At 38.7% G+C, this 72,089-nt stretch overlaps 3 protein-coding genes and 1 long non-coding RNA gene across 4 annotated transcripts; 3 read left to right on the top strand and 1 right to left on the bottom strand.

The window, feature by feature from the left end:
• The first annotated feature begins 2,374 nt into the window (after window positions 1-2,374).
• On the top strand, window positions 2,375-3,454 carry LOC110739822. The gene has a single exon (XM_021920306.1). The coding sequence runs from the start codon at window positions 2,375-2,377 to the stop codon at window positions 3,452-3,454; it is 1,080 nt and encodes a 359-aa protein (XP_021775998.1).
• Window positions 3,455-11,986: 8,532 nt separating this feature from the next.
• On the top strand, window positions 11,987-36,457 carry LOC110739763 (beta-glucosidase 13-like). Its single transcript, XM_021920238.1, has 11 exons — window positions 11,987-12,393; window positions 13,668-13,772; window positions 17,569-17,644; window positions 18,671-18,748; window positions 19,178-19,265; window positions 19,400-19,619; window positions 19,718-19,836; window positions 20,460-20,671; window positions 20,972-21,109; window positions 22,194-22,338; window positions 36,015-36,457. The coding sequence occupies exons 1-11, from the start codon at window positions 12,181-12,183 to the stop codon at window positions 36,190-36,192; spliced, it is 1,572 nt and encodes a 523-aa protein (XP_021775930.1). The 5' UTR covers window positions 11,987-12,180; the 3' UTR covers window positions 36,193-36,457.
• A 4,395-nt stretch (window positions 36,458-40,852) lies between these two features.
• On the top strand, window positions 40,853-42,542 carry LOC110739764. Its single transcript, XR_002514896.1, has 3 exons — window positions 40,853-41,313; window positions 41,588-41,651; window positions 41,847-42,542. It is a non-coding gene; the product is annotated as an uncharacterized LOC110739764 (long non-coding RNA).
• A 14,714-nt stretch (window positions 42,543-57,256) lies between these two features.
• LOC110739821 lies at window positions 57,257-59,916 on the bottom strand. Its single transcript, XM_021920303.1, has 6 exons — window positions 59,886-59,916; window positions 59,571-59,686; window positions 58,736-58,908; window positions 58,411-58,590; window positions 58,210-58,273; window positions 57,257-58,095 (listed from the first exon to the last, which is right to left on the bottom strand). The coding sequence occupies exons 1-6, from the start codon at window positions 59,914-59,916 to the stop codon at window positions 57,925-57,927; spliced, it is 735 nt and encodes a 244-aa protein (XP_021775995.1). The 3' UTR covers window positions 57,257-57,924.
• Window positions 59,917-72,089: the final 12,173 nt, after the last annotated feature.

Below are 72,089 nucleotides of genomic sequence, written 5' to 3'. Positions count from 1 at the left end.
TGATATCGTTGAGTCAAACCAAAACTAACGTGTATGTGATGCCTTGCTTTGGCAAGCGCACCACCATAACTTCCTTCCCTATGAAAGTAGTAATGCCTTGCTTTGGCATAGCCCATTACTATTCTCATTAGTTTCGTAAGTTTAATTTTTAGAATGGCAGATTTAACTCAATTTTCTTTGGGACTTAGGGTTTCTATGTTGGTTGATTTAAGTGAACTAAACTAATCATTCAACATTCGAAATCCTAAACATGCATCTAACATTGCAATTATGTAAGAAAAATATATAAAGCATAATAAAGATGCATTTGGCAAGTAGCATGACCCCTTGAACTTGAGTCTTCAAATCTTCAAGGGCCTTCGTTGCATCCTTTCGGCTCGTCTTCTTAGAAACACCTATAGAAAATCTAGGAGTAATCTAAATCATTTAAGTACAAAAATACTTAACGGCACACAGTCCGTATTTAGATTTACAAAAATACAAAATGAAACGCAGTCCGTATTTACTATCCTAGTTGGGCCCCACTAGTTGTCATTATGTAAAACCTGCATTAGAATATCTATTCCATTCATTCATCAACTAATGTGAATGGCCTATACATTTTACAAAGTAAAACAAGCAATAAAGCAAAACACGCGCAAACTAGTAACTAACTTAAGTGGTTAATTGATAAGTCGTGTTTTGTGTATATTATTTAGCTTGTTTTTAGTTGGTTTTATTAGCTTAGTCGAATGTTTTAGTCCATTTTGGTGTAATTTGGTTTAGTTTCGATGATTCGATACTTTTATGGGTAGTTTCGTTGTTTTTGATGTATTTCAGGATTAACGGAGTAATTGAGTGGAAATGAAGCAAAACGTTGATGAAATACTTGACAAATATGACACCTGTTCACTATTATGCTCATAACGTTTGATATACAAATGATAATAGAGTGATTCAAATTGCATTGGAAAGTAGACTTGAACACCTTTCCAACGATATATTACACGCCTCAAACGTAGCTTTGGATATGAAGTTATGACTGATTTAATATGAGTGATACGCGCAGCAGAGCAGGCACGTCCGTGCCCAGCAGTCAGGCACGTCCGTGCCTGGAAGACAGACTCTGCAGCGTTTTTATTTCTAGAGAGGCACGTCCGTGCCTCTTGGGATTCTTGTGCGCCAAGGCTTGGCCGATTTTCTTATCTTTTTGGGCTTGTATATATATTCTTTAGCTTTGTTTTTCTTGGGGGATTCATTAAGTTTATATTTTTTTTCAATTCCTATTATTAAGAACTAGTTCTCTCTATTTTATTTATTTATTTTTTCCTTACTTTTGTAATTCAAGATTCAAGATTTACACTTTCCGCCTTCAATTCAATTCAAGATTTGGTATTTTCTTTTAATCTCTTGTTTCTTAATTATGTTTTCTTCAATTATTATTGTTATTGTTTATTTAATCATGTGTGAGTAGATTCTTTAATTCAAGATCTAGTGTAGCCCTATTATTATTGATGCATGAATTAAATCTTTAAATTCTTTAACAACTTTAACAATTCAATTACTAAATTGATTGTGATTATGCCAATGCTAGGTTAGACGTAACTATAGTATTGCGATTATTCCATTGTTTATATCACAGCGAGAGTTGGGTATAAACGGATTTGAGTAAATTAATTTAGGGTTTGATTCATAACACGAGAGTAGTTATGTTTGATAATTGGGAAGTGAGAGTAACGTGTTTAATGTCTTTAACATGCATGATACCATGAGAATAGGATTGATTGTATGTTAGGGAAGCCATTGATACTCGAGAGAGATCCTTGGTAATTATTAGGGTTTACTTTTCCCCGTTCGATTGAAATCGTATGTTAAGGGTAGAATTACAATTGCATCGATAATAATTGTGGTGAAACTAGATCTTGGATGTTTTAAGTACTTCATTTAATCATCTTATTTAGCTTATTTTCGAATTCTTCTCATACTTAGTTCTGTAGATAATTGATTATAATTGATTCTTTCTTAGTAGAAATTCGAGTCTATTTAATTATTTTTGAACCTTAGTCTCTTGGGATCCGACCCTTACTTGCCAGTCTACATTAGTATTGGTCTGTTAGGTTATTTTTGATAGGTACGCGACACGCCTACCAAAATTTGGCGCCGTTGCCGGAGATTAACGGTTTCATTAGATTATTTGTGATTCATTTTTGCTAGGCTTATTTCGTTGCTTCGGCTATTTTCTCTTGTGTTTTTGATACTCTTTCTCTAGTTTTCTTGTTGCATGCCCACACGAAGCTCAAGTTCGGAAGATCTCGTACCTTTTGATTCTGAAATCGAAGCAACCGCAAGAAGACGGGCAGGTAGAAGAAGAAGGATAAATCAAACCAATAGAAACATGACGGACGCCACGAAATCCCTTTTGGAGTACGGTATTCCTGATACGACTACCGGACTTATTTCTAGCATTGTCAGGCCACCTGTAACGGCTCAGCACTTTGAGCTTAAGCCACAATTCATTGAATTTATCTCCAATGATTCATTCGCAGGCTTACCGCATGATTGTCCGGTAAGTCATATTGATAGTTTTCTGGAGAAATGTGATACAATGAAAATGAATGGTGTAACAGATAATGCTATTAGACTACGCCTTTTCCCCTTCTCATTACGGGATAGGGAAAAGGAGTGGTTGAGAGATGAAGGCACTGGCTCGTTCGATACGTGGGACAAGCTAGTGAAGGCCTTCTTAGTGAAGTTTTTGGGACACGAGAAGACTGCTAGGTTGAGGAATGAGTTATCCACTTTTAAACAGTCAGATGATGAGTCTCTCTATGAGGCTTGGAGAAGGTTTAAGAGGCTACAGAGACAATGCCCTCATCATGGCATTCCAGAGTGGATATTAATTCAAACCTTCTATAATGGCATGACTCATGAGTTCAGAATCTATATTGATGCTGCGTTAGGAGGCTCTCTCTTGACAAAGAACCCCACTAAAGCAAAGGAACTTATAGAGAAGATGGCAGCCAATGGTAACTATCATCCAGGAGGCCGAAATAATGTGAAAAAAGGAGGTAAGCTTGATGTAGATGCTTTGACTATGTTAGCCAGTTCTGTGCAGGCACTAACAAGCAGGTTTGATAAGTTCCAAGCTGGAACTTCTACTAGCCCCCGGGAAGTTTGTCAAATGTGTAATGTGCAGGGCCATATCGCACCAAATTGCCCGCATAACCCGAGTGTGATGTTCATTGAACAAGACAATGCTTTCTACTCCTCAAATCCCAAAAATCCTTATGATCCCTACTCAAATTCCTATAATGAAGGTTGGAAACACCATCCAAACTTATCATACAAGAACACCCAAGCACAGCAGAATCCATCACCACCACCCCAACCCAACAACTACAACCAACCACTACCCGATTTCCAACAAAGACCATCCATGAACCAACAACTAATGCAACCACAACCCCAAAAATAATCTAGCCTTGAAGTGATGATAGAGAGCTTCATTACCACAACCAATAGTGCTATCCAACAACAAGGTAACTCCATCCAACAGTTGGAAGCCCATAGTAAGCTCATGGAAAGCCAAATAAGCCAACTTTCACAACAAGTGAGTCGCCTATCAACTCTTCAAGATCAAGCAAAGGTTCAAAAAGAACAATGCAATGCTGTTTTCTTGAGAAGAAATGAAGCCTTTCCAAGGCAAATTGTTGAGAAGATGTGCAGTGAGGAGTCTAGAAAAGACGAAAAGGGAAAAGATGTTTAAAGCTCCAAATATGTGGCTCCACCGGCTTATGAGGAACCGATGCCTTTCCCGCAACGGTTGTCAAAAGCCGTGCTCGATAGAAATTTTGGCCAATATTGTGAAGCCCTTAAGAAGGTACACGCTTCTACTCCCTTTTATGATCTTTTAGTTCAAATGCCTCAATTTGCAAATTTTGTAAAGAATATCAAAGATCAACAAGAGGATAAGGAAGTAGCACATAAGAAGGGCCCTACTCTCTTATATGATAACCTACCACCTAAGCTGCATGATCCCGGTAGTTTCACTATTCCCTACACGATAAACGAGAAATTTTTCGATAGGGTTTTGTGCGATTTAGGTGCTAGTGTTAACTTAATGCCCTATTCATTATATGAGAGTTTAGGCTTGCAAGGACTTAGGCCTTCCCCTATTTCTCTTTAATTGGCTGATAGGACCTCTAGACTCCGTGAGGGTGTGGTTGAAGATGTATTAGTTAAGGTTGGTGAACTTGTTTTTCCTGTTGATTTTGTTGTTATGGACATGAAATAAGACCATAAGATCCCGATTATATTTGGTCGTCCATTCCTTGCCACAAGTCAAGTTTTAATAGATGTTCCTAAAGGACAAGTAACCATTAGGGCCCAGGATAAACAAGTCATGTTCAAGCTCTTTGATGAACATAATTCTATATTTGATGGTGGTACTTGCTTAAGAATCGATGCTACTAACCCTTTGTCTTATAAGTATGTATTTGATAGAAATTTCGTGAGAAGCAAGGACAAAATTCCACCCGATGATGTGCTAGGCCACATGAAGGTGAGTTCGGATATAAGGCAGGTAAACAATAAAATGAAGGAGTCACTTGGAGGCAATCATCCCCATGGGCAACATTGCGGAGTTCCCCCTTTGTGTGGTGATCCTGGTTGAGCCAATGAGTATCACTACGGTCAAGCTAAAGACCTTATAAACAAGCACTAAATGGGAGGCAACCCATTCTCGATCCTTTTCTTTTCTTTTATTCTTTTTTTTTTTTATTTTTATTTTTGATTCTCGATGTGGTTATTAGTGTTCTAATTTTTATTATTTTCCCTATCTAAATAGGTGAAAAGAGAAAATTCTACGAAGATGGAGTCCACGAAATAAGGCACGTCCGTGCTTCCAACCTAGAACCGACCCGAGGTATGGCTTTCCCCCTACCCCTCCTAATCAGTAGTTTTCTTTTCCCTTCCCCTTGTTCATTTACCACTGTTATATGCATACATTGAGGACAATGTATGATTTAGCTTGGGGGAGGATATGCTTTTCACCTTGTATATATTAGTTTTATTTCATTTTTTGGGTAGTTTATTTCTTTCTAGTGTCGAATAATATGCCATTGCATGACTATGATTCTATGATTATAACCACATATGTGTGCTTTTTGAAAGAAAAAAAAAAGAGTTTTTGAAACCCATTCATTGAAGTGCTTGGATTTGAGCTAGGTTGTGGCCAGGATGGTCTCCCCGCTTTACTTATGTGAATAGTTTGTGTACCCGGTGAGAGTCTTGAGCCTTATTTGACTGATTTCACTCTACCTCAGTCATGTTTCTTCTTGTGTGATTAGATTGTCCTTCATATAATCGAATTCTTGGTCTTGCTTTTTGACTATTTGAGACTTTTTGATGCATGTCGCGAAAAGATGATTGAAATTCCCTTGTAGAATTTAGAGCCTCCACATTCTAGGCCTTCATGTTTTTTTCTTTTTGTTTTTATTTATTTTTATTTTACATTCACCCGTAGGTTGAAAAAATTTGAGCAATATTAACCCCTTCTTGATACCCTACATTTAAAGCTTTAGAGCTATTTTTCTAGGTTTTTTTTTAAGGTGTTTTACATTTGTTAAGCCCTATGAGTATGAATGATGTTGAAAAAAAAAGCGAAAAAAAAAGAGAGTTTTCGAAAACAAGAGAAAGAGGGGATATTAGAAAAGGGAAGAAAGGAAAGAAAAGAAAAGTGGCCTTAAAGGTTTTTGAAAAATTGAGAGTTCTTCCATTTTTTTTTTATTAATTCCCTCCTCTTTGGAAAAAAAAAGAAAAAAAAGGGAAAGAAAGAATAAAAGGGCTATGTTTATATTGTATGAAGTTGGAGGAAATAAGGTTCGCTTGAACCCGACATTTGAATGTGTAGTGGGATTAGGATTTGTTTTATTTTGAGCACCACATTCCCAAATTACGTCGTCCAACCCTTATCTACCGAGCTTACTTAATATGGATTTCATAATTTTCGTGTTTGCATCAATCACTAAAAGTGGAGAAAGTCAAATTGCAAGCCTAAAGAGGCCGATTCACGTGAAGTTGATGTACATTCTATGCTTAGGTTGAGTGGTATCATATTTCACCCCGTAAACACAAGAGCGTTTATTGTTTTTATTTTCACAACTAAAGTGAGAGCTATTCATGTTTGTGTGAGTTGGTATGGGGAGATGTGTGGTAAGATGTTTGTCAATTCCAAGTATATGAGGTTTATGGTGGTTTTTATGCATATTGACTCTTATTTTTGTTTTCCTCGTGATTTCAAATTGATGGCACATTGTGATGGTTTGAGAAGTTGTCATTCTCCTCCCTTGTGAGTTATGGTCAAATGCTTGAGGACAAGCATTAGTTTGGCTTGGGGGAGTTTGATAAGTCGTGTTTTGTGTATATTATTTAGCACATATTTAGGTTTGCTCATTTTCAATTTATTTGCTCATTTTAAATTTGATTGCAAATTTTCAATCTCTATCAAATTAATCTAACCTAAATTATTGATTCAATTCAAAAAAACATCAAAGAAGTAAATTCAATTAAATCAATAATTGATGCAATTAAACATGCAATTCAATGAGAACAGAACAAATCTCAAAAATCAAAAATTATCATGTAATTAACAAGCAATTCAATAACCTGGTGATTGCAATTAAACATGCAATTCAATGAGAATAGAACAAACCTCAAAAATCGAAAATTATCATGCAATCAACATGCAATTTAATAACCTGGCGATTAATGCAATTCAACATGCAATTCAATGAGAACAGAACAAACCTCAAAAATCGAAAATTATCATGCAATTAACATGCAATTCAATAACCTGGCGAATTCGATTTTGTAGCAGCGATTGCAATTGCAATTACTAAAATCGAGCAAGGCGAGCGAGGTTGGTGTGAACTTGATTATGATTACTTGGAGGATCCAATTCGAAGAAATGAGAAACAGCGTTACTAAGCGTTTAAATGATTGCAATAAACGGCAGTAAAACAGCGCAGAGAGAATAATTGAGATAGTTGAATGAAGATGAAGTTATTCATTAGACGCCATTGATGAAGCTTCGTGGTGGAGAGAGAAGTCAGTTAACTGGGTGGAGAGAGAAGACAGTTAGGCATGGGTTTTAGAAGGTTTATGTGATTAATCACAGCCATTGGATTTAATACAATTTAATGGCTGAGATTTATTCTCACATATAGGATGAGTTCTCACATAGAAGGTGGTTCTCACCGGATCCCGACCCTATATATATATATTGAATTTAAAGCTAGAGGTGTCAGAAAAGTTACCACAGGGATAACTGGCTTGTGGCAGCCAAGCGTTCATAGCGACGTTGCTTTTTAATCCTTCGATGTCGGCTCTTTCTATCATTATGAAGCAAAATTCACCAAGTGTAGGATTGTTCACCCACCAATAGGGAACGTGAGCTGGGTTTAAAATGTCATAAGACAGATTAGTTTTACCCTAATGACGACAGTGTTGCAATGGTAATTCAACCTAGTACGAGGAACCGTTGATCACTACTAGAAATAGGTTGATTTCCGACGGAATCGTTTCGACAGAACTACAATTCCGTCGGAAAATTGTAATTTTCCGATGAAATTTGATCCGTCAGAAAATTCCGTCGGAAAAGTTAGTTTTCGATGGAGTGTATAGTTCCGACGGATTTTTCTCTCGGAAATTAATGCTTCCGACAGAATATTCCTTCGGAAGCAATATTTTCCGAGGGAAAAGATTTCCGTCGGAAGTATTTTAATAAAAAAACACTACTAGAATTTACAATTTCCGACGAAAATATTTTCCAGTTGGAAAATTCTGACGAAATATTCCGTCGGAATTGAATTTAATTTTTTTTTAAAAACCCGAAACTCTCCACTTTCCCTCTTCTCCTTCCTTTTTCCCCCTTTCCCCTTTCTTCTAGATCTCCACTTTTCCCCCTCTTTCTCTTTCTCTCTCCTCACCGCCCTCTCTCTCCACTTTCCCCTTTCTCCTTCCTTTTTCCCCCTTTCCCCTCTTTCTCTCTCCGCTTTCCCCTTTCTCCTTCCATTTTCCCCCTTTCCCCTTTCTCCTTCCTCTCTGGTCCGTCGCCCTTTTCCCCTTTCTTTTTCTCTCTCCTTTTTTCCGCTTTCTCTTTCCCCTTTCAACAACCACAACCGCAACAAGGTTGGTGTATGCCGCCCTTTCAACAACCACAACCGCAACAAGATCCCTCACCGCTTTCAACAACCACAACCGCAACAAGATCCTTCACTGCCCCTTTGTCCTTTGTAATTTTGTAATTTTTTCGATTTTTGTAAGTATGTAATTTTTTCGATTTTTTGTAATTTTGTAAGTTTGTAATTTTTTCGATTTTTTGTAAGTTTGTAAGTTTGTAATTTTTTAAGTTTGTAATTTTTCCGATTTTTTGTAAGTTATGTAATATTTTCGATTTTTGTAAGTTTTTGTGGTTTTGATTTCGATTTTGTGGTTTTTTTTTTCCGATTTTGTGGTTTCAATTTCGAAACTTGGTTGTTGTTTCAATTTTTTGGTGCTTGTTTCGATTTCGGTTGGTAGATCTGGGTTATGGGGGTGGCGAGATGGAGATACGGGTTAGTTGCGGTTAGGTTTTGGTGGGTGTGTTTCGGTGGTAAGGTGGGTAGGTTTCGGTGGGTGTGTTTCGGTGGTAAGGTGGGTGGGTTTCGGTGGGTTGGTTAGTTCAGGCTAGGTTTCGATGGGGTGGTGGGTGGGCCTTTTTTTAATAAAATTTTCGACGGAAATTTCCGCCGGAAAAAGCAGATCTCGACGGAATATTCCGTCGGAAGGGTTATATTTCGACGGAAAATTCCGCCGGAAAAAAGTATATTCCGACGGAAAATTCCGTCGGAAGAGGTATATCCCGAGGGAATCTTTTCCGTCGGAATATTGCGACGGACTTTCGATAAAAATCAACAACAGCCCGACAGAAACGAATCCGTCGGAAATTTCGTCAAAAACTAGCCTTCCGACGGAAATTCCGCCGGAAAAGGTCGAATTTCCTACAAAGGGTTTTCCGACAGACTTATTCCAACGGAATTCTGTCGGAAGACCCTTTTCCGACGGAATTTCCGATGGTCCCGACGGATTTTTTCCGTCAGAATTAAGCTGTTTTCTTGTAGTGGATTCACACAATTGGTCATCGCACTTAGTTGAAAAGTCAGTGGTGCGAAGCTACCATTGCTGGAATATGACTGAACGTCAACGCCTCTTAGTCAGAATCCGGGCCAGAAGCGACGCATGCGCCCACCGCCCGATTACCGTCCTACAGTAGGGGCTTCAATCCCAAGGGCATGTGTCGTAGGCTAAGCTCACGCAGCAAATGCGCCGTGAGAGCCGCCTTGAAGTACAATTCCTACCGAGCGGCGGGTTGAATCCTTTACAGAAGACTTAAATACGCGACGGGGTATTGTAAGTGGCAGAGTGGACTTACTGCCACGATCCACTGAGATTCATCCCTATGTCGCTTCGATTCGTCCCTCCCCCCCATCCTATTCCCTAAAAACACCTATATTTTGGAAAACGAGGTTAGCGGTGCATCTTATATGCTAAAAAATGCTAAGTACGGGATTAAGACAAGTCACAAAGCCTAAGTGTTGGGATGTTGGATGGTGCAAGGGGGCGTGTGGCATGTGCACAAGACATGTGCACCCCAGGACAAGGCATGAAAACCGATATTTTTGTCATTTGAGAGTACGTCGACTTTGCCTTAAGACATGATGATTAAGGATGAATGAGATGTTTCCAGGCACTATTCATGAATCCTAAGGCCCTTTGGGAACCCATGGAAGTACCTAGATGCATAATCTTTCCGGGTGAAAAAATGATATATGGAAGCCAAATTTGAAGGCTTATAATACACCAAATCGAAGCAATTTAGGATGTGTCGGGATCCGGTGTCAAAAATTAACGGAATACTACGGGATGCATCACAGGGTCATATAATATTATTTTGACCCATATATGACCATTATTCGTCTACATAAAGGTCTCGTGAAAGCTTATAGACAATACAACATGCGTGTACGAAAACGGATAAATTGGATGCATAAAGGCAAATTGGATGGTTCTACCCACCCAATTGGACTCCCGGAAGGTATTAGGATCCATGGTAATCATTTCGACAATTTTTATTTCCCGGCCAAAAAAAGTCAAAAATTTCCATATGTATATATATATATATATATATATATAATATTAGAGTTGCCTAGAAAAATAATTGGATTAATCCCAAGCTACCAAAAATGTATATATATATATATATATATATATATATATAATTAGAGTTGCCTAGAAAAATCATTGGATTAATCCCAAGCTACCAAAAATGTATATATATATATATATATATATATATATATATATATATATATATATATATATATATATATATATATATATATATATATAAATATATATATATATATATAATTAGAGTTGCCTAGAAAAATCATTGGATTAATCCCAAGCTACCAAGAAACAAAAACCTAAATCTCTCTCTCTTCTTTCCTTCTGTGCATATGTGTGACGTGTGCATGTGGTTGCTCGTGATGGTTGATTTCTCCCTCCACTCCGTAGAAGGTGGTTCGAAGGAGGTTCGTGCCCGACTATCTAGCTATAGTGGAGGTTCAATCTTAGCCCGTGGACTGAATAGAGAAGCAATACTTGGGAATCTTATTCTCCTTCAATTTGTAGTTAATCATTTGTCGAAATCACGTGTCAAATGTATTAATTATGTGATTCTTTATTTGTTATGCTTGTAGATCCTGATTAGGTGCAAACAAATATGATTCGTGAAATTCCGAAATTACCTAAGCTCCTACAGTTTCATAGTGCAAGATCTACTTGACGATCGTAGTTTTTATGAAAGAAAATTTTATTTGATTCAACATCTTATGTATTTGTCAAATATTGAAACCATAAACTTAAGTAAAAAAAAAAAACAAAAATCCAATTCTTAACATAATTTGTGACATACATAGCATTATGTACTACTCTACCATTATTACAACAATGATTTTTTTTTTAAGGATTTCTATTTTGCTAATAATAGACTCTTTCATAATAAATTAATTTTACAAAGTAATAACTTAGGTAGATTTATTTTTCTATAAATAAATATAGTGATAATTAAATAATAGTTGTTGAAAATTATTGTACATGGCACAAACCTAGTTGTTTGAATAAATTAAAGACATATTTCGTATTTGATTAAAGATTATTGATGATGTGCGTGATTGCTTTTTGCAATTAAATATAATAATTATTTTTTTGCCTAATTTTGTAACAGTAGTACTGGCCAAGTGGGGTACTAAAGTCTTTTCAAGAGGACATCACAACTTTCCTTCTTGACTTATCTCTACCTTTTAAAAGTTTGAGATAGCTTTTATCAATAGTATTCGAAAAATTATATCTAATAATATTTATTTACTTATTTTCCCTTACTAATGAGAATTGCTTCTTTTTTGAAACTTTTAAGAATGGTGTACAGATATTTATACCCCTAAACATTTGTTTACACATTATCTCTCATTAATGATGCTAACTAAATTTGTGGTATATAAGGCCAAATCAAAAGATCTCGCTGGACATAACTAGCTATGGTGCGTGGATCGCGACATTCGCCGGTCTAGTGTAATTAAAAATATTAACTTTATGAGCTGATTGTTTTTGTTAAATCAAGAAGCAACTAACCGTCATGTAATTTCTTAATGCAACTTTTTCTTACAAAAATGTCTACTAATTTTATTAAGGAATTATCAATACAATTTTGTTGAGGTCTGATTATCAATTTTATTAAAAAAAATTTAGCCGGCCATGAGTCATGTGATCGAACAAAATAATATATATATATATTTTGTATATTATTTGACCTTAGCTTAGTGCCTGCAAAGGAGATGACAATCACGTACAATGATTAAGAAATTACGAATGAAGATTTGTTAGGATTTTAAGATGGGCTAAAGAAGCAAGATCTGTTGACTTCATTTTATTTGTAGTAATAAATCTACCTAAATATCTTAAATAAGGAAGGTTAATGACTAAATTTGGTATAACCTCATTGAAATTGTATTACTAAAAGAGGCACAAATAGGAGATCACACGATCGAATTCCATACAATACAATAGTTCGTTTGATTTTTCTTCCAACGAACCAAATCGATGGATATTCCTTCCTTCTCTGTTGATGTGAATTCCTTCTCCATTGATGTGAATTGCATGAGTGATAAAGAAATTAGGTCTACTGAAGATCATCGAAGGTACAGTTTAGTTGTGGATGACATTCCACCTCCGGCGCCACTACCTTTTTTAAAAGTGGATAGAGCTGACTTTCCTGATGGTTTCCTCTTTGGTGCCTCCACTTCTGCCCTTCAGGTTTTTTTTCCCTCTCTCTCTTTAAGCTCAAGTTTTCTTACTATCTTTCATAAATCTAGAGGAAGTCCCACTTTATCTCCTTGATAAACAGGCAAAATTATAAATAAATCAACAATTTTGTCAAGTTTTCATGGCATGTCTAGAAATAAATCAACAACTGTAGGTCCCGTATTTTACAAAAATGTTGTTAAATTATTTACATTTTTGCAATTTTAAGGAGATAAACTTGTAATTTATCATAAATTCGACGGAAATTAGTAGTTACACTAGTTTTAAATCCCGTGCAATGCACAATTTTACCAAATTTTATAATGATGTACAATAATTTGTATGTAGTTCAATAATTTTTTACAAATCTTTTTTCTTTATAAAAAGTATACTAAAGTCCATTTTCATTAAAAATTATGAATTTTTATAATCTACTAAATTTTCTATATGTAGTTATAAAAAATTATATTCATTTTGACTCATTAAAATTTTTTAAATGTAAATGATATGAAATGATATTTATCTTGAATATAATAGTAAATTAGGAAGGAAAAATAGTAAATTAAATATTTCTTAAGTTAACACTGAAATTTTTTGGCAGGAATTTTTTTAACCCATGTGTCATTTTTTATTCGTCAGTATATAATTATAGATAGATATTAAAAAAATAACCATATATAATAATAGCTATAATGGACATTTTCATATTATAGATAGTTTAGTTTAGATTTTATGTAAAGAAAATATCATTATTTGGATACAATAATTGTTAGTTATGGTAATTATTTTTTAAGCAAATACTTTTGCAGGAAATTTTTTTGTATAATGTTGCCAAGTGTCTTTTTAGATTTGCCTTTAGTAATATGTAATTGATACTGCGATGGTATAATTTAGTTATATATGTGGATTTACGGTTTGCATTATATCCTCGAAGCTGGATTTTGTTTTTGTAAAATTGGAGAGCTAGCCTTTTCATTTTCATCTTATTTTGCAATCTATTACTTAGGTGTAATTAACAAAACTATTTGCTTCAAATTGCAGTCGGGTTGTGCCGTTGTGGTGTGCTAGATTTAGCATTTTCAACGTGCTCTTTTATCTTAATATTTGGAGTTCTATAGCTTCAACTTTTCATTAGAAAGGATCATTCAAAATTTCCACCAAATATAAATTTAATTTGATTAAAGCACTAATAATTATACCATATAAATTATTGCTTTATTTCTAAATATGTTGTATGAGTTATTGATTGATATGCATGATTTTTATACGTGAATGACATGTATTAGACTGAAGGACGAGGAGATGAAGGAGGAAGACGAAAAGGCACTTGGGACTCCATGATTGAAGCCGAGAAAGGAAGGAAAGCAGTTGACTCTTACCATCTTTACAAGGTATAAATTATTGATTCCAAATCATACTCTATAATTTGTGGTTTATTGATAATTTAGAAGAATGATTAATTATACTATCTCTGTTAACAGTTATTTGCAACATTTACCAAAAAGGGTGTTAACTATTATTTGCAACAAAACTATTTCTTTCCTAATAAAGTAACTTTTTTCTAGTAAAATGACCAAAATACCTCATTTAAAAATTATTAACACATAATACACACATAATTACAAATTATTATAACTCTAATCTAACTTAATTATCTAAACTTTTTCCAAAAAAAATCTGATTCATCCATTTCCCCACCATCTCTCTCCTCCATTTTCATCTCTCACTTCATCATCTTCTTCCTTCTTCATCTCTCATCTCCTTCTTCATTTTTAATCCCTTATTTCTACTTTAAATTATCTTTCTCATCTCTCATTTGGTTCGTGGGTGGTTATTGGTGGTTTGTGGGTAGGTTTGGTAGATCTGGTGAGTGGTTATTTCGTGGGTGTTGGTATTCGTGTGTGTTGGTGGTTATTTCGTGGGTGTTGGTGGTTCGTGGGTGGTTCATGGCTGGCTATTTCGTGGGTGTTAGTGGTTCGCGGGTGGCTATTTTGTGGGTGAGTTTGGTTTTTGGGTTTCACTGGTGGTTTTTGGGTGATTTTCGTGGTTCTTAGGTGGATTTCGGTGGTTTGTGGGTGGTTTCGATGATTTGTGGGTGGCGTGGGTGGTGGTTCGTGGGTTCTGGGTGGCATGGGTGGTGGTTCCAGGTGGCGTGCGATGGTGGTTCTGGGCGGTTTTGGTTTAATTTGTAATTCCTTTTTTTTTAATTTGATTAATAGTTAATTACATGTCCATAACTTTCAATAATCATGTTTAAGAAGTTATGCCTAGGAGTCCGTGCAGACCCCCTTTGTCGCAAATAACTGTTAATGAAGGAAGTATTATTAATTGATTAATCTAAAATTATACAACTATATTAGCTCCATTTGCACATCTAATATTTTTCTTGAACTAGTGTCGCAATCTCATAATATTGTCAATTACTCTTTCGAATTCAATTTCTTATCATATTCACATTGTCTCAACTCTCAAGTCTCAACTCACCAACCCTCAAATATTTTATATTACGACATGATTCTACCCAATAGCTAGATAAAAATAAAGAGGGTAACACGTTTATAATGCCAAGATCTTTTGCACGACGTCTCTTTTATCTAATATAGATTAGGTCATGTTCTCTTTACTTCAAATCAATAATATTGAGTAAATATAATTGTAGTTTTGTAAAACTAAGTTCAATTTAGTAAAAAATAACTTCACTCTAGTGAAATTTAGGTTTATCAATAAAATCTGTGACTTTAAACAACAAATATAACACAGGATTAGTAAAAATGAGCTTTAATCAGTAAAGCTAATTTGATTTGCTAAACATATAACGACGATGGACTTTGACTTAAACTCGACATAATACTTTGATTTCAACATGAACACTTAACCACACACTCAACTTTAGAAGAGCTTTCTCTTCCTCTTCAACCTTTTGAGCATAGTTGTTTTGTTCATCACTACCTTGCTCGTCTCTTTGCTTATCCCATCACCGGGTTTTCTTTATGACCATACCTCTTTCAATAGTAACTTTGAACACTACTCATTGATGGACGTTGTCATTCAAATCGACCACTCCCTCTACTTTCTTCACGACCTCGACCATAACCACAATCACTTCCATCACGACCTCGACTACCCATACCGCGACCATGACCTCCATCATAAAGCCAATCATTCGACAATTACCCTTTGACTTGAAAGGCTTTCTCCTCGACATTTTCATCTGCACACTTATCCATTATCTCCTCATGAGCCATCAAAGAACTCATCAAATGTATAAGTTGATATGTCCTCAGACTCTAAAATTGCAGTCACAATATGCTTATAATCACTGTTCAACCTCCTTAACACCTTCCCCACAATTGTTTCATTTGAGATATTCTTACCATATATTTTCATTTGACTAATAATTGAAGACACTCTCGACAAATAATCTTGAATTGATTCTTTCTTTGACATTAATTGTTAAACTCTCAAATTAAGTACAAAGAGTTTGTAATTTTGCAGCAAATTACCTTCTTATCGCCAAAGTACTCTTGTTTGATGATGTTGGAACAAAGTAATGTGAAGTGTGAATTTTGTGAAAAACAATAAGTCTCGTATTGGTGGAAAATGAAAGTTTTACCTCCTTTATAATGTAGAGTGTGGAGTTTCTCGGGTGTGGCCCTTGGGCTATCCACATTTTGTGGAGAGGGAGGACTTACCTACTAAGTCAACCTATCACACACAAGCGCGTCGAGTCGGGCCGGGCTGGGTCGGGTTTATTAAACAAGCTTAATTTTTGAACAAGGCTTGCTAAACGTTTTTGACTGATTCTCTCCATAACCGTTTTATTCCAGATTTTGTGTTAATTAAAATTTGACTGTTTTAGGAGCCGTTTTAATTTGTTCCATTTTCTGACTTAATGGTGCGTTAAATATTGCTTACCATTTCGTAAATTAAATTTTGGCCGTTTAATTTTAATTTTCGGTTTTGGTAAATGCTGGATATGGGCGGATTTAATGGCTGATATATTTGGTACCGTTATGCTGCAATTTTTGCCTATAAAAGGCCTCTTTGTTCTCGGTTTTCAAACACAACATAAACAATTATCTTCTAATCTCTCTTCTTCTTAAAATATTCGAGCAGTTTCATTACATTTTTCGATGTTTAATTGCCCGGTGCTTCAGTGCAAATCCACCGGTACTTTATAGTTTTGAGAGACTATTTTATCTTGGGGGACATCCGGTTAGCTATGAGCTGCTTGCACAAATTCAAGGCAGTGCCGTGAATGTTCTAAAGAGAGCGGCATAGTCCGCGACTCAGTCTCATTCCCGGTAACATTGTTCATATTATTTTTGTTCCTACAAGTTTCGTTTACAACAGATGATCTCCCATAAATGCTTGGAGGAAGATGCAATAGAAGTTATGGGGAAAATCTCATCATCCAATGCCGATTGGATAAACAATAGGGCATTTGCATCTTTCTTACGATTTTCTCGCAATTGCTGATCGGATCTAGCCGGTGTCGAGTTCAGCTCATCGTAACAGTACTCCACCAAATCCTATAACTCTTGAGACTTGAACAAAGTCTTCATCTTGAGACTCCATAGGTGATAATTATCACCTTTAACAATCGGAATTAAGGGTTGAGATGACTCATTAACAACATTGTTTGCCATGATTTTAACTCGCAAATATATTATTTGGCTTACTATATTTCCCTTGACTAAATTACACCCACCATTTTTATTTTTTGGGAAAAATCTTAGGATCTAATCTGTGCTCTGATACCATGTTGAATATAAAATATAAACTAAAGAAAAAAAAATAAATGAGCAAAACTAATGAAATTTGAATTTATTATTGCTTAATAAAAGTGAGATACATCTATTCCCTTAAATAAGCTAATGATAAACTACCAGAGCTAAATATTAGGAAACCACTAGTCCATTACTAACCCACTAAATATTAGGAAGCACAACCCAACATATTTTACGCTATTTCTCTTTATCGACTTTTTTTGTTGCACGGGGGCCTACTTACTATTTCCAAACTTTCATTGAAAAGAAGAAAAAAAAAAAAAAAAAAAAAAACCAAAAAACTTTATATAAGTGAGTTCAACCTTTGAGAACATAGGTGGTATATATTCTAGCTAAGTCAAGTCTCGTAATTATCTATCCAAAATAAACAAATTGAAAAAAATGGTGATAAATGCAGGAAGATGTGAAGCTGTTGGAAAAAATGGGCATGAATACGTACAGATTTTCCATTTCTTGGTCAAGGATATTACCATGTGAGTTCCTTGAAACCTTGATGCTAATTAATCATATGTGTTTGTAAATAAATAAAACCAATCTTATGGAATTTATTAATGTATGACTGTAAATTTTCTTAAAATATATCCTTTTGATTTTTACCTTCGTCACTTACCTTTAGCAGTATTTTTTTTTTAAAGTGTGTCACTTTCTTTTAAAAACTTTCTCTTATTTATTTTTAACTAGGTTAGTTCCCGTGCCATGCACGGTAATTTTTAATAACTACTATTAAAATTTTATTATAATTAGTTATTTAAAAACAAAAAAATTTAAAAATATAATTGATAAATTTCAATCAAAATAAAGGATTACAAAACATATGGTAGATATAAAATGACGTAGAAAATTATAATAATATTTTTTATACTTCGTAGCTATACAAATATTTGTATTAAAAATATGTCAAATCTTTTTTATTTTAAGTAATTATATTTTATAAGATTAGAAACTATTTTAGTATAAGATTTATTTTTTTAATAGAATTTTATTCAAAAAAAAAAAACTAAACAAAGAACACATCGGAAGATGACACGAGTCATTGCTGGTGTGTCTTTTAGTATTAAAGATATGTCAAATCTTTTTTATTTTAAGTAATTATATTTTGTAAGAATAGAAACTATTTTATTAGTATAAGATTTGTTTTTTTTAATAGAATTATATCAAAAAAAAAACCTAAATTAAGGACACACCAAAAGATGACACGTGTCATTGTTGGTGTGTCTTTTAGTATATAGTTATTGATGTAAAATTATTTTAATTTCCTAAGATTAATTAATAGGCGATTTTAATTGTAATATAAAAGCTTCCAATATTTTTTTAAAAAAAATATCATTCTTGCATTTAAGCGGGAAATTTTTTATTGAGAGAGCGACATGTAGGCATTGATGACGTCAGCATACTCTGTTTTAGTAATAGTTAATAGATTTATATCTTTCTCTTCACACAATTTTCACTTTTATTTTATTGTTAATTATTGTTCTATACACATTCTTATATGCATGCAGACGGTACCGTCCACACAGAGGTTAATGAAGAGGGCATAGACTTCTACAACAATTTGATTAATGATTTGATTGGAAATGGTAACCTTCTATTACTAATTCAACAGTTTGACATTATATACTCGTTTTTTTTTTCCAAGTTGCAATATGTTGTTTTTTACAATAGTAACTGATAGAGATTATGTATATTCTCCATCAGTAACATACATTGTACCTATAAGTCATGTAAACTCTTAATTATAATGCATCGCAATGCATATTTCAAAAATACTAGCTTCTTTCTACCTATTAAAAAAAAAAAAAAAAAACAAATAAACAAATAAAAAAAAAAAAAAAAAAAAAAAAACTAGCTTCTTTTTAAATTTAGTTCAATATCAGAGTAATAAAGATATAAGTTTATACTGTATTAACAAATGCAAAAGTCAAAACATTATTATTGCTAATACGTACAAAGTACTTTTTAACTTTTTATGTGTATACCTTCATCACAAATTCATCCAATGTTACCAGGTATTACACCTATTGTTACTCTACTGCATTTCGATCTGCCACAAAGTATACAGGACAAATTTGGGGGCTTCTTGAGTCCGAACATCAGGTTCAAGTGCTTATGAATTTAGTTGCTCCATTACTAATTCATCACATTACACCATCAATCCATCATTTTGACTGTTATTAATTGTAATTTGGTCGAACCAAGTATTTTCAAATTTTAAATGTTCTTGCGTACAGAGAACTCTTTAAGGAATATGCAAAGCTATGTTTTGAGAAGTTTGGTGATCGAGTAAAGTTCTGGGAGACGATTAATGAGCCTCTAGTCTATGTTTACCTTGGAAAATTAATGGGATTTCCTCCTCAGCTTCAGATTGATACCGAAGCTCCTTATATTGCTTATCATAATATTATTTTAGCTCATTCTGAGGCTGCAAAACTCTACAAGCACGAATTTAAGGTACGTACTACCTGTTTTCGACGTCTGGAATCCTACTTGATGCTATAAAATAAGTTGGTTTTCGCAATCTAATTAGTTTCTCATGTGACGTTTTGAAGAATTTGCAAAGGGGGAAAATTGGAATTTCATTGCCAATTCAATGGGCTATGCCATTTAATCAACATGAACCTAAGGATGTAGCTGCAACAGAAGAAAGTTTGGAGATGTCCATTGGTTGGTATGTTTTTCAACTTTTCTAATGTTATACTTCATTTGATTTCCAAGGTGTTGCTCATTTTTCGTTTTTATTCGCTTTTCAAAGTTTTATTTACTTTAATTTATTTCTATTATGTCAACCTTTTACTTTTTTATGTTATATACAACACCACTTTGTGAGGCCAAATTAGATTTTAATAAAACTTATAGTATCTATCTATATCCTCGATCTTTAAAACAAAAGTACCCATATAAATGATCCTTTTTTACATATTGGTTTGTGTAGCTTGAGTAAAACTTTGAAAAACAGAGGTAGTAAGTCTTACACATTACCCTGTCAAGTAAAAACAACAGAAGTGTAATTTAACTAAAAGTAGTATTGTTATGTCATTATTCTGCATGTACACTATTACATACTTCCTCTATTACCATAGACTGTTATATTTTGATTTTCATTGTTTTACAAGCTGGCTATGAATCTTACACTCTTTACACTGTTACACCATGTATATTTACGATTATAACCAAATACTTTAAAATGTTACACCATTTTAAATTTTTTTTAACTGTTATACTTAGATCGGTACATAATATTATTAAATACAATTATCTCTAATATAATTAATGACAAATTTGATGAATTAGGTTTATGAATCCACTTGTTCATGGCGATTATCCGGAATGGATAAAAAATAACATCCCTGGACTTCCGAAGTTCACTGATGAGGAAAAGGAGCTTGTGAAAGGCGCCTTCGATTTCATCGGTGTTAACTACTACTCTTCAAGATACATCCAACACACTTTTTCTTTCGATGGACTAACCGGCGAAGTCACAGTTTCTTTCAAGCCTCGTACCGGTATGAATGATTTTAATATTGTCAATTGACCTACGAGTAGCATATAAGTACTCACTTCGTAGCACTAATTTCAGTACATTCTCTAGCATGCTTGTTAAATGCGTCTGGGCTACATCAAACACGAGTGTCCACTTTATAACTCCAAATACGTGTTACCTCAAAGGCTTAAGATGAAATACACATTCTAAATCTCTGCCACACTCTTATTATTCATTTAATGTGGAACAAGACTTTTACTCACATGTTGCTTTGTACATGGGCGAAAATACTAAAGTATTTATCTATGAATGATTCCTCCAGAGAATGTTGAGAAAAAGACTCTTGGAAGGCCAGCCGAAGGAAGGAATGACATCTATGATTATCCTGATGGACTTAAGCAATTGCTACTTCACATGAAGAATAAGTATGGTAATCCTATACTATATGTCACTGAGAATGGTGAGTTCAATGCATTTTTTAATTAATTTGAATTACTACATTCCATTTTCATAAAGAATCTCCAAAACAAATCTATAATGTCTCAGTTTAGACTCAGCTCCGAAATATTTAATAATGTAGTACACAATATTTTATATGTGGCTAGTCACGTCGTGTGACAGGGGTTACTTGTAGGGGGTTACTCGTTTGGTCAGGGGTTACTTGTAGGAGTTATTTATTTTGGAGTTACTTATTCAGGGGTTACTCATTTGGTCAGGAGTTACTTATTCAGGGGTTACTCATTTGGTTATGGGTAAATTATAGGGGTTACTTATACAGGGGTTAATTATTCAAGAGTTACTAGATTGGTCGGGGTTACTCTCACAATAAAAACGCGCTAACCGACTGAGTAAGTATGTAACCCCTAAGTAAGTAACCCCTACTAGTAACCCCTGCCACACTGAAAAGTTGCTGAATGTAGTCTAATTTTCTTAGAGATATGAAAATTGAAAAAATATATCACTGCACATTTATATTTATTCCGAGAAAGTATGTTTATCATAACATTTAATTAGGTTAATGTGTCTAATTTTTATCGTATAGTTGTGTAATTTGAACAAATGGTATGACAAATTTATATAGTTAGGTTAAGGTAGTATATACTATGTACTACGAAGTATATCATATCATATCATTAATAATAGCATTTTAATGAAAACTTATTTCATATACTTTCTCTATATATACTTTTACATGATGAAATGCACATATTTGAGCAATTATATCTTTAATTAATTACATGCAAGTGTAAATTAGGATGATGTTAATATTTTGACGCTACACAGAACCGATTCTAACTAAATCACAAGTGGATCGGAGTAACAATTTTTACTTTGGTTGAAACTTGAAAGTAACACAATACAATAGAGTCAAAGTTTTGTAAATTTGACCGTGTAAATAACGAGTGAGTAAAATAAAAAAGAAAGGGGTCGGTAGTATGTACTATTAACAAATCAGGGTAAAATTCTATGAATTTCATCAAAGTAATTGTACTCACTTTAATAGGTTCTACATTATCTAATTCCATTTTATCATGCATTGACAGGTACTTCGTCGCAACCTACGATAACAAGCTCAGTAAAAGATTTAATTGCTCTGGGAAAATATAAAGAATTGCAAGATGCATTTTATGATTACGACAGAATCAAGTATGCTGCGGGACATCTTATGGCTGTTCGTGATGCAATTAGGTAAATTACGAATCAAAATTTTATCGAACAAGAAAATGTTATAATATTATTGATACAAACTCTGAAATGGACCTCAATCAATCAAATTTTTAATTACATAAGTGGGGTCAGTTATATGAACCAAAAATAATTATTCTGTATAATTATTAACGAAAATCTTCCCCCTCTATCCCTTACGATCAAATGCCTCATGCTCAAGCAAATCCATATACTTCATATCCTTACTAACTTCTTCCAACCAAGTCATTTTCGATCTCCCTCTCCCTCATGGTCCCACTATTACACTCTACATAGTGGTGCACTCTTGGGTCTCCGTCTTACATGCCCGAACTAACGCATGCTATTTGTTTCGGGGTTTTCTGATGTCCTGCGGGAGAGTTACAATTCCGAGACTGGAACCGGACGCCTGTACCTGCAAAACAAACGGATGCTCCGGATGATTGGAGATCCGCCTCCGACGGTCAAGTTAGTACTTGATTAAGGAGTAATTAATGCGGAAATTAAAGTGATTGGGTCTCTCTAGGTGAGAGTGTTTAATGTGTGTAATCTGCGTTTTAGCGTGTAATCCCTCTTAATGAGGATTAAGGTAGGTATTTATAACCTCGGGAAACGTGTCAATCTAGGTTTAGGTTAACCTTGGGCTGATTGGGCTTCCCTCGGGAGTTGGGCCTAGGTGACCGGTTATCCCAGGTGTCATTGGAAGGACACGTGTCGTGTCGTAATTGGTCCATGGTGGACGGATCATTGCTTGACACGTGGCAGGCTCCTATTGGCCCATGTGACGGACACATGGCGGAACCTGATTGGTCCACTTGTCAGATGGTGATTGGTGGGGGAAAATCCCCTAATCATTTGCCCCTCACAGGTGGCACGTGACTGGTCACGTGTTACCTGTGACAGGTATCGCCCTATAACAGGCGACGACCTGCTACTGGTGTCACCCGGCGAGAGGCCGAGAGATTTTCCCGCCAAAATTTTGAATTCTGGAAGTGACCCTTCGCCTTCTCACTTCGCCTATATAAAGGAGTGTTGACTTCGGTCATTTTCACACTTGAAAACTTTGTGAGAGAACATTCGGACCCCTGAACTTGCTCTGACATTTTGGACCCTTTCTGCCTTGCCTGCTCTAACAAGCCGACTGCAAAGGATTTTCAGAACTTCATCAATCGTCATTCGTTCAGGTAACCGTCGGTACTCTTACTCTTAATTTTCTCTTTACTTTATTCTTTTTTGAAATGGCATCACGGAAGCACACGACACGACCTAGGTTAGTGATCAGCCGGTCACCGGGGACGGCTGAATCTAGGACTAGGAGTGCCGCCTGCCCTTTTCTGGACCCATCTTTGCCCTTTATACAAAGTCCGACTGTATCTGTGTCTATGCAGAGCATGATGGCCAGAACAAAAAAGACTGCCAGGATCTCAAACTCAGACGGCTCCTCCCACAGGGTGCCGATTAGTGAAACATCTGACCAGGCGCCAGATGTGGAAGTGAAACAAAGCGGCTTGAAAGCCGGCAGTTCTGAGGGAGGAGTCAAGTGACCCCTTCCCATTTTACAGTTGACAATTCTACATTCTCTCCTGCTCCTTTTAAAGGAGAGGAGGCGGGCCCCTCCGGGAGAGGGGAGGAGTCGTCCTCTTCGGACTCGTCAGAGGACAATTCCGAGTCTAGCTCTTCTGGCCATGCTTCCCTGGACACGGAAGAGAAAAACAGTCGCCTACAAGAGGCGAGGCTTTCTCACGCAGTTGAGAAGGGGGACGATTGGGCGGAGCCATCCGCCTCTCACCGAGAGCAAAATACCCCCTACTACTGCACGGTACCTCGGGGCCGGATCACGGCCATGCAAGAGAAAGTGGAGAGCTTTATCGCAAACCACACAATGGGCCCCGGCTTTTTAGTGTTCGTGCCGGATCCAGAAGACACAGTCGTATGGGCGGCTGGTACCAGTTATGATGGCGCCTGCTTTGGCTGCTACGAGGCGGCCATCAAGGCTGGGCTGCGCTTCCCACTACATCCAGCTGTTCAGCGGATCTTGGATGGGTATGAGTTGGGGTTATGGCAGTTAGCCCCGAACTCCTGGGTCAACGTACTCGGCTATGTGGCCGGGTGCGAACTGCACGGGGTGGAGCCGAGCTTCGAGGCTTTCGCCCACATGAACTACCTCAGCCGGACCCCTAAGGCAGGCGGTACCGGGTGGTATCAATTGACGAGCCACAGGGGCTACCTCATGACGAGAGGTAAAGCAAACAAATGGAAGGACGGGCGGAGCACCTTCCTCATCATTGAGAGTTCAGACACAGAGCTGAACAAGCGCTTCAACAGGTGGAACAGGAATCCGCCCCTTCTTGCAGGCGGCCGCAGCATGCCGCATGTTCCCCCCAAGGCTAAGAAAGAGATCCTAGATAAAGGACTCTTCAAAGTAGAGTCGAAGGTGAACTCTACTTCAGGGGTACGAGAGCAAGTACCCCTGCACTGCGTCCCGAGCTTCAAATGGCTCTACGACGAGTACTTTTTGGCCGCCTGTGGCCTCAGCAGTCGGTGCTCAAGAGGTAGCCGGCCTGTCGAATACTCTGTTGTTCCATGCATTTCTTGTTATGACTTTTATTAACTTTGCTATTTGTTTTTGCAGCGGACGCCATGAGCAAAATTACCGCCTCCAAGACTGCGGCGGCCATGTTGCGGGCCTCCATCATGCAACAGTCTTCAACCGACTCCCCCAACAAGGGGGCACCCTTGGTGGGCTTCGAACCTTTCACCCTCTTTTTGGAGTTGTGTTTATGCATATACTGACTATTTTCTTCTTTTTTAGACGGGCGCTCCAAGAGCTTCTTCTTCCCAACAGCCGGACCCCAAGGCCCGGAGGACGACTGTTGCGAGCTCTCCTTGTTCTGCCAGGAAACATGCGGCGGCTGAGAAACAGTCGGCCACTTCTTCTAAAACTCCAGCTGGGCCACCTAGAAGTATGAAATTGTTCTTGTAAATTTTAGACTTGCTCCCTCCTTTACTAGGTCTAATCCGTTTGTTTATGCTTGATGCAGCCGGCCCTCAGGAGCCTGACTTGGTCGAGGTGGCCAAGTCTATGATCAAGGCCGTTTCTCCAGCTGAAAGGGAGGCGGTCAGGGGTGTCGGCACCCTTGACCTAGACGGGATTGCAGGGGTCCTTGCTGAGGTATACTTAGCATATTTTTGAGTATTTGAATTCCAGGACGCTTGTTTTCTCTTTTTGTTTGGAAACTGACGCCTGTTCCCCTTTTTACTTAGGCCCTGCTCCGAGTGAACGGCCTTCGCAAGCCGCTTGACCGGAAGAACAAAGAGGTAAAGGCTGCAAAAGCTATGGCCGCCTCTGACTGTGATAAGGCAATGTTTCAAATTGCCCAAAATGAAGTTCTGACCATTGATATTCTTTATTATCAGGCGCAGGCTACCGCCGCTATCCGGGCTCAGTTAGAGGCGGCCCAGAAGAGGAATAGCGAGCTGGAGGCGACCATCAACAACCTCAAGGCCGAGCTGAGACCTCTTCGCCAAAAGATGTCCTCATACGAAACCTTGGAGAAATCCTTGGCGAGCGTAAAGGTACGCCTGGTGACCCAGGAGAAGAGTCTTACTCAGGAGCTCTCGGAAAAGGCCGAGCAAGAAAAGAAAGAGCTGGTCCGGGAGATGATGGAAGACTCTGATCAAATCCAGCACATGACTTGGGGCCGCCTCTTCCCCAATGCCGACTTTGCCTCATGGGAAAAAACGTACCGCCAGTGTTCTGATAGATATAATCAAGAGATCCTGGCGGCTGCTGAGGAAGAGGCGTTGGCGGCTGCTGAGGAAGAGGCGTTGGAGGAGGAGGAGCAGCCGGTAGTGGCGCTTGTGCCGCTTGGGGGTAATGCATCAAAGAAGGATGCAGCTGAAGCCGAGTCCAGCAAGAAGAGTGCTGACCAGGCGGCAGCTGCTAATATTGAAGATCTGCCCCCTTCTTAAGCTTTATGTCTTCTTTCCACGGCCTGCGTGCCGTTTGTTTGTATTTACCCGGCCAGGGGGCCGGGGCTCTGAATATTTTGCCGGTCTTTGATGACCGGCTTCTTTTTAATGAATTTTTTTTGTTTTGCTTCAAATTTGTTCAAGTATTGAATATTCTGATATCCAATTGTACACTATACCGACTGTTTTATATGGCCAATAGTTGCACAGGTACGGATAGTTAGTCACGCCGCCTATGCCCCTGGACGACTGGTTGTCTGTTTCCAGGCTAGACGATCAGTCGGCCATTTATCCAATCGGTATTCGAACCATTTTAAAGTCTGGATCCCCTTTAGGCAGGCGGTTCTGTCATATAAAATTAACCAAGTAGGAAAGTGGTTTCCTACTTTTCATGTTTTTAGGCTAGAGACTTTAGGCCGTCTAGGCCGACTGTTCCCCGCCATATTTAATCTAGTGTGAGCCGGTGCTGTATGAACACCTTTTTAGTTTCATACTAAATTTTTAAGGAGTGACCAAGTAAACATGATTGTTACCTAGTCGCCAAGTAACTGAGTAGTAGAGGTATCAAGCGGTGGGTACCGGTTGTTCCCCTTTATTCGCCAATGTTTGTTGGCTTTTAACTCATAGGTTGTTAACCTAGCAGGAGTAGTGGTTGAGGGCCCCTGTTTCTAAAAACAGGCGGACGACTCATACCTTTTAGGCTCCATACTAAGTTTGAGAGAGTGACTATGAGTTAACTTTGGTGTTACTCAGTCGCCGTCACTCCTGCTTGAGTAGTAAAGGTACCAGACGGCGGAGACCGGCTGAACCTTTTGATTCGCCAATGTTTGTTGGCTATTAACTCAAGAGGTACCCCCTGTATTTATCCCAAGTAATACAGGCGGTCATCTGACTCAGATGTCAACTGCTACCACTGGTTTGCTTAGTGATAGAGTTATCCTTGTCTCAAAAACAGCTACGTGGTTGCCCTTGGGGACAGTCGTATAGGTGCCGTGTAATTAGTTTATAGAGCAATGTTCCACCCAAAAGGGAGCTGCTCTCTGCGACGAATTTCATCCGGAGGGATGCCGCCGGACGCCTGCTATGATGTTGGGACAGGTCGTATTAGTTTTGAAGATTGGATCAGTTGGCTTGGCGCCTGGTCTGATCATTCGGCCTGTGGCCTTGGTTAGTTCTTGGTGAACGTAGGTGCTAAGTAAAAGGAGGGTAGCCGCCTGTTTAGGCACAGGGTCGGCCAGGCCCTGATCATTTTTAGTTAAGTATAAGGGGGGTGGCTGTGTGTTTGGAATCAGTCGGCCCTCTTCTATGGAGAGTAGCCGACTATATGTCCAGACGGCATGCCCCTCTGAAGATATAGTAAAATATTCAATGGAGAGTAGCCGACTGTAAAGGTACAGGCGGCATGCCCCTCTGAAGATAGATTAAAATACTCAATGGAGAGTAGCCGACTGTAAAGGTACAGACGGCATGCCCCTCTGAAGTAAGAATAAAAATTAAACATGGAGAGTAGCCGACTGTTTGTTAGTAGGCGTGCCCCTCTTAGTACAAAATTGAATATTAAGTATGCAAACTTTTATTAAGTAGCCCTTGACTATTTACATCATTCAAAAGAAATATTTCTTAAGATTATCTACATTCCAAGTTCGAGGCAACGGTTGTCCGTCTGGTGTTCCCAGACGGTAGGTACCGTCCCTGACCTCTTCACAGATTCGGTAGTGTCCTTCCCAGTTGGGAGTTAGTTTGCCAGACTCATTAGCCCTACCAATTGCTTCCATTTTTCTAAGTACAAAGTCCCCCAATTTGAGTGGACGCCTGTGTACTTTTTTGTTGTATGATCTAGTCATTCTCAGGCGGTAAATTTCATGGCGCAAGACAGCATTGCCCCTCCTTTCAGGAATTGAGTCTAATGCCAGGCGCATGGCTTCCCAGTTTGCCTCTTCGTCATATAGCATTACTCGAAGAGTCGGCTCGTAGTGTTCTATTGGAAGAACAGCTTCCGCACCATAAGTTAGGAGGAATGGAGTTTCTTCAGTCGCCCCTTTTTTAGTCGTCCTAATGGCCTAGAGAACATGTGGTAATTCATCCGCCCATAGGCCGCCTGCTCGTTCAATCTTTTTCTTGAGACCGTCTGAGATAATTTTATTAAAGGCTTCTACCTGGCCGTTTGCTTGTGGACGGCCAACAGATGCAAAGTAGTGTGCAATTCCTTGGTCACCAAACCAGCTTTTGAGAACAGGCGTCTCAAACTGGGGACCATTATCAAAAACCATAGACATGGGAACCCCGAACCGAGTGATGACATTTTTCCAAATGAATGAAATTACATCCTTCGTCTTGATTCCCTTTACAGCCTTCGCCTCTACCCATTTAGTGAAGTAGTCGACGGCAACAAGTATGTACCTCCTTCCGCCTGTAGCAGGCGTATATGGACCCAGAATATCCATGCCCCACTTAGCAAACGGTAGTGGGCTATGAATGGTAGTGAGGTCAGTAGCCGGACGGTGAATTAGTTTGCCAAACCTTTGGCACTTGTCACATTTTTTCACCATCACCATCGCATCTGCTTCTAAAGTAGGCCAAAAGTAGCCCTGCCGCCTTGCCCGTTGAGCAAGCGTCCTACCGCCTATATGGGAAGCACAGTAACCAGAGTGAAGATCGTCTAGTATCTCTCGTCCCTTTTCTGGAGTAACACACTTTAAGAAGGGTTGAAGGTACCCCCTTTTGTGAAGTTCTCCCTTTATTATTTCAAAACTGGTTGCTCGTTTTTTCAGTGCTGCCGCCTGTTGATGATCATCCGGCAGGGTACCGTTTGTCAGATATGCCCTGATTGGATCCATCCAGGTTGAGCTTCTGTCTAGGATTCCAATAGGGTCTTCCTCGATGCTTCTCTTCTCCATTACTTCCCAAAAAACAGTTCGAGGAGTATCACAGGAGGCGGATGATGCTAATTTTGAAAGTGCATCCGCCTGGTTGTTTTCTGATCTCGGCACTTGGGTCAGATGGAAATCCTCAAGGGAGCCGACTGCTTGTCGGACCGCCTGTAAATACTTGATCATGGCCGGATGGGTTGCTTCGTATTTGCCATTGTACAGACTCACTATCAATTGTGAATCGGAACAGGCGTCTATTTTTCTTGCCCCTGCCGCCTTGCACATGCGGATTCCAGCTAGTAAAGCTTCATATTCTGCCTCATTGTTTGAGGCTTGAAAACTGAAGCGTAGAGCATACTCGTACCTGTCGCCCTCTGGCGACTGACATATGACGCCTGCTCCACAACCATTTGAAGTAGAGCTTCCGTCCACATATACCTTCCAGACTTGGTCTGTAACTTGAGAGTCCGGAGGACGAGTCATCTCAACAATAAAGTCAGCAAAGGCTTGCCCCTTCACTGCTTTTCTAGGCTCGAAAGTAACTTCGAGGCTCTGAATTTCTATGGCCCATTTGATCATTCGGCCTGACGACTCCATGATGGTCAGTGGCCGCTTGATAGGTTGGTCTGTATACACGACGACTGCATGTGCCAAAAAGTAGGGCTTCAATTTTTTAACAGCCATGAAGAGTGCAAGACCAAATTTCTCCACTAAGGGATACCTGAACTCGGCATTTTTCAGTACATGACTGACAAAGTAGACCGGGAGCTGACAGCCGTCTCTTTCAGCAAGGAGAACAGCGCTTAACACATGATCAGAGACGGCCAGGTACATGTAGAGTACTTCTTTGGGAAAAGGGCTGACCAGCCTCGGCAAGGAATGCAAGTGAACTTTCAATTTTTGGAAGGCCGTCTCAGCATCCGGCCCCCATTCAAACCTTGCCTTTTTCTTAATTGCCTGGAAAAAGTATAGGCATTTGTCGCCTGATTGGCTTAGAAATCTTCCCAAGGCCGCCAGACAACCTGTTAACTTCTGAACCTCTCGGATGGTACGAGGCGACTGCATGTCAATGACCGCCTGCACCTTCTCAGGGTTTGCCTCTATTCCTCTCTGATTGATAAGGAATCCGAGAAATTTCCCAGACTCAACTCCAAAGACACATTTCTTGGGATTGAGCATGACATGGTGTCGCCTGAGTGTGGCGAAAGTTTCTCGGAGGTCCGACAGATGATCTTTCTGAAGTTTAGACTTGACAATCATATCATCAATATATGCCTCTACATTTCTCCCAATCTGATCAAAGAACACAGTGTTTATCATTCGCTGGAAAGTGGCCGGGGCATTCTTAAGACCAAACGACATGACCGTGTAACAGTATAACCCCTGATCAGTGACGAAGGCCGTCTTCTCCTGATCTTTCTTCCATAAAGGAATTTGATGGAAACTAGAGTAGGCGTTCATAAAGCTCATCAAAGCATGGCCGGCTGTTGAGTCGACCAGGTTATCAATTTTAGGCAGAGGGTAACTGTCTTTGGGGCATGCCTTGTTTAAGTCTGTGTAGTCTACACACATTCGCCAGGTGCCATTCGGCTTTTTAACAAGCACCACATTTGCAACCCAGTCTGGGAAGTAACATTGCCGAATGAACCCTGCGTCAAGTAATTTTTTAACTTCGGCGGCTGCCGCCTGACTTCTTTCTTCGCCATGGTTCCGCTTCTTCTGCCGTACCGGCTTCTTTTTCAGATCCACGGCCAGTTTATGTACCGCCAGATCATGACTAATGCCTGGCATTTCATGGACTTCGAATGCAAAGATGTCCTTGTATTCTTTCAATAGTTTGTGAAAGTCGTCACCCAGGACTCTCAGAGCAGTCGTCCCAACTTTGACTGTTCGCTCAGGACGTGAATCGTCTAAGATCAGGTCTGTATGCTCACCAGCCGGCTGAGGGCGGAATTCATTCGACCGCTCCTCTGCCAATGATTGCTATTTTCTGTCTTTTCTTGCGGCCCCTGTCTGGGATTCCTTTCTCTTCTTGGCGCCTGCTTCTTGAACAGGCGCACTCTCCCTGACATTGTCAAGGTCTATTTTTCCACCACTCGACCCAGTGGCCATAACAGTGGGCTTGACATCCGAGAGATAGCACTCTCGGGCCATCCTTTGATCTCCCCTTAGGGACCCGACTGTTCCATTATCCCTCTCAAACTTGAGCAACATAAGAGATGGGATTATAACAGCCTTGGAATTATTCAGGGTTGGTCGTCCCAGAATCATGTTGTAGGCCGAGAGTTCTTCTACTACCAGGAACCGGACTACCATGTGTCGTCCTTCCCCTTTTTCGCCCAGGCGGATGGATAAATCCACTCGTCCCACTGGGTGGACGACTCCTCCTCCAAACCCTAGTAAAGGGTGGGATGCCGGATGTATGCAATCAGTCTGATATTTTAGTTTCGACAGACATTTGCTACTGATGAGATCTGAGGAGCTTCCGGTATCTATGAGGATTCGGCCAACTCTCTGGTTGGCCACTTTACATTCAATAACGATAGGGTCGTCATGCGGCCCTCTTACCCCTCCTAGATCTTCTTCAGTGATGACAATCTCAGGAAATGAATATTTGGAGGGCCGTTCTTGGTGAACGGAATTTACATCTAACCGTCTGATATTGTGTTTGTTGCCCCTAATAGTGGGGCCGCCTCCTGAGAAGCCGCCTGCAATGGTGTAGACGACTGCATCATCTGTATCGGAGTTGTCGGCCTGTTGATTCTTTTTGGTCGACTGCTTTTTTGAGGAAGTGTTCCCCGTAGATTTCTTGACATAAGTGTCAAGATCACCTTGCTCAGCCAGGCGGTCCAGATACCGCATGAGACTGATGCATTCATTGGTGTGATGACCAACATCTTCATGATAAGCACATAATTTTTCTTGGTTCCGGTTGTTTGCAGAACCCTTCATGGGGACCGGCTTCTCAATTGAGATCCGTCCCTTGATTTCCTTTAGGATAAACTGGCTATCCTTGTTAAACGCATACTTTGGGGAGTATGGTTTGAATTCTTTTTTCTTTTTCTGGGCCGGCTGTTTAGAGGAATCAGCCGCCCAGACCCCTTTTCTCTTCTCGTCTTTGTTTGACGACTGTTTCTGTCGTCCTTCTCTTTTGTCGGACCTTTTCCCGTCTGACTGTTTTACCGTACTACAAAGATCAGTCGCCTGTATATAGGCTTCCGCTTCAATCAAGGCCTCTTGAAGAGTCGCCACCCTCTTTCGGACCAAATCGAATTTGAAGGTCGACCCGTCTTTGAGACCTCTGAAAAAGTCAGTATAGGCTACTTCATCCGGTAACCCTTGAATCTGTATTCTCATCAGGTTAAACAGCCTGATGTAAGAACGAAGCCCCTCCTTCTCGCCCTGCTGAATTGTTCCTAAATCAAGGGTCGTCTTCTTCGCAGGGATGTTCATGGCGAAGTTGGAGGTGAATAAGTAAGCAAGCGTCTTGAAGTTATTTACACAACCAGACGGCAGGTTGCCGAACCATTGTTGTGCGATTCCTTTGAGAGTCGCTGGGAAACACTTTCACCAAGTGGGATCATCCAACCCTTGAAGGTACATCAAGTTGGTGAATGCCATCAGATGGTCTTCTGGGTTAGTAGTGCCGTCATAGGCGCCTACTAATACAATTTTCACTTTGGCCGGCTGAGCGGCTTCAGTAATTTCCTTGGAGAAGGCCGACGGCTGTTCACCAAGTCTAAGCAACCGTAGCTGCCAGTCCATAGGTTGGACATTTTTTGCTGTATGTCCACCAAACGGAGGTGGCTGTAAAAAATACTGTTGTTGCGGTACAAACGGTAAGTTTGGTACCGCCTGGTCGCTATGAAAGCCGGATTGACGGGAGGTGCCGCCTGACTGACTCTCATGATACGACTGAGTATGCCTCATCGAGGTATTTCGCAGACTGTCTTGGAAGTTTGAAGTAGAGGCCGACTCTGACAATCGGTCACTCTTCTTCTGCTCTAGCAGTAGCCGAGCGTCTGTGTATGTTTTCCTCGACCCGTCCGCCTGAATATGACGAATAGGTTTCCTATTTCCTGGAGTAGGGAAACGGTATTTTGTGAAATCAAGGGCAGGTGGCTCCCACTTCCTAAATTTAGGATGAGGGGTCGCTTCTCGCCCTTGAACTGGTTTCCTCTTCAGTGAAGTGGAGGGTTTCTTAGCCGACTGCTCCTTGTCCAGAGCAGTCGGCTTCTTGTTGATCAACTCTTGAATTTCTCCCTTGAAGTCCCTCATGAAAGTCATGACTTCGTTCCTTGTGATGGGAGCAGACCCATCAGTCGGCTGCTGCCGAACAGGCGGTGCGCCTGCTGGCTCGCTTCCTGTTTGAAGATGTTCCCGTTCCCTCCTTTCGGTATGACGGGTACGTCGGGCCCTTAGGGTCCCGTCTGAAGCTGTGTGAGCTTTAACTTCAAATTCATTCTCAGTATCGTGGTCCGACTGAACTAAAGGGTCGTCCAGGGGACGTCTCTCTTCAGGAGCCGGTACAAACGTGGATGCCATCTCAGAAGTACTCTCCCCACAGACGGCGCCAATATGTTTCGGGGTTTTCTGATGTCCTGCGGGAGAGTTACAATTCCGAGACTGGAACCGGACGCCTGTACCTGCAAAACAAACGGATGCTCCGGATGATTGGAGATCCGCCTCCGACGGTCAAGTTAGTACTTGATTAAGGAGTAATTAATGCGGAAATTAAAGTGATTGGGTCTCTCTAGGTGAGAGTGTTTAATGTGTGTAATCTGCGTTTTAGCGTGTAATCCCTCTTAATGAGGATTAAGGGAGGTATTTATAACCTCTGGAAACGTGTCAATCTAGGTTTAAGTTAACCTTGGGCTGATTGGGCTTCCCTCGGGAGTTGGGCCTAGGTGACCGGTTATCCCAGGTGTCATGGGAAGGACACGTGTCGTGTCGTAATTGGTCCATGGTGGACGGATTATTGCTTGACACGTGGCAGGCTCCTATTGGCCCATGTGACGGACACATGGCGGAACCTGATTGGTCCACTTGTCAGATGGTGATTGGTGGGGAAAAATCCCCTAATCACTATTTTCCCTCAATTTGTCTGCAATGCCTGTCACACCAACTTTCTCGCGAATAACCTCATTTCTAAATCTATCTCTTAGAGTCCATCTAAACATGCGCATTTCCGTAACCTTCATCTTTTTAATATGCTCCTTCTTAGAAACCCAACATTATGTACCATAGAGCAACACTGGTCTTATGGCAGTCTTGTAGAATTTCCCTTTCAGCTGTACGGGAATGCTTCGGTCACATAACACTCCATTTAAGCCTTCTGACTCAACCTTGTGGGCCACATCATGATCAATGTCACCATTTTCTTGGATGATCAACCCTAGATATTTAAAACATTGACTCATGGTAAAGTTCGTTCCATCCGAGCTCACTACATCATCGTTTGTCCTACTCTGTATACCAAAGCGACGTACCAAATATTCAATATTACTCTGACTTAGCTTAAACCCTCTAGATTCCAACCTTTGTCAATTTGCCTCCATTGCTCCAATTTAGCATTAACCTCATCTTTAGTTTCATCCACCAAAATGTTATAATCCGCAAATCACATACACCATGGAAGCTCATTTTTAATTAACCTGATTACTTCATCTAGAACTATTGCAAAAAGAAAAAGGGTTTAATGCAGACCCTTGATGCAATCCAATTATAATAGGAAAATCTTTTGTCAACCCTACACATGTTCTCACATTTGTTGACACATCCCAATACATATCCTTAACTATGTCTATGTATATTTATGGGATACCCTTCTTTACGTTGCCCACCAAAGTACCTCTCTTGGCACCTTGTCATATGCCTTCTCTAAATCAATAAAAATCCTTTGGAGATCCATTTTCTTTACCCTATAAAACTCCATCATTTGTCTTATCAAATAGATTGCTTGCATAGTAGATCTCCCGGGCATAAAACCAAATTAGTTATCCGATATGTTTGTGCATGCCCTCAACCTATGTTCAATCATTCTTTTTCCCATAACTTCATAGTGTGGCTCATTAGCTTGATCCCTCGATAGTTAGAACAATCTTGAGCGTCTCCTTTATTTTTATAGATCGGGACCACGGTGCTCTCCTCCAATCTTGCAGGATCCTTGTAGCCCTCCACATCTGGTAAAGAAGTATGTTAACCAATCAATACCAATCTTACCTAAACACCTCCACACCTCTATCTATCGGTTTACCATCAGGGCTAACCGCCTTCTTAGGTTTCATCTTGTTCAGTAAAATCTCCACCTCTACTCTCCTTATCCTCTGCACATACTCCACGTTGATTTCTTCATCACTCACATAGGTAGCTCCTGTCACAACTCCTTAGTTTCCATTAAATAGACCTGGTTCACATTTATTAACTGTGGACCAATAATTTTATTAATAGAAAAAAGTTCACTATGTTAAAATAAAAGTTCTTATGTTAAACTAAACGTCATTGTATTATTATAAAGGTTATACGAGTTAATATTTATTTAATGAAAATTTTAACATACTAGTAATGTGCATAATGAAGATCACTATATTAAAATTTGGATCACTGTGTTCAACATAACACCTGTAATTCGGATTCACAATAATATTATAGGTCACACGTGTTTTAATAAAAGTTACCATGTTAAGATTAAGGATTTTAAGGTTATTGTGTTAAAACTAGGGTCACTATATTCAAATAAAGTCAGTTGTGTGCGTATGAATCTATTATGAACCTGGTCCACGCAACTTTTTTTTCCTAATATTGAATATTAAATGTTATTTGTTGTATTGGATATAGGGAGGGAGCAAACGTAAAGGGCTATGTGGTGTGGTCATTGATGGATAACATGGAAGTGGGAAGAGGTTATGATGTTCGCTTTGGTCTCAACTTTGTTGATTATTTTGATGATTGCAAGAGATATCCTAAGTTATCTGCTATATGGTTTGCTTGGTTTCTTCAATCGCATATAAATTGAAACTAATAGTTCCCTGGTTGAGAAAGTAGCCAAAATCCTACTGCTGTGATTTAATTATTTTCAGTACGAATTTATGAAAATGTTCTTTTTAGTCAAAAAAAATAAAAATAAATGTGCGAGTCATAATAATACAAATATTGCTCAATGTTTTTTTTTTCTAACCAGTGCAACCCGTGTGCACTTGTTATTGTTATTTTATTTTCATTTGATTAATGTAATAAAAAAAAGATCAATCTGTTTATGCCTGACATTTGTTAAGTTAAAGGTATTAATTTGTTTCACCTTTCTTTTTTTTGTTTTTCCCTGACAAAGGATTAATTAAATAGATGGAAAGAGTTTAAGTTGATGCAATAAGAAATAGATGGAAAGAGTTTAAGTTGATGCAATAAGAAATATTAGGTCTTGTTAAAGAACCAACTCGATCAAAAGATTAACCTAATGGTTGATAAGCATGGGTCCTCCTCATACTTAGTGTGAAATATTCAACTTGAAAGTGGGGGTGGAGAAAATTTAAACCTGTAATCCTTTGTACCACACTAACTTTGATACTCTATTAGAGAACCAACTAAACCAAAAACTTAAACTAATGACTGAGACCCAAGAATATATTTTATACTCTATCAGTCTATCAGGCCTATTAAGACCTTTACAAGAACAAAACTATGAACAACACTTGCTCTTATAAATACAGCAATACAAGCCGACATAAATAGAAAACTATTTTTGTTTACTCATAATTGTTGGAGCCACTTTGTAGGTAGCATCGCCTTGATTCTAGCAAACCGAAACCTACAATACATGTTCTTCTCAATGTCCTTTTTCTAGCAAAGGTGAATGTTAAATTAATCACAAATTCTCCAAAATATTCGGTCTATTCTTATTCAATTTCATGATCCCAATCAATAACATAATATTAAAACAGATACCAGGAATGACACATGTTATAGGTGTCGTTTTTTCTCTCCAAAAACTATTTCCAAAAATAAATATATTCTAACTTTATTTTTTTATATCTGTTTGATTGACAACTTATTTAAGACAATAAAATTATATATATATTTAATTTATATATATAATAATAGAAATTAAAGATTCTTATTACTATTATAAATATTATTTGCTTAAAATGATTTTTTTTTCCTAATATGTTACAATCAAATGACCTTGGATTTAATTTATATGGAGTAGTACTAAAAAAAACATCGTTACGTTATATTACATCAAATTGACTTTAACACATTAATCTATATATAATTACAACTATATATTACTACCTCCAATACTTTTTAGATGCAACAAAGGGGTATTTTTAGTGAGATATAAAAATTTTCTTTGTTGCAACTAAAAAGTAACGGAGGTAATACTAAACCAAGAATGACATATGTTATCTCCTTTTTAAAAAATTTCCACCATTTTTTTTGCCAAAGTTTCTTAGAGAATATTTAACAATATGCAATAATATTTCATTCTTATTTTGTAATTCTATCCCGTTTATACACATTCAACAAAAATATTATTCTTTTGTTTAATACTATGCAATAATATTTTCCTACATACGAAGTATAACTTTATCACTTTGTGACACAATCTATGATTGTGTTTTATTAGTCGTGCATGTATTACTCCCACTATTTTCTTTAGTATGATATAATTTTATTTTTCTTTTTGTAATTACGAATTTTTCATCTTATTTGCAATTAGATAATTATTATAATTAAATATAGTGTTAAACTAATAAATAGTGAAAATTATCGTGCATGGCACGAAATCTAACCTAGTTACATGTATGTATAACACTAGGGTTGACAATACCCTAATATTCCACAATTCTACCATATCTTTACATAAGATATTTACTCTAAATATTATCCTAGCATATCACAATAATATTCTAAAATATCTCTAATACCACCACCCCTCAAGTTGGAACATACGGGTCACAAATGCCCAACTTGCGGAGTAAAAAATCAAACTTAACTTTTCCCAAAGCCTTGGAGAAAATATCAGCCAGAACCGTGGTAGACAGATAGGAAGGTTTGATGGTGCCTGCTGTAATCGCATCTCTCACAAAATGACAATCAGCTTCCATATGCTTCGTTCGTTCATAGAAAACATGATTCTGAGCAATATACAACGCTGACTGACTGTCACAATATAGATACATGTTACTCTCATGTCGCACACCTAAGTCCCCTAGAAGGGGCTTTAGCCACTTCAATTCACAAGTCAATGCTGCCATCGAACGATATTCCACTTCTGCAGAAGAACGCCAAACAGTATGTTGCTTCTTGGTTTTCCATGACACTAGGGACAAACCAAGAAGCACAAACCAACCACTCAAAGAATGTCTCGAAAGAGGGCAACTTACCCAATCGGAGTCGCACCAACCTTCCAACTGTAAACCACTATCTGATCTCAATAGAATCCCCTGACCTGGACTCTTCTTCAAATATCGCACAACCCTCAACGCAGCCTCCCAATACTCAATTCTCGGAGTCTGCATAAATTGTGATAGACTGTGCACAGAATATGCCAAATCTGGCCTAGTGACCGACAAATAAATCAACCGTCCTATGAGACGTCGACATCCCTCCACTTCTTGCAAAAATTCCTCATCTGCTAGAGCTAGCCTGTGGTTTTGCTCCATGAGAAAATTTGTGGATTTTGCATCTAGCAAGCCTGTTTATACAATAATAAATTATTTTAGACCTTTTAAAAAAAAAAAAAAAAAAACCTTCCACAAGACAAAACAAAAAAGAGCATCAGGAAGCACAACATCCACAAGAACAGGTTGTAACACGTACTCGTAAGAAAGGGCGTCGAACGTGGTACGATATGGTGGTTGCTGGGTCACCGGAATCACTTGGTGCGGTTGTTGGAGTCGCGCGATCTGGTGGTCGCGGTCTCTAGAGCGCGCACGGTGGCTACAGTTCGTTGGAATTGCGTGCCAAAACGGTGGATAACCGCAACTATACCTCATCGGTGTCTTCGTGGTGGTCGCCGGTGACTTGGTGAGGACTTGAGGGAGATTAAGTGAGAGAAGGTCCAAAGGAGACCATCAGAGAGAGAAAGAGGCGCAGGTTGAAAGTGAGAATTAGGGTTGAACTTGAAAGTTAAGGCTAGTACATATATTTTATAGGGAAAAAAAAAAAACATCTTCACCGGTTTTCAGGTTCAGACCTAAAACTCCTGGTTTTGGACCGGATCAAAACCCGAAATCACTGATTTTTTAAGGACCGGAACCGGACCTGAATCTACCGATCTGGGTCCAAACAGGTCCAGATCAAGTCGGGTTTCAAGTTCGGGTCAGTTTGTGTACACCCATATGGGCAACCGTATTACCAGCCTATCAAACATTTTTCTTTTAAACAAACCCGCCTATCAAAGATGAGTACAATTAAAGACAATAAAATCATAACTTATTCTAGAATATCATCCAATAACATGAAAATAGATGCAACTCCAAACTGATTTTTACTAATTGCTATGACCATGCTACTTGCGTCACTTTCAAGAACTATCAGAGATCAAACTCTTTCCCAAATCCACTCACAACTTTATGAGCGATAGTATTATATTTTTTTATTTTACAAGTATGATTGTCAAGTGATTATTAATCCATGCGTAAAAAATTCGAATAACAAAAATATTTTTCTCATATATAGTGTATATTTTTGTAATATATATATATATATATGCACTTTTACAAAAATCAATGACATTATATGTTAAAATAATTTGACGCATAGATAAAAAGTTTATTTAAAATTCAATGAACAATCCGGGCATTGTCCGGGGTACAAAATTAGTAAAATAATAAGATAAAAAATTAACAATTAATCCTATCTTGACATGAATTAGAATCCTAAATGAAGTGGAAGATTGGTGATGACTTAAACCTAGACGAGATTGACATGAAAAGATAAACAGTTATCCTCCAACACTAGAGATAGGATCCCTAAACTGGACAAACTTTAGTATTTCGATCATAACTTCTGATACGTTACTCCGAATTGGACAAAACCAGCGCCAAATGAAATATAAAATCCGGGGCTACAGATCCATATGTTGTATAACACATAACTCTTTCTAGAACTCCAGCTATGACCAAAACAAGTTGAGGCTTGTGCAGGATATGGAAATAGAAAATTTCGAAGTGACTCAAAAATAAAAAGAGGACTCCCAAGACTCGACTATAATAAATTAGTATATTCACATAATTAAAACACAAACATGTAACGGTTAGTTGGAAAAAACACGTCAAAATGCACAAGTAAGAAAATAGTCACGCCTGATGCAATGAAGTTCCACAATTTAACCAAGGATCTATGTTCATACTGAGGTCGGTCAAATAGAGTGTTCAAAAAGTACCACGGTTAAGAGTTTAGGTGCAAAAGCAAGGCAGCTTACCTTCTGAGGGTGTATGCTTTCGGACTGCTCCGCGAGTTTGTGATGAAATCGAACCCGACTCCATGGCTTGGTGGATTTAACATTAAAGAACGACCCTTATTGCTTTTAGCGTTTTTAGGGACCCCTTATATTAGCCCACAAGTATGTTTGATAAATCCACCTTCAGAGACTCGTTATCAAACCTAACAGATCCGTTAATGTTAAATCCTTATTGCTTTTAACCTTTAACGGGTCTCTTATTTCTTTTAGCAATAACGTTAGCCTACCTTAAGGCTAATATAATGGCCAACATAAGAGACTCTTATAGTAGCCTACCTTAAGAGACCCGTTATCAAACCTAACAGATCTCTTACTTTAGTTTAATTAAAAAAAAAAAAAATAGGTAAGAGACCAGTCATCAAACTATCGGATCCCTTACATTATTTTAATAAAACATTGAGGAAGACAAGAGACCAATGGTCAAGCATAACTGGTCTCTTACCTTAAGGACTCTCACACCGATACCTTTAACTTTTCACCATTATTCTTTTCATATTCCTCTAGAACTCTAATTTTTTAATCTTCATTCTCTCACCTCTCTGAACTTTCTCACTCTAAAATTACTAAGACCAAGTAAAAGAAAATCCCTCTTCTCATCTTTTCTATTTTTATGTTTCCCCAAACGAGATATCATAGCGATTACAATTCGACGACGATGACGCAACAATGGTGGTATGTTCTGTTACTTTATGTTATAACTACTAGCTACATGATGGATTTGTTTACATTAACTTTAGTTTTTGTTTAAGTGATTTTGATCTATAATGTAATCTAAACTTTTAATCTTATTCCATTTATTTAATTTGCATGCGCCTTATTGGGTTTTATATGTTGTTTTTGAAATTATTTGCTTATTATTTTGTTAGATTAAAGTTATTATTCGTCTATGAGTTGATCTAGATTTCTGAAATCTTGTAATTTTAATTGTTATCATTGTTCTTTTCAGGTTGAATAGGGTTGGATGATGAAATTTCTATGTATATTGCAATGTTCTAGTAAAGAAGACAAAGGTCTGTGTTTATCTAATCTATCACCTAGCTTTTTTTTAGCTTAATCTTATTATTCAATCGATGATTTCCCCCCCCCCCTTTTTTTTTCCTAATAAAATGCATTTTTATTTATTTTTGGTGTTTTAATTATTTATTCCGTTAATTTTTATACGTTGTGTGGTTATTATAATTAATTCTTTGGTTTTATATTGCCAGATCTATCTGTGTTTTCAACAAAATCTCAATTGAAGAAGAGCGAATATGAAGCACTCAAGCTATATCAACAAAATCTCAATTGAAGAAGAGCAAATATGAAAGCTATATTATTGATTGTAATTATAATTGTAAATTTCCAATATGTTTATATGTTTCAGTGTTAGCATTTTAAGGGTTTGATTTTGTAAATATAACATCAGTTTAGTTATGAAGGTTTTTTTGGTCTGTAATTCACTACTTTTCCGCCATTGAATAAAGCATGTAGATTCAAATTTTAAATTTTAAATTTTAAATTTCGAAATTGAAATAATAACATAGAGTAGACCATTTAAACATAAAAAAATAAAAAAATAAAAAACAAAAGAGACCAGTTATAAGCCATAGTGGGTCTGTCAGTTTCAACTAAGAAGACCTAATATTTTAAATAACGGTCTCTGTTTCTTAAATATATCTCACATAAAGGACCACCCATCTTTAACAACGGATCTCTTTGTCTTTTATGACAGACATTAGTCTATTTATTGAACAGACCCCTGAGATAGAGACATGTTAAGAGGCGGTCTCTCAAGCACATTTGGACGGGTCTCTTTGACGATTTTTGTAGTAGTAAATCCCCATGGCTAACCACATAGAACACGCACTAGTGTGGCAAAAAAAGGTAACCTATAATCGACATATTTCGAGGACCATGAACAATTCCATGATACCCCCTAATACGGATAGATGCATATGAGACAATGTCAACTAAATTGCAAAAAATACACATAAAGAATCTTTTGAATCTCATCCACTCATCACAATTAACTACCTATTACTCAAATCAATAAGTAATCAAGAATCCTCCCCATTGGAGTCACCAAATTGTAGGCGTCGCTCAAAATGCGCCTACGTGGAGTATGTTGTGAATATTCTTGGCAATCATAGGAAGTTGGATTTGACATAACGATAGGGAAAAAAAGTAGGGAGTCGCCAACATTTTTGTAAGGAACTTGTAAACCATTCATGCATGGATCATTAAAGGCAATCATGAAAAGGGACAAACTGAAGGCAACAACGATTTGATCCATGAAGGTTACACCCCATTCATAATCCATGAGAAAACTAACTCCAAAGTGGTCCTGAACCATAACTGGATATTCGGGGATGATGGTACGGATTGAATCATGAACCCAATGCCGTTCATATTGGCCTCTACTTGATTCTTATAGTGACATGTATTATTTGCAACCTAAAAGACATACAAATAAGATTCAATTCGCTCCAAACTAATTAATTTAATTCGGCTGTATATTTAATACACACATATAAATCTAATTATTGTGATCACTTGAATTAAGCAACATGATTAATAGGAACCTAAACCAGTTACCCAAATTATCTTATTGGCGTGATTTCAATTACATATTTCAAATTAAACATGCAATATAGGTGATCAAAGCAAATAAGTAGAATAAATCAAAATAATCAAATAGATTAAATAAGCATGCATAAAAATATTGGAAGCAACTAGATCATAATTAGAGAACGAATTAAAAGCATCCTTGACATGATACTAAATAATTATTAATAATATCCTAGGCATGATACTAACAAGATTAATATAAAACCTAAACATGATACTAATAATTAAAAATAACGATCCCTAAATATATACTAGTAAATAATTAGAGTAAATAATACCAAAATAATATCATGAATAATTTGTTAGTAACTTCAATAAAAATAATAAATCAAAAGAATTAAATTAAAAAGTTAGAAAAATTGATATCACCTTCGAGATTATACCTTCACGCCTTGGTCAAAAGGGTAGAACCTTCAAATCTTGTTTTGGATTTTGAATTTCTTGAATAAGATTAGAAATAATGGGTGATATTTATAGGCTTAAAATCGGGTGAAAATAGAATTTGAAAAGAAGATAGAATTTCGAAAACGCGTAGCACATGTCAGCATTTTTGGGGATTTTGTTTTTATCATAACTTTCGATCCGTAACTCGAAATAAGATAAATAATATGTTGTTGGAAAGCTCTGGAGGTTTTCAACCTACTTAGAATAATTTTGATATATTTTGTATAATTTCAGATATGATTGAAATAGTTGAACGGTGTCGGTTTTGGATAGAGTTTAGTGATCCTATCTTTCTCATTTCAAATCGGAATTGGGCTTATGATATATCATTGGAAAGCTTATACAAGGTCTGATCCATCCAACCATGTAAAATTTGGATAAAAATTATGAGGCATGAAAATTATATTTGCTCGGTTTTGGGCTATAACTATGAAAAGAAAAATTAGGTTAAGGTCTATGGATTTTAGGCTAAAAAAAGGGTTTGGTTAATAAAATGGATAAAATAGCGAGGAAATAATAGTTGCCTAGAACAAAAGAACTATTCAAGTAATTTTTAAATCTATAACGCGAACCGGACCAAAGTAAGCAATGAAGGTTGTTTCGTCATCGGGCTTTGGTTAGGGAGACATTTTTAGGTGTCTACACTCACCAAACCACAACAGCCCCACCCCTAGCCCCCTTACCCGGTAGCCCCACCCTGATCCAGATGCCCTGCAAAAGCCTCCCAATCCTAGAAACCCAACCAGCAACCCGAAAACCCAACAACCCCAAAAACCTTTCGAGCCACCAAATCCTCACCCACGCCGGCCCAAACCCTAACAAGCTAAACCTCAAACCCACCACTAGATCCCCACCCATCTCAACCCATCCCGGCCCAAACCCTAACCGATCTAAACCAATCCCATGACACCGCAACCCAAAAAAATAAAAAACAAGAAAAAAAATTAAAAACACAAACTTAATAACCGAAATTACCATTGAACTTCATATTGAATTTGGTTTAATAAGGCCAAATTCGACCATGAAAAGTCTAGACTCAGATTTTTCATGTTTGAATTTCACCTTAAAAACCATTACTTTCTAATTAACACGAGTACCATTTTAGAAACCGACAACAAACCGACCTCCAACCGCACTCGCCATCAACACCACTAACATTTTGTTTTTATATAGTGATTTACCCCCATCCCTTGTTCATATTTAGGAGTATTTTTGGCTCTACAGAGCTATTTTTATTACTAATATACGTTTTCTAGTATTTTTGTAGCTTTGGTATTATTTTGTAGGAAATTGCAGATTTGGAGCATTTCCCGAACTTATTTGAGCCACTATGAGCATTTGAAATGGAGCGCACTCACATGACCATTTTCCGTAGCCCAAGACCGTGTTAAAGTAATCAAACCGGTGATTAAGGGCTCGACGAAGAAGAAGAAACCGCGACATTGGACTTGTTTCATAGAGATTCAAGGAAATATTCGGATTGGGCCGAGTGAAGAAGCCCAAACGAGGAGTTAAGTTCGCCCAGTTGAATCACCCGACAGGGCTAGCAAAGAAGTCGCTCGCCCTGAGGCGCGCTCGGCCGGGCGAGGGAGAAAGGGGATATTTTCCAAAGGCGAGCCCTGCCGGGCGCGGGTTTTTGATAGCAATTAGGAGCTTTAATCGTCGTTTTTAGCATATGATTTTCTTGCTTTAATATAAATACGCTTTTGTTAAGCGAGGAAATTACATCTTCCATCAGTTAAAAATTCCATATTTTTAGATTTTAAGTTTTCTTAGTATTTTATTCTCTCAACACTCTTTTGGTTTATGCAATTCATTATTTTTGTTTACTTTGGTAACAGTTTTATTCGCTTTTAATTCTAGTATTTTTATTGCTTTGATTAATAATGGCTTGTTTAATTGCTTTGCTTAGTTTAGATTTAATTATGTCTGAGTAGTTTAATTCTAGGGCTCTGGGGATCCGTAAGTAATATGAAGGGATGATTTATTATTGTTGATTGTTATTGTTGTGAATTAATTTTCTATTGATTGTTTTAATGTTATGCAATTAGCTTAGGCCTAGTTTAATTATATGAGTTGTGCAATATTGATTCAAGATTCGACAGATGAGAATTGATGTTTAGGCTTAGTTTCAATAGGTACGTTAATTTATAAATGGTTAAGTCAAGATTCAAGAGATGCGATATAATACCACTAGATTAATTTTGTGATTGTAGTACGTAGCGAAAGCCCTTTATGATCTGATTAGTTCATGCATTGATAATTGATTGTTGTCTTTTATCCGAGAGTATTATTTATTGGTGAACCTACGCTTTAGGCTTTAGTTTATTGATATTCTTATTATTTTAATTGCTTTAGTTTAATTATTTATTTTAGTATAGTTCATATAAAATCACAGTTGGCTACTTGATGATTTAGATTATTTTAATTAATTAGGAGTAAAAGAACATTGTTTCCCTGTGCATTCGACCCTACTTCCCTATCTGCTTTAGTTAGAGGATTTAGAAATTTCTTTTGATTAGGTAATAGTGTTTTTTCTACTAGTGGGGAAAGGAGTTTTTTTGGTCATGCAGGGTTTTATCGTGGCTTCATCATAGATTTTTCTTAAATTTCTAAACCACTAACTCAGCTTTTACTCAAGGATGCCCCATTTGGTTTTACTGACGAGTCTCTTAAGGCTTTTAACAGGATTAAGCAGGCTTTGATATCGACACTTATCATATGTGCTCCCGATTGGGATCTCCCTTTTGAGATTATGTGTGACGCCGGTGTTTTTGCAGTAGGAGCCGTGCTAGGACAAAGAAAGAACAAAGTTTTTCATGCTATTTATTATGCAAGTAAACCTTTGGATGAAGCTCAAGTTAACTATGCTACCACAGAGAAGGAGTTTCTTGTTGTGGTCTATGCTTTAGAAAAATTTAGATCATATCTCGTTGGTTCTAAAATTATTGTTTGAAGTTGTAGAGCAACACCCTTGGTATGCCGATTATGCTAATTATTTGGTAGGTAGCACCCTACCTTCTGATATGTCCTACCAACAGAAAAAGAGGTTTCTTAATGATGTGAAACATTATTTTTGCGATGACCTTTTTTTGTTTCATAAGTGTGCAGATGTACTTTTTCGCAAGTGTGTTCCCGAATAGGAAGTTCACGGTGTTCTAACTAGATGCCACAACTCACCCTATGGTGGACATCATGGCCCCACAAATACTGTAGCTAAGATCAATGAGTCGGGTTTCTATTTGTTGGGTTTTGTAGAGTCCGACTCTACGCGGAAGAGAAACCCGCCCAAGACCCGCTCACTAATTAAAGCAACTAAATAATTAATCACATAATTAACAACATAAAAGAGAGAAAGAGAAAGACGCTCTTACCCTTGACACGTGCTTCGCTCAAACCCGAGCTCTTACTTCAAAAAATAAACCTCGCAAGCGCGACAGTCTCCAACAGCTCGTACCCACGAACTCGACCCGAACGGTCTTAGTCTTGAAGGTTAGTCGGGAGTTGACCAAATAAAACTTAGAGTATTACGAACTTAAGGTTTTCTCACTTTACTAAGGAGATGCCTTTTTAGTTCCACTCAAGTGTTCTTTCCAAAACCCAAAACTTGGGTATTTATAGGGAAATAAACCTTAATTTCCCATTCTCAATCATTGTGGGAGATTTACAATTTCCTCTATTTTATTTTAATCAAAACAAATTAAAATTGCAATTCAACAAGCTACAAGTGGCAATGAGAGAAGAGGGAGAAGGTGAGGACCACCAAGGGAGGGGACCAACCCACCTTGTTCCCCAAGCCAGAACACCAACCATTGGTCCCCACCTTGACCGGCTGGCAGCTTGCCTTTGCTGCCAAGGCTGCCATCTGGCGCCTACCACCAAGGCTGGGCAACCCAGCCAGCCAGCTATCACATCTCCAGCCAGTCCGCAACACATGCACAGCCAGCCAGCACGCATGCATCGCTGTTGCTTGGTGCGTGCTGCTAGACGCTGCTGTGCGAGGCTGCTGCTTGCTAGCACACACGCATAGCCCAGCATGCCCAGCACGATGTTGGCTGGTGTGTGGTGCTATGCGATATGCGTTGCTGCGATGAGCTAGGCGCCAAGCCCAAGTACGCAAGGCACCATGCCTGCGTTGCTTGCGATAGCAAGGCCCAGCAAGCCTAGCATGCTGCTGGCCTTACGATGCTTGCGAGCTAGCGATGGGCTTGGTACGTGGCCTAGCATGCTGCGATGGCCAGTGTTGCTATGCTAGCACACCCATCCATGCATAGCCACACCACACGCATGCACGTATCTTGCGATGCTTGTGCCATGCGATGTGCGTGTGCTAGGGGATGCTAGGCACGCATAGGTTGGGACCTTGCCTAGACTAGCACTCACATGGCTAGGCCAATGCGAGGCTATGGCTAGGCTCGAACTTGTTGCTTATTTGATTTCACATCACGTCGAATTCTAAATTCGACTCGACTTGCGACGCTCGGTCTCGACGCTCTAAGCTCGATATCCGACGTCTTTGTTCGTAATACTCCAATGACTTATCTAACCCTTCGGATTGATTCTTCGTCTCGGATCGATTGTTCGATTGGGTTCAACCAGAAGGGTTCAGTCAAGATTAAGCTATAATATTAATTGTACATTAATATTACTGATCGGAAGCGGCCTCTACCTAGGCATTCCGATCACTTGACCTCACTGAAGAATTAGCTCTCTAATAATTCTGAACCCTCTATCAGAATTATTCACTTGTTGGAAGGACACCAATCCTTTCACTATTGTCCTAGAATGTTCAAAGATCCTCACTCTTTTCTTCTAGCTAGTGATTCTTGCCAGAGGACTAGCAACATCTCGCGGCGACATGAGATGCCTGAAACTGGTATTATAGAGGTTGAAATTTTTTATGTTTAGGGTATTGATTATATGGGATCTTTTCCCTCTTCAAAAGGGAACCTTTATATCCTTATAGCCGTCGACTATGTATCCAAGTTGGTAGAAGTCGTTGACACACCTACCAAAGATGCTAAGGTGGTCCATAAACTTTTCAAGAAAACTAATTTTCCTAGATTTGGTGTCCCTCAAGCTATTATTAGTGACGGAGGATCTCACTTTCATAAGAGAAAGTTAGATACCCTTCTAAAAAGTATGGCGTTTACCATAGGACGGGTTTAACTTACCATTCCCAAACTAGTGGCCAAGTTGAGGTTTCCAACCAAGAGATTAAGGTTATTCTAGAGAATGTGGTAGCAAAGTCTAGGAAAGATTGGAGTGATAAGTTGGATGACACACTTTGGGCATATAAAACCGCATTTAAGACTCCTATTGGTACTTCTCCTTATAGACTTGTGTATGGGAAAGCATGTCATCTCCCGGTGGAATTAGATTATAAGGCTTATTGGAAATTAAAGAGCTCAATATGGATGCTAAGGTAGTGGGAGAGAAGAGACTTCTTCAAATTAACCAGTTAGATAAGTTTTGATTGTTGGCCTATGACAGTGCACATGTCTACAAGGAGAAAACCAAGAAATGGCATGACAAGAAGATCCTTCTGAGAGAATTTAAGGAAGGTGACAAGGTTTGTTATTTAGTTTTAGGCTTAGACTTTTCCCTGGAAATTTGAAGTCTAGGTGGTCGGAACCTTTCACTGTGAAAATGGCAAATAAATTTGGTTTTGTGGAATTATATGATGAACATGGAGGTGTTGTCAAGGTAAACGGCCAAAGGTTGAAGTTATACTATGAAGGCGCTATGATAGGGTCAGTTGAATTGCTTCACCTAATCAATTATACCTCATCTTCATCTACATATGGTAAGAAGGTCGTGCGGGACCTAGATAAACCAACGGTTTGCGGGAGGCAACCCGTATTTACTTGCTTTCTAGAGTAGTTTTTCTTTTATTTTTCTTATAGAGAGAAGAGAGAAGGAATTTTACGTGTGTTAGAGTGTTTTTGTACAGGTTTGGAGCAAAGAGTTAGCCAAATTTTGAAGAAAAACAAATCGGAGATTAGTGCTGAACGTACGCCCGACCAGGCACGAGAGCAAGAATTTGAAGAGTGAAGAATCGCCCGACCGGGCACAAGAAGAGCACCGATTACGAGCAAAAATCGTCTGACCGGGCGCAAGAAAGAAGTAAGAAAAGTTGAGCAAAAACGCCTGACCGGGCGCGAGAAAAGGAGGTTGACAAAGGTTTGCTCGCCCAACTGGGCGCGGGGAAGGGGATTCTTTGAACATCAGATCGCCCGACCGGGCGAGGTATCGCCCAAACGAGCGCGGCAGAATTTTTTCAGGAAATCCCCTTTTTTTTCTTTCTTTCTCTTCCTTTCTTCTTTCTTCTTTCTTCTTTCTTCTTCTTTCTTCTTCCTCCTTTTCTCTTTCACCTCCATACTTTCTCTCTCTAAAAACACTCTTCACTCAAACTTCTCACTACGATTTCTACCTCAATTCTCATCCAATATCAAAGATTTTTACATTTTTACAATATACTCTTCACCCTCTCCAAATCCATTATTATTTTTCTTGTATTTGAAACAAAAATTTCTAAACCCATTCAACAATGGCTAGCAAGAGGTTAAGGATCCAAAGGGGCGAAGGGTCGGGATCAAAGGCCCTAAATCCCTACAACTAAAGGATCTATGGCCAACGATCATCATCACATCTCAACAACAAAGGGAGAAATTAATCAACCTCTACGAACGAGAGGTAATTTCATCTAAGTGGTTAAACTGAGAAGCCCTTATTTCAATTGGTGTTTACGATCATGTTAGACGGTTTTTGAATGATATTGGGATGCGTAAATTTGTGGATATGTACTATCATACCTATAGAACCATTACATGTGAATTCTTGTCTTCTTTGAATGTTAGTGGTACTAAAAATGGCCCTTTGATGCGTTTTAGATTAAAGAATAGGAATATTGAATTGACTTTTGTTGAATTTTCTAAATTGTTTAAACTAGATGCAACCCTCCCCCCATCAAAATCATGAAAACTATAAAGCTGATGATGTTTACATGGCTTTGACGGGCAAACCTTGCCCGAATATTCAGCATGCTAGCTTTATTCCTTTCCACCACCCCGTCCCAAAAATCTTCCAAAGATTTTTCAGGACATGTTTTTTGGCTCGGCATGAACCACACAATGCCCAATCTTTTGAACTTGCTATTATAGGTCACTATATTTATGGGTTTGGAAATTTTAACATTGCCCGTTACATTGTAAACCATTTGAGTAGGCACAAGATTTCTTATGATAACAATATGAAAACCCCAATCTATTTCGGTGGCCTAAGAAGGCAGGGTTTAGTGAGGTGGGATAGACCAAGGTGGGTGGGGAGACTTATCAGACCTTGACCTACTGGGCGGGGTTAGATTAGATTAGGACGAACCATCACCAGGTTTGATAGAACAATGTATACTACAAGAGGGGGGGGTGAATTGTAGTGTATGTAGACTATGGTAAATTTTGCGGAATTAAATCTACTACTAAGAGAAAAGACACTGAGATAGGCAATGAAAAAAATCACTATGTAAAAATGATTTACAATCACTAATACGTTGCCTAGACTCAAGTTCCGTGAGGAACTCAAGTTACCCAAATGTGATCCCTCAATCACAGTTTCTCACACTTTGTGATTCTACTCTGAATCACTTGTACAGTGTAAAGAACTCTCTCAAGTCTCACACTTTACAACTCTCACAACCCAATCCCAATTACACAATGATTACAAATATTTCCTAAAGAACTTAAGAGCCTAAGGATGGAAGGAACTTCTCGTTTAAACACTTTGAGACTCTACGCTCAGAATACTTAAAATTGCTTTTCAACTACTTCAAAACTTAACATTGATCTGTTTTTATAAAGAGTTAAACCAAACTTCCATCAAGTTCCCACTTCCCCCTTAATCCCACATTCTCTTTGACTGAGAATTTGAGATGTAGGCAGAGGAAATTTAGGAACATGATTTCCCTAGCTTGACTCCTAAATCAACGTGCTTCCTTAATTTAAATAAACAGTTATTTTTACTAAGTCAAAAATCAGTTAAAGATTTATTAAAAAGATAATTATTTATTATTAAAAGAAAAGATAACTAAATAATTAATTAATTTAAAACTTATCATTTAAATTAATGAATTATTTTGATTTTATTTATTTGTAAAATAAATCTTTTTCAAAACTGATTTTATCACTTCCTTAAATTAAGGGTTTTGAAAACCGTTTTAAAATTTTCGTTTAAAACTTTCTGAGTCAATCATCAAGTTCCTTCAGGAACTTCAGGTTCCTTCAGGAACTTTGAGTTTCTTCTTAATTCCTTCCAACGCTTTTGTTTCTTAAGTTCGTACACTGAGTAACTAAGTATATAGAGTTGTGAGGACATCTTGAAAGCTTGCATTCATCATCAACTCTTCCAAACTTTGTTGTTCCTACTCCGGAACATAATACTTCAAACCTGAATCTTCTGCTTAACCAAGACTCTTTAAACATCATTAGTCGGAGTTTGTTTTACGTAAGTCAATCATCAAAATATAAGGTAGTCAATTCAACAATATTCCCCCTTTTTGATGATGACAAACAAAAACAAACTCGGTTAAAACAAAATAATCATCCAGGCAAATTTCGTAACCATTAACTGAGTAAACTAATTATATAAACAAAACAGTAAAATAAACTAAGTATTAAGAAGTCTGCATCATTCATGAAATTAATAAATTATGAAATTTATACCTTTGCTTAAACGATGAAGACTTGAAGAGGAATCGGTATGAGTCCAGCTTTCTGAGTTTGTTCTCTCTTCCCCCTTTTGACATTATCAAAATGATAGAGAGAGCATGCTATATATAGTACTAAACTACGGAGGGAGTAGTAAATCTGAATTCATGAACGATTAAGCATGCGCACACAGTTTATATGCAACCAAAATGAGAATATCAAATTCAAAAAAAAATCAAGCCAGTTGAGTTCAAACCGAACCAAAACAAAACGAAATGTGTAAAACAAACCAAACAAAAAAAAATCCAAAATAAACAAAAGAAAAACTAAACAAAAGAACATTGTTCATAAATCACAAGAAATAGTGGGGTAGGTATGTTTGGAAAAGACTAGGAAATGGTAGTAGCTTCATGGTAAGGGAACATCCTTGATCGCATCAAGAATGGTCTTGTAACAACTTTCCTTCACCTTAGCTTTGAGTTCCCGAGTTGAGGAGTCCATATGAGCGTTTACTTTATCTTCCAGAGAAAGCATCTGAGTTTGCAGCCCCTCAACTTTAGTAGCCAGGTTATCCACTTTAGAAGAAAGGTTAGTTATACTCTGTGTAAGTGTAGTGGACAAAAGCTTAAGTTCCTCCTGGATTTGCAAGGAACTTGGACCAGAGCTAAAAGCACTGAATCCGAAACCAGAAGTACAAGGCTGTGAAGCAGGTGGAGAAGGTGTGGTGCGGTGAGCAGGGGATGAAATTGGAGGTGGTGATGGAGTTTCTTCTGGAACAGATGAGGAGGGACCCTGAGGAACTTGGCTGGAATCTCCTTCAAAAACTTTGGTTGAATCATCATCCAACGCAATAATAACAAGCTCAGATTGCAGGGTCCTGGGTTTAGATGTAGCAAGTCTGATACCTCTCCTTCTTTTGCCTGTTACAGGGGTGTGTTTGACAGAGCCCCCAATTTCCTGAAGCAACTCTCTCATTAATTCCTCTTGATCATCCTCTTCCTCCTTCTCACTCTCACTCTCTTTTGCTATTGTATCTTTCTCTTTTTCTTTTTCTCCTGCGTCCTCTGATTCACCTTCTGTTTTCTCTCCTTTGCTACTCTTCTTTTCTACTGCCCCATCACTCTTGTCTTCTTCGACCTCTTTGTCACTATCTTTTTCTATTTCTTTCTCACCAATTTCTTCTGTATTTTTCTCATTATCTTCCTCTTTCTTACCTCCTTCCCCCTCACTGTGTTCCCCCTCAGAATCACTTTGCACATCAGATGCAAAACAAACATTCCCATTCACCACTTTTAAATTCAGCTTTAACAATTATTTTTCTTGAAGGATGTGTTCAGGCTTGAGAATGTAAATCTCGGTTTGTGGCAAAGGAACTTTCAAATCCTAAAACACAACTGTCAAAAGGGAACCATAGGGTATGTGTAAGTCGGGAATGCAATGGTCCATATGGGCTATCAGTAAGGCAGGAAAGTTTATGCTAACTTTCTTTGCAAGACAGAAGATGAGGGATGCATCTAACAGGGTTCAGTACTTCGTTTTTGGGAACGAGGAAGAATTCCTCTCCAAATGATGTTGAACTATAGTTTATGCAAAGGAGTTAAGGCATTGTGGTTAGTTCTAGTAATTTTCGGGTTTCCACCAATAAATGTGACAATTTCGGTTTCATTGTGGCCATCTACGGTGTTTTTGGATTTGTTTTTGACATAGGTTCTATATCCAATATTTGGGCTTTTAAACAATTTGGCCAAATAACCTGCATCAAACTCAATATTCACACCACCAACCGTAGCACTACATACACCATCAACGCAAACAAAAGAGGAGCAAAATTCATCCATTAACGTAGGATAAATTGGAAGCTTTGTACACAAATCCAACAAATATATCCAATTTTGATAATCCAACAACTCTAAAATTTCGGAAAACTTACAATCCGTGCACCATGAGTAATGAATTGCATAGCCAAGTAAGAATTTGTTGTTTCGGGTTTGCCGGGCTTTCTTCGAGGGTACTGCGGTGCGACGGGCCTTGGTTTTTTCTAGTTTTTCCTTGGGTTGAGTAGCCTTGCGTTTTGGAGCTTGAGAGGAGGAAGGGATTATCATAGTTGGAGGGACGGGTTTTGATGGTGAGTTCCGTCCGGATCTTCGTTCAAAGGGGTTGGAATTGATGTTGGTTTTCATGGTTGAGTGAATTTTGAGAAAATAGGAGAAGTGTATTAATGGAGGTTGGTGGGAACTTGAAGGTGAAGAGGGGTTTATGAGAAGTGACGGGTGATGATGCGACTTTTGAGGAGGGTTGGAAGTGACGGTTGAGGGTTAATGGGGGAAGTTGAAGGGTTTTGTGATTCATTTACAATGATTAAGATAAAAAAAATTAAAGATAAAATTAAGATAAAATCTAATTGAGAAAATAAAAATCTTTTTGTTGTTTTGAAATTTATAAGATAAAAAGATAAAAATAAAAATTGAAAGATAAAGAAAATTAAAAATTATGAAAGAAAAACAATTCCAGTAAGTTACTTCAAAGTAAAATACTGGTTGACCTGTACAGAGCTTTTCAAAAAGGAACTTGGAAAATAATATGGCTTAATTTTTCTTCTTCATCAACATAATCACATGATTACACACTCATTAAAATTACACACTCTTTCATTGCAAGATTCGAGATTATGTTTTTTCACACCAAGGTTATATATAGCAATGCTCAGTCGTTTCACTAAAACATATCTTGGGGTTCCAAGAAGAACTGCTCAATTCAGCTTTATCATTCCGAGTTCCAATCGCATCTTTTCGAATTTTTCTCTACTCAAAGGCTTTGTTAGAATGTCACCAATTTGATATTCAGTTTGTATAAATTCTAATTTAATAGAGCCTTTTTCCACATCGTCTTTTAGAAAATAAAGCCTAACATGAATATGCTTTACACGTGAATGATGTACTGGATCTTTTGAGATGCATATAGCACTAGTATTATCACAGTATATAGGAACACATTCTAAAATTATGTCAAAATCACGCAATTGTTGCTTTATCCATATTAATTGGGAGCAACATGCAGCAGCAGCTACATATTCTACTTCAGCAGTGGATAGAGCAGCAGTGTTTTGTTTCTTGGAACTCCAAGAAACTAGACAAGAGCCTAAGAATTGAACCATACCTGACGTGCTCTTGCGATTTACTAAGTCTCCGGCATAATCTGCATCAGCAAATCCTTTGAGATCGAATGTATCACTTAGTGGGTAGAATAAACTTAAGTCAGCCGTTCCTTTAAGATATCTCAGTATTCTTTTTACGGCAGTTAGATGCGACTCTTTTGGATTGGATTGGAACCTAGCACAAAGACCAACACTAAAAGAAATATCAGGTCTACTTGTAGTTAAATATAATAAGGAACCAATCATACCTCTATATTTCGTTTGATCCACACAAGTTCCCAAGGGATCTTCGTCTAGTCTAACATTAGTGCCCATGGGTGTGTGATTAATCTTTGCTGTTTCAAGGTCATACTTTTTCAAAAGTTCCTTGACATATTTTTGCTGATGAATAAATATACCTGTTTCAGTTTGTTTGGTTTGCAAACCGAGAAAGAAATTGAGTTCCCCCATCATACTCATTTGAAACTCACTGCTCATCAAATCAGCAAAATACTTACACAAAGATTCATTAGTTGCACCAAAAATAATGTCATTAACGTAGATTTGTACAACTAATAAATGAGTTCCTTTAGATTTTAAAAACAAGGTTTTATCATTTTTCCTCTTTTAAAATCATTTTCAAGAAGGAACTTTGATAGTCTTTCATACCATGCCCTAAGGGCTTGTTTTAATCCATACAACGCTTTATCAAGCTTAAAGACATGGTTAGGAAAGTTTGGATTTTCAAATCCAGGGGGTTGTTCAACGTAAACATGTTCCTTTAATAAACCATTTAAAAATGCAGTGGCTAGTCCAAAGAGGGAGAAAGTTCGTGTCTGTGTTCTCCCTCCCTAACACGGAGTTTACCCACTTTCCCTCCATTCTGCAGTTTTATACCTACACCCACCTACTTCCCGGGGCTCAGCCACAGGCCCAGCCCCAACCACAATCACACATTCCACACATCCCACAGCAACCCCCTCATCAGCCTCGACCAAACCCAGAGCCAGTTTAGGACCTTAGGAGTATAGGTTGGGCCATAGGTAGGATAGAGAAGGGTCAGAAGGAGCTTAGATTAGAGGTTAGGGGACTTCGGAGGATAGTTGGGTCTCTTAACCAAAGGGTGGGTTTTTGTGGAGAGGAACACAGGTAGGGGTCTATTTCCTATGTAGACAACTATGCTCGTCGTGGGGCTATTACACCTGAGACCTTACGCCCAGACTAGTTTTAGGTACGACCAGGGGGTATGTGGATCTTGACACCCAATGGTACATATATAGACTATTCCTCTTTCTCTGGCTACGGCTGATATATGCGTTTCATACTATGTTTTTCCCCGGGTTCACTACGATATTTTACATGATTTTAAGCTCTACGGAGCTATTTCTTGCTAACAATCTCTTCTTTAGTATGTTCGATCTATTTTTAGAGTTTATCAGGAATATGGAGCTTAAACGAAGGATCGGACGCGTTCCCATTTGATGTTTGGAAGAGTTATGAATTAAAGAAGCAAGTATTTCAGCTTGCCTGGTCGAGCCACCCTTGCCCTGTCTGACCGGGCAATAAAGGAAGCAAGCAATGAAAGAGATTATGCGTAGAATAAGTCAGTACACATTCAGACCCTGTCCGCCCGGTCGGGTAAGCTTCGCCCTGTCTGACCGGGCAAAGAAGGAATTGCAGCATACAGAAGTCTGAAGCAGTCTAGCTCGCCCGGTCGGGCGATGTTTGCCCTGTCTGACCAGGCGAGGTTATATTTTAGCCGACATATTATTTTTTTCGGGCTTATCTTTTGTGGGCTATAAATACCCAATGTATTCCTCATTTTTAGGTTAGCTTTTATTCAGATACACTTTTAGGTCCCCAATGAGAATAGGTAGTCTCCACAGGGTACAAACACTTTAAATAAATAATGGTGTATAAAAATATCCATGAAGTAATGCAGTAACCATGGCCAAGAGTAAACCACTAGTGGCTGATAGAAAGTGACACTTAGACAAGCAAAGACAGTTTCACCCATATCGTGTGCTGAGTCTATGAAAAAGTTCTTGCATCCCTAGATGGGAATTACTAAAGCTACTCTCCATCTGCTCAAATATGCACCCAGACTGATCTTAGGAAAGGATATGGAGCATTGCTCATGCATCTTTACCCAGAGTAATAGAAGTCGAGACATTTCAGACCCTAAGTCAACAAAGAGAAAACCTTTTCTGAAGAAATAGTGCAGATTGCAATCTATAGCTTATGTAATTACAAATATGCTCAGACATGTCTACGTCAGGGGAAAAAAAACATAGGAAATTCCACATACCCCCTTACCCCCCCCCCCCACCACTCATAGGAAACTGGCTATATAAGGATCTCCCAAATCTAAGGAAGTTAATAAAACAAAGCATGGTCTTAAAAAGGACCCCATTTGCCTCCAAACAACTGACAACAAGAATCTCCATTAGCTAATATTACCTGGTGGTTTTTGGTACCAGCCACAACCTTGCGATGATCATCGTTGCTTAGGAAGGTCAAAGATGTAAAGCAAGTTGGCGTAAAAATTCCAAGGTTATTCGCTCGGGGCTGGAAAAGCATAACAACAATAATTAGAATTTATGTCTGCTTGACAAAAGTGAAAAACAACAAGGTCACATTGCAGTTCAGGAAGGAATTAATTAGTACAATTATTTAGCTTACAGATTTTGCACTCCAAATCTTACTAGTCTTCTCCAGGTCCCACATGTTAATTTCAATGCCTTTCCTAAAAAGAAACATAATAACAGAAATTAAAGCATATCATTCAACACAAAATTAGCATTATTTAAATGAAATGAAACAGTAAAAGATCTTAATTTTTAAATTTCTTAAGAAATATAGTCCTGAATACACAAGGCTTACCCTCCAAACACAGAGTAGCCTTCATTAGCATGTACTTTGGAGCAGCAAATCTCACCAGAACCGCACACACTCCACGTTTCTGGAGTAGCAGAAGAAACAGAACCAGTGTGTGAATCAAAATCTTCAATTCTCCTCAAGCTTGCTTTCCCTTTAGTTGTACAAGAAAGCAAGGTGCACGACCTAGTTACACATAAAACATATAGAGATTAATTTAATACCACCACAGTGACCCCATTGTATCCTTTAGTAACTCAGGTCAAAATTTAAAAACCAAAAAGAAACTTTTATTTCCTGATGTCATACAAAGAGAGTTAAAATGACCTACCTTGATGATGACTCTACCATCCGCTTTTTAAATAAATGCAATCCAGCAATCGGGTCATCTAATTGAGAAGTGTCATCACCATCATTGCAAATTGAAAAACACAACTCTCCAGTAACTGGACTCAAAACTTCAATCTGAATAGTACAATACCGTGTACACAACGCAGCAAAAAACTATGAGCTTAAAACAGGATACGCATGATACCATTTACATTGGTGTTGACATGGGAAGCAAGCAACTTACTGCACCATTTTTCCTGGCAACTGCAGCAATCAATAACAATATTTAGAAGATTTTTCAATTGAATAGATACAATGCAGTAGCATAATATGTACAAAATCAACAACTTTTCCTATGAAATTAAGGCATACGAGCATGTTAAACCAGACAAGAAAGTATATGACATGGCACACCCCTGGAATACAGCTTCATCCTTCCAGATTTAATTGTCAAACTGATGATGTAATTTGAACTCATACTCTAACAGCGAAGCCCTCTTCATGTTCACATTATTTCCACTTATACAAATTAAGTGAATAGAACACACTTTAAACCTACACAGGGATAGTTAAACTACAATCCCAAACATGCACCGTGAGGCTAAAACTCCATTTCATCAAGAACTATAGCCAGTGAAACAAATATACAGTCCTCAAACGCAGTAAGAAGACGTTGTCAAGCAATAACACAAAATATTAGACTTAAGCAAACACAATACAAAAACCAAAACAACAAGATCATCACAATACACTAACTTCACAAAAACACGCAAACAAAAAAGTAAGAACATAAGCAAAAATATAAACAAACATAGGAACAGAAAACTCATACATACAGGGTTGGATTTTCTGTCATTGATAGAAGCGGCGGGGATAGCTTTAGAGGAATCAGGGTCACCCCACCTCTCTACAACCTTAGGAACTCCATCTAGCTTACTCCGAGCTTCAATTACTGAACAACAATGGCGACAATTTTGTAAGGAAATTATTCAACAAAAATAAAAATAAAAAATAAAAAACAAAAACACCCATGAAATGAATAAATTGTATGAATAAATTGTACGGTAATATTAAGCATAAATTAATATTAAAGTTAGTTCCTTTAACAAGGCCAAGTACGTCGAAAGTTAGGGCTCTTAATGGTGGGCAACCTGGGCATTCGATTGTGGTTGTTCGCGGCATTTATGTATATGGGCAGAGGACTGCAACACATTTAGCAACCAAATTTGACTTTATTGGCAAATTTTAAATTCTTCGAGTAATTATATACAATAGTTCAATCATCTGAACCCTAGATTGAGTATACTGAAAATTAAATTAACGAAAGTGTGGAATTAAACAATTGATTATGAAATTGATATTCGATAATTAAAAGGAAGGTACCTTGTTTCAGAAGCTGCTTCAATGGAGGGGAGAAAGCTCAGAAGCCGCTTCAATGGAGAATTTCAGAGTATGCTTCAATGGAGGAGAAAGAGAGGGAAGGATGCAGCCAGGGGCGTATTTAGGGTGGGTTTAAGGTTTCAGTGCGAACCCAATTTTTTGAAAAAAAAAAAAGTTTTTTTATTTTAGAAAAATTGCTCAAAATAATTCGAACTTTGACTCATTTGCTCAAAATAATCCCAACTTCGATTATTTTTAGAAAAATTGGCTTAAAATAATACCAATTATTAACATTGTGTAAAATAATATGAACTCAACTATTTTCTATTAGCGGTACCACCTTTTATACCAAGGGTTGTTAAATACCGCCCTCAAATCTTTAACTAACGCCCGCAAAATAATATATGTTTACGAATTTATCCTCATAGATATAAACAAAGAATTTACCCTTACAATCATAATTTTAACCCACCACCATTTACACAACCAGAATTCACCTTGACACTCTCTCTTTAAAAATTTTCTCCCTCTAAACCACCACCACCACCATTTACCAACCCACACCACCTCTTTATACTATCTCAATATAATTTCGTGTGGAAATCCCGAGGGATAAGGGGAAGGCCGTCGTCGAAAGAGTCGCCAAAGACAAGGTCAGTTGTTTTTTAATTTCTGGAATTGGCGAAAACGCCCAATTAATTCGCCAAATCAAGGCTGAAACGCCTAAATCTTTCGTAGTACCAGGTGGTTAATCGAATTTTTTGGGCGGTTTGGGTGAAACACCTAGAAATTTCGATCACCCATACGATTATTCGAAAGATCTAGGCGTTTCAGCCTAGATCTGACGAAAAAAGTGGGCGTTTCTGCCTTTTTAAAAAAAATTAAAAAAAAAATAAATCGTATGAACCACCAAGGATGTATACGAAGTTGATCGTATGGAAAGTGCAATATAGCTTGAAGGGAAGGGGTGGTATCTTTAGATGGCCTAATATTTGCTAGGTGTATTCTACTACTTTGGAATTATGTTTGTAGTAGGTGGTATGGTAGCAGCAGCCATTTTTTCCCTTCTTGGCATTTTCTATTTTTGAGCCACGAAGATGAGGCTGCTGTGTAGTTGCAGTATTAACTAATTTTGTGTTGATGTATTCCAAGATGCATTTGGGATAACTCGAAAATTCAAATATTAATGACAAAAAATTACGGTGTAAATGTACTTACTTTGAGCTTTCGGGAGTTCCTTTGATTTTTTCCACCTAAAAAATTAAACCATATATATATAGCATATAATTCATTAGCTGTCCTAAAATGATTATTATTGTTGTTTATTATTGTTGTTGTTGTTTATTATTGTTGTTGTTGCTGTTTATTGTTGTTGTTGTTGTTGTTGTTGTTTATTATTGTTTAATACTCGTAATGATTTTATTAAAATGACACATAGAACACATTATAGGTTTTCTTTTGTTTTCAATTGTTTGCATCACCTATTTTGTTTTTATTATTAATATTATAATTTATTTTTTAAATTTAGAATGTAGTTGAGGGTTTTGGTCCACGGCATGCTAGATCATGCAGTATTAACGCGTCAATTAGGAGAGATAGGGGGATTAGTATACGGGAAGGTAGTTTAGTACCGGAGCGCAACAGGGTAGTGGATGATTATGGGATTCATTTGGATGAGCAGGACGTAGCCGGTGGTTGGCATAATGCTTGTTGAGGACTCCGGGTTCGGGTTTGAGGTACGAGGATGATGGACCTGATGATGATGAAGATGAGGGTGAGGCTGATGCTGAAGAGCAGCCGCCTGCGTGACGAGAGGTCCTGATGGGAAATTTATGAGTTCACGACCACCTCGATCTGCAGCGTCTTGGCTTGTTCAGGGGCCGACGGATAGTGGGCCCGAGGATGGGGGCGTTATTCCTAGTTTCGGGGCCCATGTTGCTCGACATATTTGGGATGGGGAAGATCAACGGTTTTTGCGGTGTCATACTAGAGTTGGTGTGTGTAGAGACTTGACTGGCTGGCTAGAGCGATTTACGACTGCCAATACTATGCGGATACAGCAAACTAGGTTGTCGCACCTGCCTAGCATTATGCACGACCACCTTGATTTTCCTCTGCTTTTGTTGAGAGATGGCATTCCACCTACCTTTTGGTGAGATTACCATCATGTTGCACGACGTACACCACATACATGGTATTCAGGTTGATGGGGATATGGTTGCCGGTGATCTCCCTAGTGACTAGTATAGGACATTGGTAGGTGGGTTGTTACAGTTGACTCTAAAGGAGCTACAGGTCAAGACTCGAAATGCCATCTACAGGAATGGTGGCATCCATATTGACCAGATTATTGCTAGGGGTCGTAGTGAGGAGCAGCCGGAGGCGGTTCGGGCCATTGGTTATATGTGGATCCTTTTGGGTTTATTGACAAGAGCGGTAACTGTACTCACCCTTCTTTTCTCAATGAGTTGTGTATGGAGGATAACCTAGAGAGGTTGACGAGATACTCCTGGGGTTCAGCCACACTAGCGTACTTGTATCGTCAGCTTGGTCATGCCACCCGAAATGGATGTGATTCTATCGTGGGCTATTTGATTCTTCTATAGGCTTGGATATACGAGTACTTTCCATGTTTTCGGCCTCACCAAGGTGTGTTGACACGAGACGTCCCTCATGCTCATGCAGGGTTATGGGATGTTGGTATGATGCGAAAGCATCAACAGCGTCTCGTGTCCTTTCGTACTCGACTTGACCGGCTGGGCGACCATGAGGTATAAATAGATACATAATTACTATTTGTTTTATATTGCTTTTATTTACAGTTGATCTTGTACTAATTTGCAGGTATGTTGGTTGTCATACGGAGCTTTTCCTGCACAACAGGGGCCTAAGACTATTATTACAGGATGTATTCGCTATCGGGGCATCATATAGCCATATATACCCGATCGAGTTGTTTGACAGTTGGGGTTTATACAGGAGATTCCCGGTGACATGATTAGGCCTGATGATGTTCAGAGACCACTTAGTGTGAAGTCTTATAGGGTCAATTTTTCAGCTCAGATGACCACTCTCATTTGGGATAGATTTGTCCCCGGTGCTGCGTTCAGTCTTTTGCTTGGTGGATATACTAGAGTTCCATGTGGCGGACATACTTGTGCACCTGACTACCTACCATGGTTTAGGGGAGTTAGCCATCCTATCGTCACTCCTAATGTTGAGGATGATCACGGTCTTCCTGAGAGGACCAACGTTGATAACGTAAGTTTTTTGTTAGTTTTTTTTTATTTAATTATTTTTTCCCTATTATTACTGTTAATACACAATTATAATGGTTTGTGTAGTGGGTAGGGCGATTCATGGTTACGGCGCAACGATCACTTAGTGAGTACCCTACGCTATCAAGGGACACCAGAGCAATGTTGGAGCAGGTGATTGATGATTGGAATGTAATAAATGAACTTAGAGATTAGTTGTAATATGTATTTTAGCTTTGACTTCTTGTTTTATTAGACTATGTTTTGGATGTTGTTAGTGGACATTTATGTTTTACACATTTGTTGGGAATTATCAAGTTGACATTTATATATTAGTTTTTTATTTTCTAATTACGTAGTACTTACTTAGTAAATTTTAAAAAGAATTGCTTAAAAAAAATTAAAAAAAAATAATCATGTTTATTATTAAAGTTATATAAAGTTTAATAAAAATCCATAACATTACTCAACAGTACTCAAGAGCTAACTAATGTCTGCCACAATTGAAGCCTTCTCTCGTACCTTGCCTCCCATCTGTCTACACTTGCATGACGAGCGTTAAACCACAATGGTGAAATTGGAGAAAGTGGATGGTCACGATCCATATGCAAACGAATGAAATGCAATCCACCAACAGTTCCAATCACGAACTCTGCACTAGGCCTGTCTAAGCGTCCACGATTTATTCAACGGTAAAACAGTGGTAGATGGATAATAGTTAGATGGTCTATTTCCTACTCCATAACAAATCACTACCATATTCCATATTGTGGCAATAAAAAAAAAATCATGTTGTGCTACCATCTAATGCTCCTGTCCACAAGCATCACCATCCCATTTGATCTGGTCTACCTCCCTCTGCAGTCTTGAACCAACCTGTTGACCCCATATGTCGTAGTAAATCATGTTATACAACCAAGGTTGAGAACTAACCTCATTTGCGATATGATGTCGAACCAATCGCCACTTCTCCTGATCTCCGTAACATAAATCTGCGACGCAACGAAATCTGCAGTTCCCATCTCCAATTACGTCTTTAACACCTACGATGTAAGGCCAAATGATGTTGGGAATCGCGTAGCTGTATCTGCATTGTTGTATGTCGAACCCGGTACCTACAAATAAAAAAACATAATATGACATATAATTAAGTTATTACACAAAATAAATTAAAATATACGATGTATAAAAACATTATTTAATTACATCGATAATCACCTGTATCAGATGGGGGTGGTCTACTTCTAAATCGATTATCTCGCCCATTACGTTGAACATGCTCGAAAAATGAAGGATCTCGCCTGTTCCTTCTCTCGGGAGGTCGTCCCCTTACTCGGGGGTTGACTCGAGGCTCCTGAAGGTCATCGTAGTTAGGATCCATCTCACCCTCAATCACTCGAGACACGTGCCTAAGCATCATAGGGTCGTTGGCAATAACTTGATCAACAAGGGTGCAGAAATGAGCTCGATCCTCATCATTTTCATCAACTATATCAGGAATGTCAACACTCGCTCCAATGATTAGGGTCCTCCAATATGGATGAATGTTCTTCGTATACAACCCCTTCCCTGCAGTAATCGAGTCATATATTTGGCACGCATAAGGTAACCCGTGGGTAGTACGTAGAGCACACCCACAATGTCGATGGACATCCGTACTCAAACCTCGCATCCTGTTTGTCTCACCAAGAAGCATAGACAGACAATAGTGGGATACCTTTCCGTTCAGCTGATGCAAAGGCTTCGGCTTGTACTTCTAACCATGTGTTGTTCTACATGCCTCCAACCCATTACGAATGGCTATGATCTGGTTCTTAATTGAGCAGTGCACCTGAGCCCAAACTGTGTCTAAAGAACCAGTAAAACTGTCAATCCAACATTTCAATGCCGAATGCTGGCTCTGAACCCTGCAATTGTTAACATTGCCGAAGTGCAGTACCTGGTTCGTCCAAAACATCACAAACTTCTCCTTGTGTATGAGCCAAGTGTCCACAACATAGTCAATCACTTTCGGCCATCGACCCCACTTGGTTTTCAGCTATACAAGCTCTCTTTTATACGCCTCTTCAGATGTAGCATTAATCACATGCCTCCACCTCCCATTTTTCAACTTGGCACCAATCTCCTTCTTTTTTTCAAACATGGAAGTAACCTTCGCCTCAACATCTTTGTTAATATGCCACACACACAACATGTGTCTTGTGTTTGGAAACACACTCTTCAACGCTGTACAAAGGCTAAGCTCCCTATCTGTTAGTAGTACCGACGACTCTCTATGATGACCGATCAACAACCTCAAGCACTGAAGCACCCACTGATAACTTTCTTCGGACTCCGACCTCATGAATGCGTATGCAACAAGAAAGTTCTGATTTTTCGGTGTAACCCCAACAATCTCAAAGATTGGCATGCCGTATCGGTTCGTCTTGTAAGTGGAATCCATACCTATCACGTACGGGTATGTGCGTAGCAAATTTGTCATGATCTGGTGTGCTATGAAAGCATGTTGCAACACATTGTTGGTATCAGTCATAACCCAAGTGAGATATTTGCTCTGTCTGGCCAAATGAAGGACCTGGTGAACCACCTCTCTTCCCTCGAATCGCTCCATTCTGATATTACTTCTGCAGTTGTAGACATGCCTGATGTTTGGATGGTCTTCGGGAAACTTTTCCACAAGAGTTCTCATAATATGTCGAGGTGGCACCTGTGTCTGAGTCATGTCGCGTACTACCTGCTTAGCAACAAGACTAAGACCGCTAATTTGTTGATGTCCCTCGGGATACACAGCCAAAGAATGATTGTGAGTGTCGTTCAAGAAAACTGAGCTTCCAACCACTTACTACTCTGACATACTCAACCTTAAGTTTGAAGGGACAACTGTTTGCCTTGCTTTTCGTGTCTTTATGTATTGTGTTCATCATGTCTCTTATCATGCCCTTTTTTCCACGATCACAACTCACATATCGATACGGCCGACCACTCCAATCAGTCTTGTAAGAAGCCTTCACTAACATAAATCCGAGCGGGCGACGAACATTTTGTGCCCATAGAACAACATCCTCAAACTCAGACACACAGTGTCTGTAAAAAAATGTCCGCTATAGCCCACACCATCACCATCCTCGGACTCAGAATCCTATATAATAATAACAATAAAAATAAATATTAATAAAAGTTGAGAAACAACAAAAACACAACTAATAATAATAATCTAACAACGCACAACTAATAATAATAATAATAATTCTAGGGAAAAATTGCTTTAATTAATACCACCTTTCACCCGTCCGCTAAAAACAAGTTGACCTTTTGATTATCTCTAAGTAATACCACCTTTGGGGGGTGTCCGCTTTAAACAAGTTATTTTACCTATAACCTAAATAACCGGTTAAATTTTTTTTTTCTTTTTAATAAATTCATTTAACAATGTAATTAACTCTTAATAACAACTTTAATTATGATTAATTAACAATTAAATCAAAAAACAAAATAAAAAAAACAAGTAAAAAAAAAAAAAGAAATCAGCCCTCCCTTTTAGCATGGTAGCGCCACCAGTCCCCCATCAACCACCTTAGCTTGCACCGCCACCAGCCCATCGTAGCAACCTTCACCCACTGCATCCCCGCATATCCCTCTCACGCACTAACTCCAGTTGCTGCTCCCTCACTCCCCATCGCAGAAACAGCCTCACCAAAAGGCAACCGCCAACCCGCATCAATCACTTCCCAGCCGCAACAACCCATACTCGCATCACCAATCACCGCTCACATCACCTACCTTAACCAACCGCACCTGTAAGCCCAATTGCAACAAACAGAGCAGCCAGCAACGCCACTAAGAGCAGCTCTTGCATTCCTCCATCACCCTACGATTCCGGTGGGGGGGAATTGGGCAATTTTTTTGTGAAGAACCCCAAGTAAAATCGAAATGGGGGTTTTCAATTGGTGATGTTATTGCATAATTTTTGGTACCAAACTATTGTATATTGTAATGAGAGTGTTTTGATACCAATTTTATGCGTTTTGGCGAAGAAATGAGCATGTTTCCATATTGCCCTCAAGCTTATACGTGAGCTTCAATGGAGTTTCCTCCATTGTTGTCTCTACAAGCTTTTAAAGTTCTTCAGCTTCAATGGTGGTGGTTGGGCTGCCGGTACGACTCGAATACAGGGGCAAGCAAAGTCGGGGTAAGGGGAAAGGGGTGGTATGGCCGGTGGTGGTGGAGCTGCGTGTGGGGGAGGGGGAGAGGAGGTGGCTGGGTCGTGGGGGAAGGGGAGGCGGATAGGGATGAGTGGGTTTTTTTTTTAAATAATTTTAAAAAAATTATATTTTCAGACCAATAAAATGATGACACGTGTTCATATAACTATTAATCAGCTTACCAACAGGTTACAGCTTGTTTAAAGCGGACACCCCCCAAAGGTGGTATTATTTAGAGATAATCAAAAGGTCGACTTATTTTTAGCGGACGAGTGAAAGGTGGTATCATTTACAACAATTTTTCCTAATTCTAACAATACACAACTAATTATAATAGCAAACACAATTAATTATAATAACAAACACAACTTATATAATCAAATAATAATAATAATAATAACGAATACGTGAAATTCAAAACCAAAAAGAAAATAAATTCGAAATTCCCAGCGAACGCCCAGAAATTTAGAAAAACCTAGGCAGAAACGCGTAGTTTTTTCGAAATTGCCTAGGGTTTTCGAAAAAACTAGGCGTTTCTACCTAGGTTTTTCGAAATTTCTAGGCGTTTGCCTGGGAATTCTGAAAACAAAAAAAGTTAAATAATCATACCGATTCTGTACGCTCCGACGAGCCTCCGGCGAGCAACGTAGGTGGTGTTTCCGATCTTTCGTTGTCTTCCATGGGATCCAACGGATTAGGTTTTGCAAAATTTAAATTATTTGTTTATTTTGAAAATTACAGTGGTTTTTTTTGAAAATCATCTTGGTCTATTTTCAAGTAATTGCTCTAGTTATCTATCATCACTCTGTGTAGCTGACTGTATATAACTACTTCATTTTTACATGCATGTATTGTGAAACTGACGGGGTGAATAGGAGGGGGTATCACATGAATACATGATGCATGTTGATTTGAGCTTGCAAAATGTCCAATTTGCACTATTTATCTCATCCAAGTGAATTGTTTATTTGACGTCAAAGTGCCCTGTTCACTATTCTGTGAAATGAACTAGGTTTCTTTAGTAAAAGATAGGGCTTCGCAATTGTGTGTTGTCGCTTTAGTTGTGGGCTTAGTTTTTTTTTGTTGACTTACTTAAAGTTGCACAAACACTGACAATTGGCCCAATTAAATGATGCTTAGCTAAGTTTCATGTTAAAATTGTATGTAAATGATGTGTGCCATATAGTGGTTGTCTTGTACTTTCATCAAAATTCCTTGTCTTGGTTGTTGATGCTGTAGTAGTTCTTGCCTTGACTCCGTTTTTTCTGAGGAATATCTGTTTGGGGTCTAAAATACCAACAATTGGGCCCAGCCCATAAATGAAAATAGTCAAAGCCCAATCCCAAAGGTTCAACCCTCCATGCAATTAGCCAAGTCAAGTGGCAGCCCATTTAGCTGGTCAAGCCCAATCAAGTCAATGGACAAAGGTATAAGAGCTTTCATTTACACACAATTACATTGATCCACAATAAGCCTCAAGCATTAATTATCTTGCACAACTTTCTTTCTCTGACTAAATACACTGTATTGACTTCGGCATCGGAGGGGCCTTCCTCGGCTCCAACATTACTCGGACCGAGATCCGTCTTCTCCACCCATTCTGGGCCTGCCGAAGGCCCCATTGTTTTCGTACCGAAACAATTTGGCGCCGTCTGTGGGGAAGATACAAAAAATCACGCCAAAAGTACGTCGCCTTAGTTCCACATGACGAAAAGTGGGAAAAGCATGAAAAGTGCTAAGAAGAGAGGTGGTGCTACCTCCTTGAGGAGGGAGAGGGAGATGATCACGATGAGGGAGCCTCGCCCAATGTCTCCCGAACTGGAACCTTCATCCCCCTCCACTCCATCGTCTAGGGCCCCCAGTTCTCAAGAGAGGGAAGCTTCAATAAATCGGCTCAGAAAGTTTAAGGGTCGGTCTCTTCTCGGCCGAGGATAATGAAAAACTCATGAAAGAATCCCTTGATTTCCTTGATGAGATCAAGGATTCAGCTCGAGATAGGATGGCTGAATACAAGCATAAGATCAGCAAATCTTACAACCGAAAAGTCCGCCGAAGACCCCTCAAAGTCGGTGACTTGGTCCTTCGGAATGCTGCTGCCGTGCAGAAAGGCCGGATCCATGGGAAACTCTCAGAAACTTGGGAGGGACCCTATGAAATTTTTGATGAGCTTCAGCCAGGCACATACCGACTTCGGCAGTTGGAGGGCACTGAGCTGAAAAATCACTGGAACGCTGATGTACTCAAGAAATTCCATGTGTAATATCCTAAGGGGACAATCTATGTAAGTACATCAATGATTATTAATGAAAAAGGCCTTTGAGCCACCATTCAGCTCAACTCAAACACATTTACATATTTATTTTGCCTACGGTTTCCGCAATAATTCAAGGTTTTTGTTCGGCGCTGTCCAAAGTATTGCATTGTGATGCATTGTACTTTGGCAAGTCGTAAAACTTGTCAAAAGGAGGATAAAAGATAAAAGCCCGAAGTGTTGCATAGAGATGCCTCGCACTTCGGAAGAATCTGTTCCTCTGGGCAAAGAGGCCATAGGCGCATCCGAAGCATAGCCTAAAAAATAGGAACTTATAAAACCCCGGAGTATTTCATAGTGATGCCTTGTACTCCGGATGAATCAGTTCCGGGTAGTAATTGCATTTTCGAAGTATTGCATAGTGATGCCTTGTACTTCGGATAGATTAATGCCCTGGTCCGGTGATTCGGATAGCCGTTCCCTCGGATGAATTCAAAGTATCTCAAAAGTATTGCCCTCAGAGTCCAACACTCTTGAGCAAGGAATAAGAGCTTTTGGAAAAATAAAGTAGACACAAAATCAAAAGATCTTCGGCTAGGCTGAGGTTATTAAGCCACCAATCTCAGAACTCAGAAGACGCGGTCTTCAGAATTCTGGGGGAGGTGTAGCGCACATTTGGCAGCTGCACTAATCCTCAGCCAAGCATGGAGTGCAAGCCGAAATCCCATACTTAGAAAAATTTTGCAAAAAATTTCAGATAAAAAGTGCAAGACTAGAAAAACAGACGAAAAAGGAGAAAGCAGACGAAGATTCTATTAAGGCTAAAAATGTCAACAGTTTAAAGTCACAAACAATCAAAGTCGGCAGCCGCCCACACAGCGGAAAACACAGCTGCTGAAAGTACAAAAAAATAAATATAAAGTTTGTACAAAGGCAGGCTGGAAAAAAGAACATGCAAAAGCTGATGCGGCGTTTACAAGTTAAGCGCATGTTGATCCGCAGGATTCTGAAGACGGCTGCCCGAGTCCCTATGCTTCAGCATCTCCTAGAGCTCAGATGGACCAGCCCCAGCTGAAGAGGAGGCAGGTCCAGTAGCTCCAACATCCTTGGCAGCCTCCTCAGCCTCCTTCGCCTCAGCTTCAGCCTGGCGAACCAGGAAATCAACCTCAGCCTGGCTGGCCTCATGGATCCGAGGGTTGTCTGCATCCAATGACCAAGCCTCGACCTTGTCCCAGTCCATGGTAGGGGCAGCATGCAGAGCCAAGCGCCGAGCAGTCTTCCATCCATTCTCAAAACCTTCGGCATATTCAGCTTCGGTGTAAATCCGGGTTTTGAGCAACTCTTGGGCCTCCAACAGCTCGGCCTTCTGAGCCTCCAAGTCATTCTTCAGGCCCTGGTTCACGGCAAGCAGATCCTCTTTTTCCTTTTGAGCCTTTTGCCGAACCTGAGCCAATTGCTGCTCATGAGAAGAAATGAGGAGCTCCCGGGCTTCAGCCTCTTCCTTGGCCTTGGCCTCAAGCCGAGCCTGGAACTCTTCAAGGGTATCAGCTCCAAACTCTTTCATGAGAGAATGACCCTCCTCAATCCAAGGGATGATTATCTGCTCTAAGCCTCGGCTGAAGGAGCGGAAGGTCTCCTCCATCTGCTGCATCTCCTCCTCTTTAGCTGCGGCCTCTTCCTCAGCCTTCAACTGCTTCAGCTCAGCCAGCCGAGTCAGAACCTCAGCCTTTTCTGCCTTCTTCTGCAGATCGTAGAACATTTCCACGCCAAGGAAATGATTGTGCACGGCCTGCAGGAAGCAACAACGGCGTACCTTGTAGATTAGCCGAAGTTCAAAAAAAAAAAAAAACGAAGAAGAAAAGAAGAGAGCAAATATAAGTGGGTACCTGCATCAGAACCCTTTGGTTCTCTAGAAGGGGGTAGGGCACACTCTTTGAAGACTCAGCAGCCCCCGCAGCAGCCCCAAGTATCCAAGCCCTCGCCCTTTCAGTTGCTGAAAGGTTGCTTAAATTGCCGAAATAGGATAGGGCTGATTCACGCCTATCCTCGAAGATTGCGCGTGCATGGATATGAATGGGGACTAAGGGCGCTGAGCCGAACCCCATCTTAGAGGACTGGAAAGTCCTAAAAGAGCCAGCAGCTGAGGTAGACGGCGCATCAGCATTTTTAGCCTCATCTTCTTCGGCCTCTATCTCAATAACCTGCGGCTGACCCGCACTCTCAGCAAGCACTTCGTCCTCAGCATGGACGAGCAGTGCATCAGCC

This window comes from Chenopodium quinoa, unplaced genomic scaffold (assembly GCF_001683475.1).
Source record: "Chenopodium quinoa cultivar QQ74 unplaced genomic scaffold, ASM168347v1, whole genome shotgun sequence".
In the NCBI taxonomy this organism is placed as follows: domain Eukaryota; kingdom Viridiplantae; phylum Streptophyta; class Magnoliopsida; order Caryophyllales; family Amaranthaceae; genus Chenopodium; species Chenopodium quinoa.
Note: the sequence above shows the minus strand (reverse complement) of the source record. Positions and strands in the feature narration are given on the sequence as shown.

Coding starts and splice junctions, on each gene's coding strand:
- LOC110739821 (XM_021920303.1), bottom strand. CDS start 59,916: ATGCCGCGAACAACCACAATCGAATGCCCAG. Junction 58,591..58,735: donor ATGGTAGAGTCATCATCAAG/GTAGGTCATTTT, acceptor ATGTGTAACTAG/GTCGTGCACCTTGCTTTCTT. Junction 58,096..58,209: donor AGATTTGGAGTGCAAAATCT/GTAAGCTAAATA, acceptor ATGCTTTTCCAG/CCCCGAGCGAATAACCTTGG.
- LOC110739822 (XM_021920306.1), top strand. CDS start 2,375: ATGACGGACGCCACGAAATCCCTTTTGGAGTACGGTATTCCTGATACG.
- LOC110739763 (XM_021920238.1), top strand. CDS start 12,181: ATGGATATTCCTTCCTTCTCTGTTGATGTGAATTCCTTCTCCATTGAT. Junction 19,837..20,459: donor TTGGAGATGTCCATTGGTTG/GTATGTTTTTCA, acceptor TTGATGAATTAG/GTTTATGAATCCACTTGTTC. Junction 21,110..22,193: donor ACTATATGTCACTGAGAATG/GTGAGTTCAATG, acceptor ATGCATTGACAG/GTACTTCGTCGCAACCTACG.